Source organism: Chaetodon auriga, chromosome 18 (genome assembly GCF_051107435.1).
Source record: "Chaetodon auriga isolate fChaAug3 chromosome 18, fChaAug3.hap1, whole genome shotgun sequence".
Classification (NCBI taxonomy): Eukaryota; Metazoa; Chordata; class Actinopteri; order Chaetodontiformes; family Chaetodontidae; genus Chaetodon; species Chaetodon auriga.
Genome location: NC_135091.1, coordinates 16,744,123 through 16,815,081, shown reverse-complemented (window position 1 = coordinate 16,815,081; position 70,959 = coordinate 16,744,123). Strand labels below are relative to the sequence as shown.

Below are 70,959 nucleotides of genomic sequence, written 5' to 3'. Positions count from 1 at the left end.
GCAGGCCTTCTGTTATGTCAGCTGTGTCGCAAAGAAAAGTCCAGCTTCTTGTTTTGTCTGTTGATGACAACACACACTGGTTTGAGGTCATGCTTGGTGTTCATTTTTGCAAACATCAGACTCAAATGGAGAAACATATTAAGGATAGCATTGGGTAGTTTGATAGCATTCATTTATAACAAACATTTCTGTTCATTATTACATTTTCATGGATCCATTTATTCATATATCCAGTCATCCATTCATTTAAATCATAATCCTAATCCATAGTTGATCTTTTATCATTCTCACCAAATATTCCAGCTTTAATAGTAGAAATAAATCGTACAGTTCAGGGATGGATTCAAATGGAAGAACTGGGGAGCTATTGTTCAACCATGTAGCAAAGGTCTTTATCGCCCTCCTGTGCTTGAAACGTGAATTGCAGATCCTGGGATCACAGGTCCTTCTCCCTCTCGCTCATAAGCTCTTGAAAAATACACACAAGTAGAAGCACTGTTAATGAAAATAAAATACATGTAATTTGATATCACAGTATAGTACATTTCCTGGATAATCAATATAGAGGCAGTTTATGGATGGGAGAACCAGACAGGGAATATCTGTTTTTGGCTAATCTTACTAATAAATAAGGCAAATCAATCTCTTTTGTTGCATTGATGCAAATGTCAGGCCCCATTGCCATTTGGAAATATTTATATTCACAACAGTAACCTAACATACCCATTAATATTAAAAGACAATTACTTAGATATATGGATGGTATGAGAAAATCTCAACGTAACTGTATATATCATCATATTCCCCAGACATGCATACAAAATAAACGTATGATAAATAAATAAATAGAGAAATCTTGCCTGAATCTGCATACTTTAAATCACATTAATTTTGTTACATGCAAACAATCAGCACTATAAGCTAGTCACACACTTCCAACTGTCCATCACACTATTAGACAACACCATGTCCCCAGCCTCTCCTCAGCCTTTCCATCCATCAGTGCCACCCAGGTGAGTGAGATGAGGATCGAGCGGCGATGCGTGACAGCTTTCACCCTGGGGTACTTGAATCATCTGCCAGTCAGCCAGCAAAGGCTCTCCAGCACCTCTTCAGCATATCCCTGCAGCTCTACAGGGTGCCTTCACAGTGAAAACCTCCTGTCTGCTTCCAGTGCCAAAAAAAAAAGGTATTCAAGTTCCCTGACAGACTATGATGATGGCACTGACAGCATGTCTGGACCTGCAGGACAAACATACTCACCGACTCATTTATGAGTCAGCAGTCAGCACATATGATACCTCCTCTGTGGTATGCTACCCACCCACCTCACCATCTTCAACTGTCTCCAGCAGATTTAAACCATTTTGACAAGCAAGAAGACAAAATGGTACCAGCTCCGAAAAAGCAACCCTTCGTGAGGGATTTATAACCGTTTATTCATGCTTTATTGATCAGTTATAAGCCATCAATAACAACAAGTGTCAGACTGCCAGGTTGTGAAACATCGCTGCCTTTTGAGTCACTAATGGTCACTGGCTAATATGTAATTAAATGTTAGCAATTAACAAAGAATAGTAAACCATCAAGTCTGCAGGAGTACATGTAAAGAAATCATGAATGAAGGAGTTTGTCACTTTCTATGAGGCCATCAACAAATGTTTGTGAGTCATCTGCAGTTATAAATAGTATGCAGTGGTACATGTTAACAAGTTGTCAATGAATGAATTCAGATGCAGGTGCTCTACAATGCTGTTCCAGAAGGTCAAGGCTCAAACAGTCTGTGTCTTCATGATGAACTACAAAACATGTCAAAAAGAAAGAAAAGGCTTATGAAAGCATCTCACAAAAATTAAAAATCAAAAAATTACAGCAAATATTAAATTTGAAGAAAGAGACAAACAACAAAAAACACAAAAATAATTACGAAGCAGTATTGAAACACGCAATATTCTCTATCTGCATTGTATGATTTGATCGATATTTTTGTCATCTATTTGTGGAAAGCATAGCTGCTTACATTTTTTATTCTTTGTATTATTGTTAAATGTTTTACTGTAATACAGATTTGTTTTTACAGTAAGTATGTACATAGTGCAAGTGCAAAGTATAACAATTATTCTTTTAATTCAAGCCTTCCGATTTCCCACTGACTTTTCATACACCTCAAAAAAAAAAAACATATTAACATATCAACGTAATTATGCACCTGTAAATACAGTGAGTAGTTGGTTTTTAGAATAAGTTACAGGAACTACAAGTCCCAAAAATCTCTCCGTAGCGCTCGATTGCCTGTACCAACATTTGATTGGAGAGACTTAGTAAAGCTCCGTGTGATTGGTCGACGGTGGCCATGTTTGCACTACCAGCTGTCTAGATGCGTGCTAGCTAACCGGTTAGCTGTGTGAGGAGCATTTGCCTCTTTACTCGGGCTAAAATTATCAAACAGCCCTTCCTCCCCATTTACGCCGGCTTATTTGGGAGACGCAATGCCGGTTCACTCCCGAGAGAAGAAAGAAAGTAACCACGAAGAAATGGAGGTGGATTTTCCCGAGCAAGACGGCAGCAGTACAGACGAGGAGGACACCGTTAGCTCGTCCGTGTCTGAAGATGGAGACAGCTCGGGTAGGGAAAATAGGCCTTATATATCAACCCACAGCTAAATTTATCAAATATACGTGTCTGTCAGACATGAGTGCACCATAATAAGTGCCTGCTGCTAAAATTTAGCGGACATTTTGACCAGGAATGGTGTATATAAGGTACAGCATCGGGTGGAGATGCTATGATGGTGACGATGGTGGTTGACAGTTGATATGGAGGTGATGTCAAACCAGTCATGTGTTTATGTGAACAGACATGGATGATGAGGACTGTGAGAGGAGGAGGATGGAGTGCCTGGATGAGATGACCACCCTGGAGAAGCAGTTCACTGACTTGAAGGAGCAGTAAGTTCACAGCCTTCACCTACTGCTTCACCTGCTGCTGGGCATACATGTACAGCCACCAGCCAGATGCTTACAATCCTGGATTTTGCAGGTCATATTCAGTATTTCCTACCAGCAAATTTGAAATGAAACTGACCGTCCTTTTGAGGTCAAATCCTGTTGGAAAATGCCTCATAATATGCTTCGCCAAGCTGGTGAATTTGAGCCACATCATCAGCCACACCGGCAGGCACGTTAAATGAACAGCCTCCTGCTGTAGATGTGTCACAGCATCCTACACTCGTCTGCTCTATTCTGCTGCTGGGCTCTTGTCTTCATACTCCAAACTTTCTAGGGACCCTGCAATGCTGCCACTTTAAGCTTATGAACAGATGTGCCTACTTCTTTTTTTGCTGTTCAGGTTGTATAAGGAGCGTCTGAGCCAGGTGGACATCAAGCTGCAGGAGGTGATGGCTGGCTGTGCCCAAGAGTACCTGGAACCTTTAGCCAACCTGCAGGAGAACATGCAGATCAGGACCAAAGTTGCTGGTAGGTCAAAGTAAGATTACAGTCCTTAATGTTGTGTGCATGTGACTGACTTTGACTTAACATGTCAGCCTCATGTGACAGCGAGGATAGAGTTAGGATGTCTGGTTGTGTATAGAATAAACTTCTTTATAGCAAAAGCAAAGGATACATCATGAGCCACTGGCAGCTTCAAATTGATTTAATGTTTCAATGCTTGTCACAGGGATCTACAGGGAGCTGTGCTTGGAGTCAGTGAAGAACAAATACGAGTGTGAGATCCAGGCTGCCTGCCAACACTGGGAGGTGAGAGGTCAACAAACGAGTTAGACATCTTCAGTGTCAAACCACAATTTGTTCAAACAGATTTCTCCCTTTACAGTGCAGGAATTCACTTCTGGAGAAGGATCTTTAATGACAGTTTTCCAACCAGTGTGTCTTGCCCCCTTTTTCCTCTCTCCCAGAGTGAGAAGTTGCTGCTGTTTGACACTGTGCAGAGTGAACTGGAGGAGAAGATAAGGAGACTGGAGGAAGACAGACACAGTATTGACATCACCTCAGGTACCAGCTTTGGCTGCAACAAACAAATGTCTCAAATAATAATATGTTTCAGGTGATTGTACAGCAATGAAAACACAATTGGGAATATTTTATTCCATTTGTAGCAATAGATCCCGATAAATCCTACACCCTGGACTTTTAACATACAGGGTGCAATTAACAGTGTTAATGAAGAGCAAGTCACAAAAAAAAACTGACATGATGCAAAGTTTGCACTCATAATCTGTGACACAGGAAGGAAGTGTGCTCCTCTCTCTAATCTGTCCTCTTCTTCTTTGTCAGAGCTGTGGAATGATGGATTGCACTCGCGGAAAAACAAGAAGAAAGACCCATTCTGCCCGGTCAAGAAGAAGAAGCCCGTTGTTGTGTCTGATATCCTTTTCCCTTTGTCCTCTCCCTGTCTCATTCCTCCCATCATTCCTCTGCACCACATTTTGCTGCAGCTCTTCAGTGACGTGCTGTTAAGATGCTTCCCACCTCTTCACCGCATGTCTTTCCTTAATGGCTCTATTACGGCCTTATATTGTTTACATGCTGCAAGATCTAGATATTCTTGAAGACTGGACTGCAATAAGAAAGGTATTTTGGAGACAGACAAAGAAGTCACTCGGTGAATGTGTCTGCGTTGTGATTTGACTTTTTCAGCTGTGTCTGTTTCCTCCCACCCCCACAGGCGATGGCATCACTGGGGCCACACAGGGTGAAGGTGGATGGTAAGAGTCTCTCCTTGTCCTTGGTTACAGTCAATATCTGCGATCGACCCGCGGTCACACAGGACGAGCGGAGTCAGTACTTCCAGCTCAGAGTACTCAAGTTCATAGTTGAAAAGGAGACAGATGTTGCCTCCTCATATGTCTTTGTCTCTCTCCCTGTCCTCTTTTCTTTTTTTCTTAAAGTTTATGCTTTCCCTGCCTCACTTGCTCTCTTCTCGACCCGACATGACTTCCTCACTCCGCCTTTTTCTTTCTAATTCTCTCCTCCAGTTCCTGCAGTCAAGCCTGACAGACATCACCATGTGGCGCGCTCCGAGGACGGTCGACTTTTCTATGACAACCAGTGGTACTGCAGGGGACAGGCCATCTGCATCAACAGGAAGGACGAGTACCCGACTAGGTGCGTGTGTGTGTGCGTGTGTGTGTGGGAGCAGAGTTAAAGCACTCTTTGTAATAGTGAGAGAGTGATGATTTTGGTTATAGCCTGTGTGAGTTACAGCGCTAAATGACGTGTGTACTCATCTGCAAGTGTTTGCTTTTCTGACTCATCGTGTGAGTCTGTGCGGCCGAGATGCAGTGGTCACATGGTACGTTTATTTGTAATGGAAATGATCATGGATGGGTTTAAACAAAGAAAGACAATGAGCGTATGAGGCTGAGTGATCGTGATTCCACATTCTGCTCTTTGTGCGTCCTGCTCGGTGTGCTGTCGGGACAGGATGCTCAGTGAATAGAGGGACTGATGTCACAGCACAGCACCCTCCACTCCATTGTGTTACGTTGATCACACAATGCAGCAGGCTGCTGTTATGAATGAAAGCAGATGAAATACGTGCATCTGGACAGTTGTACAGCACACCAACTGACAGTCTGTGGACATTAAAATGTAGCCAGAATACAGTATGGAACTCTATGGTGTTTATGAGGAACTGACTGCGTGCTAACATTGTCGTGTGTTTGTGTCATGCAGCGCCATCATCACCACTGTCAACAACGATGAGGTGTGGTTCAAACGGCTGGATGGCACCAAGTCAAAGCTGTACATCTCCCAGCTGCAGAAAGGCAAATACACTATCAAGCACTCGTAAAAACACGCACGCATACAGGCAAAGACCATCATCTCTGCTGTGTCTTCTACTTGTCTCCTTTCTGTTTGGTATCATCCGACATTCTTGCCATATGTACAGTCTCAACACACACAAACACGCCTCACTTCACTTCCTCTGTGTATAAGTAACAAAAGAAGAAACTGTCTTAATATCAAACCCTCCTCTAGTCTAAGGAGACGATCTTCTCTGTAAATATGTATGTATGTTGATATTATTGACAAGGTCACAAAGTGTCATTTTCTCTGGAACGGAGATCAATGCAAAGTGCTGCTAAAAGAAAAAAACAAACTTAAAAAACAAAAAAAACGAAGGGCGAAGAACCAGAGCGGTGGCGAACTGTGAACCGCGGAGCTCAGTCGCGTGCCTTTTTGAGACAAGACGATGCCTACGCTGATGAAAAAAAAAAGTCCTGAACTTTAAATATCAATGCAGTGAAGCCTTACTCTGTACCGTGTTAGCACCAAGAGGACTGAAGCGGGTCAATGAACGAGTGAGTGAGAAACCCTGATCCAGGTGAGGATGCTGTGAGCGGTGTGTTTGATTTACCTCTCCGGCCGCGCTGGCGAGATTTGAAATTTCATGCTCCACAGAGCCTAGTAAGTGTTTTAAGATCCCCAGTTCATGTTTGATTGAGTAAAAAAAACAGTTGCACAAGTGTCAATATGGAGACGGGGAACGATTAATCAATTTTGAGTAAATGATTATATTGTGAACGTAATGAGATGAAACTATTCTTTGAGGACACCCCGGGGTTTTGTTGAAACCCACTTAGGGAGCCACTGTACTAAATGATCTCTTGATGTTTTCATGTAATTTTCTCAGTGCTGTATTTTAAGTTCAAACTAAGGCCAGCCCCGTTCACTGAGCAAAACGTAAGCTGAGTTTTCAGCCGACAGTAATCGGAGGGGCCCTGTATATAGAGGTGACTGTGTGTTTTGTGTTTATTTCACTGTGATTCTTCTCTCCGTCTCCTGTCATGTTGCCATGCGTCTGATAGTGCCTAGAACTCAACACTGAAGGCAGGATCCACGCGTACATTGCCTCAAATTTGTAATTCTTAATGCCGTTTTTTCAGTTTTTTGTCTTTATCCAGCCCATTGTTTGTGATTGGGATATTAAGTCCTGCAGTGTAAATGTTACACCTCTAAAAAATCCGAAGTATCTCCTCTTCCCCATCCTCTCTTCTTATCTGTGTTTCTTCCTCTCAACCGTCACTTCTCTTTCCCTCTTCCCCTTTGTCTTGCTGCTCGCTGTCAGAAAAATATTCCTCAATATAGACATATTAACAGTCCAATGAGAGAGCAATGTTAAGGGATTTTTGTGCATACAATCCGTCCAATCAGACCCTCTGTGTTTTTTGTAAATGATGCTCGATTCGACGGAGGGGATCTCGCTTTGTGTTGTATTTACGGTGCTTTATATTTAGAACATTGCATACATATTTCAAAGTATTACCTGCCAATTGTATTGTAACATAAACATAAAGTGTCTGTGGCGCCTGATGTGGCGTTCATGGAGGACAACTTTTGATAGTTTGTTGGAAGTTTTGCTTTTCATTTCCGCTTCTTTTTTACCTTTTTATGAATTATGGTTCCTTTTCCACTTAAGAGGTAAAAAAAAAGAAAATGTGACATTGTGCCAATGCATGTACAGCTGATTAAAGATTTTCTTTGTATCATTTGAAGAGAGTCAAACCTGCACATGAACAATTATTCATCCTTTATATGCAAATACACAAGAGAATCTTAAGTGGAGTCCTGTTTGTACTTAAAAGGCTTTCTGCCTGCATTTCTAGCCTGTGTCTGTACATTTCGATGATTATAGCAGCAACTTGTACTGCTCAGCTTCTGTCAAACTAATTTCCTTTTCTTGGACTTAAGAGATGTGGATATAAAAAGAAATACCAGAGCTTTGCATTGAACTTAAATATCCTATTTGATTTGCCCCAGCATGCACAAAAAAGCCCAGATACTATCTTATATAATACTCCAATGTACAAAGGGAGAAAGTCCCTGACAGTACTCAACCCAAAGTCACCCCTGAGGTTCACTGAACCCTGGCTTCTCTCCTCTGTGACAAAAAAAAAAAAAGAGGCTTATTTGGGGGAAACATGCTGAGCTAGTCCCATCTGATAATGGCTCTTTGGTCTGCTGTGCTGTTCAACCTTTCAGTCACTTATTTCTGCCAGAGGAACACTCACTAGATTAACACCACATACTGGTATTGATTCAGGATATATGCTTTCCTTGCCTGCCCCCATGCAGAAGCACGGCAACCTTTGATTGATCTATTGGGAATATTGATCAGGTACGGCAATGCAGCCAGAAACTCAAAGGAATCAATTGAAAGGCTTATTTGTTACATTTCCCATTGAGCTAGAGCTTTATAAGAAAAAACTGGTGTTTGAAATGAATATTCTGCACTATAATTTACCACAAGGTCACTCTCTGCCAACAAAACTAATTTTATGAAAGCGAACGGATCAAAATCCCACATATCAAACCACCAACTCGGCCCTCCCTGCACTTCACTCTTGCACTACCATTCCTCTGGCCAGAGGGTGTCAGCAGTGCTTCACCGTGGAGATGAAGCAGCCTCTTCACTAGTTGGGAGGAGGGAGGTGGTCTGTGAATCTGGGGCACCCTGCTGCTGAAGCCCTCCAGCTGATGAGAGAGAGAGAGAGAGGAGGGATGAAGGCACAGTTTGATCACAGCTCGCTGGCCACGTCTGCTACCGCAACAGAGAGAGGGAGAGAGAGAAAGAGGAAAATCCCCATCACGGCGTCAAAGGCAGCAGCAGCGAGCAAGCAACAGGGCTGTCTATATCTTTACGTGACATGCAGCATCTCTTTAGAGCTTTCCTGGAATCTGCTTCACACACTCCTGTGAACGACTACATGCACCCTTGTGTTTGTAGCACTATGGTCAGAAATGGGCTGAACGTGTTGTACCCTTCCCAACATTCACAGACACACATGTGACAGCAAAGGAAAGGATTTCCTCGTTTGGTTTCTGTTTAATGATGATTGTGATAGAATCTGGATACTTGTCCCTGAGTTTCTGGCCATCTTCAGCTCCATCTATACTTAATGAGTAACCAGAACTGGAGGGTCATTGGGACGTGTTTACTGCAACACTGGGGCTAATTAGACCGTGAAAGTGTCACACTGTGCTAAATTCTTTATATCCCTTCCCCTCTGTGTGATGTTTGTGTGTGTGCATTGCTATGCATTCTCAAGAGAGGGGAGACTCTGTATGTGAATCTCTTTGTGCATGCATGCATGTTGCTGTGTGCCAGGCTTGTGCGTGGGCGTGTACCTTTGATGCTGATTGTATAAGAGAATGTTAAATGCATACATCTGTAAGTTAACATCAAAGGGATGAGGCAAGCTACTCATCATCAGAACAGACAAAGGGAGAGACGAGAATGAGGTGGATTCAAGTGGACAGCGCTGCAGTCTGCACCCTGTGATCTAAATGAGCCTGGTATCACCTCTCTAGGTGTGTCAGTGGCAGTGGCCTAGAATTCACCACCAGCACTCGGGCTAAAGCCGTTTCTTCCTTTTGTACTCTCTGTACTGACTTCTTGCATGAAGTTGCTGCCTCTTTAAAGATAGAGTTACTTGTGAAAGTTAGTTTTCATGCAGCCTAATCTATCAGTAACATCTTGTATATACATAGGTTATGGCCTAGATGCCAACCATGAACACTGTGCACATTCTGCATTTACATAATTATCTATTCCATGTGAGTTGGCTGACTGAAAATGGTTTCAGAGTGGCTTCAAGTGGGACAAAAATTGTGAGGACACAACTCCACCAAACACATTTCCTTTACATTTTGAATTTTAGTTCCCCATTTCTTTCATGCGCATGTCACTATGCCCAAGAAAAGTGTATTTTCCCCACGTTTGTTCCAGTTCTCAAGTAAGCATAATAAATGATTCACCTTTAGGAAATTACTAGTACGTCTTATAGAACAACATTCATGATGTTCTGGGAAATGGGTGCATTAGTCAACTTAAGATGGCACTGATGATTGAGAGTTTAGCACAAGTCTAGGTTACCAAAAGGTCACCAGGCATTGCTAGTTGCAAAACACTTCACATACTGTTACCATTGCAACCTTATGTACAACACAGAGATTCAGTATCTACCAGATGCTATTCCTGGATATTCATCTCCCACCAGCATGCATTGACTACCAACCAACATGAAGACCAGTGTGCTGTACCATGGCATCCATCCACTCAGTGGTGCATTGCCACTGTCTTGGCATCTGTGACATAGCCATGAGCTCTCACTGGTGTCCTGGGTTCGACGACTAAGACTTCTGCACAGAGAAGGAAGGACATGGAACAGCATTGAACAATATCTTCCTTGTGATCAAATTAACAATTGCAGTTGACAACTTGGCAAGTTTTGGTATCTCAAACAACAGGAGAGGTCTTTGATTCAGCAACAGAATCCGTTAAGAAACAGCTGCTTAGATGAAAGGCCAAAATGACAGTTGTAGCTACTGTTATATTCCGAACTACTGTTGAAGTATCTCAAATCTGGCAGGACATGAGTCCATATAGCAATGGGATAGTGATGTTTCCTGGGTGCCCATCTCTGTCCTGACAGACTTTTTGGTGACCAAAAGATCCTCAGAGCCAGAACAATCGCTGTGATGAGGTATCAATGTTAGTACAAGCTAAAATCCCCAATAGAGGGGATTGTTGTCACAGACAAATGGCATGACTGGCACAGTGCTTAATTTGGGGGCAGCCTTTCAGGGCTTGGATCCTGAGATGGACAGGTTGCATCTTGGATTGACTGCAGCAGTGATGGAGAATAATCCCAGAATGCAGTCTGCCATTTCTGTTTACAAGGGAAATGGCTGGGCTTTCAGAAGTGGTGTGAGTAGAGGGAGTGGACCCCGAGAGCTACCCAGTCTGTTCTGTTCTCTCATTCCTGTCTGTCACATTCTGCTATTAAGGTGTATGCATCAGTGATCTCTTCTTGTCGTGTGGGGTTTGGAGAGAGTTTATTTTTAACCACCCTCTACTGAGTTCGACTGAGGCGGCTGCATCCTGTGGTACACACCTCTGCCCCTCAGTAGAAATTGCCAGTATATTCCCATTGAGCAGGGTCCTCTCAAGCTGTTATCCACCAAGACAGCATTGCTGCTTGTTCTGACACCAGCTAAGAGAGAGAATAAGTTCTACGCCCTTTTGTACCACCCAAACTGCGTGCTTCGTCAAGGGAACTTGAGAGCCGCTACCATCAGACAAAACCTTTCCTTTTAGCCAACAAATATTAAAAGTTTGTTAAGGTACATGATGGCTCAGTTTCAGGGCTTTTTATTCTCAACCCAGGGGACAGAGAAGTTAAAAATTCCATCATCTATGCCCCGTCTGAGCTTTGGCATAATACGCACTTTGGCTCACCTATTGGCTGTGTAAGAATCGTGGAAGGACCTCCTTGGCTATCTGTGTACAATCGGCAAGGACCCCAAAAGCAGCCTTGCTCAGTGGAACATCTGTGGAAGACATCTGTATGCATTCTCATCAGGTTTTACCTATGGATGTTGTACTGGTTTACATGACCTGTGAATGGCCATGTGAGTTGCTGTCAGCCAGGTCTCCCTATGTCCTTTCTTTACAGAAGACTTTCCCAGTGTCTTTGACCTCTTGCTAGGTCCACAGCACTTCCTGCAGCACAGAAAGGTGAGGTGTACCATTCAACCTTGCTAAATTACTGCTCAGTGAACGTTTGGTGCAGCCTTGTCACTTGGAGTTGGATACTGTGCTTTTTTGCACTTTCCCCAAGTAGCTAATTTGGCACTTGGTGAGTACTACTTGCCTTAATGCAAGTTTTAAATGCAAGGATCCATGATGACAAGTGACCAAGCTGTTAGAGCCCTTCAAGAGAGATCTGATGTGTATTCCTTCCAGTAAGCTAATAACTGGACAGCAAATATTGATGGCATTTGGAAAGCCTGGATTATGCTGTGGTACTTGAACTCTTAAACACTGACCTTTGCTTTTTCCTGAAACTTGAAAATGATCATCTCTACCTCCATTTAGAGTTCAGTCCTATCTTCTAATAGAGCTGTGCTTTATTTCTGGCGTTACAGGTCATTTTGACTTGATAGCTTGAAACTGAGGAGCTCCAACAGGCTGGCGAGCCTGCATGTGTCAGGTTTATTTAGCTGACCAGACGAGGTGGCAGTATCACCTTCCACCTCCACACCCACTGTCCTCGGACACCATACAGTATCTCCTCATTATGTCAGGTCTGATATGCAAAGTAGCACTGGCATCCACTGTAGCATGGCAGAGGCAGACGGGCAGTGTGTGTGTGTGTACGTGTATGTGCATGCACATAAGAAAGAATGTGTGTTTATGTCCTTCTCTGTCTGTATTTGTGTGTCTGGATGGGCTCCCCAGCCAGTGGCAGCGCTGGAGCTATGATTTTACATAGAGAGGGTATCAAGTTCAGCATCATCTCCCCACACGAATAAACACACACAACTTAACCGCCTCTTGCAGGCTCAGCCTCAAGTGCTCAGTGCAGGCTCAATATGGAAATGTAGTCAAATGGCCAACTGGCATCAGTGAAAGGGATAAGAGACCGCAGAGACTTGGTAGCCAGGGTGATTCTCCTGCATCAAAATTTAGATTAGATGCATGTTTCCTTTCTTTCGGGATGTTGGTCGTGTTTGTTTACTGTATAAAAATGTGTGTGCATATATGTGTGTATAAACATAGGAGCATTTATACATGCTTCACTTGAATGTACACTCGAGTGTGTGCTGGCCATGTTTACTGCATGTGCGTATGTATGTGCATGTCAGGCTGTGTATGTTTGTGCAGGACGCAGAATCAGTGGTGTGAGAGCTCACGCAGCCATTTGGCTGCAGTCCTAATTGGCTGTGTACTGTTGACAGGATGCTGACAGAGCACATCGCACAGACAGGTACTCTGTTTCATCTTTAGGGTTTGTGAAAATATTTCCTCTGAGGAATTCCCTGCTCTACTCATTTTCAAGCATGAAAAAAAAACCTTAAGTGGCGCCCTTTGACAAGTTCCAAAGCTTGTTGTTTTTCTAGCGTTTGGATACAGAAAAAAGGGAATGGGGAGGCTGGAGATAGGTCAGCCTTAATGAGACGGTTCTCTGCTTCTTATCAGGCCTGGGTGGTTCACTGTTCAGTGACGTGCTTGGCTTTTGAGTGTGTGTGTGTGTGTGTGTGTGTGTGTGTGTGTGTGTGTGTGTGTGTGTGTGTGTGTGTATGTCTGTGTGTGGGTGGACAAACACATGAACACATATGCACTCTCGACTACCTATTTTCATATACATAAATTAGCGTTAACACAAACATTCCTTTTATGTGTAATATAAGCATGTAAAGATATGTGCACCCATGTAGACACCACTGCAAAGTGCTAATTAGCTTTGCACTTACAGTATAGAAAGACAAATGTTCTTGGTGGTGATAATCAAGAGTACCACTCATTATAATGCATGCTTTGTCTGTGAGGAACATGCATGCATAAACTCGCTCAGAGCTTTTAATTGACAGCAAAGATCACTGGAATGCAAGTTAAAGAGGGGGAGGGGATGTAAGCAGCATCTGAAACGAACCATGTCGAAAGATGGGAAAGGTTGCTGCCTCGGGGTGCTTTTACCCAACACTTTACTTTGATGGGTCACAATGATATCACTTAATGCACTTCTTTCTCTCTCTTCTTCTCATTCATAAATACATTTACTGAATCTAACATCCCTTCAGGTGTCTTTTCACATTGTGCAAACTTCATGTGAAGTTATGTCATACACTGTATGCCTTTAAGAGGTGTAGATGTGCTGTGCGCAGTCAGCCATGTTTGCAAAGAATAACACAGAATCACTGTGTTTGTCAGTCTAGACTCGAGGATAAAGATGTCGTCCTTTTTGCCAGCAGGGGGTCTGGGTTGTGACAGTTCATCAGTACGATGAAAGTCTTGTATGTGAATCCCTTGGTAGTGATCAACACAGGCAATATTTCCGGTATCTAGAGTAACTCAACAGAAGTGCCCCTTTCATTGCTACTCTTCACCCTCTCCCTCAGACCTCAGGCTCATAAAATCAGTCAGCATCCTTCAGTGCACCCCTCACTTTCTGTAATACAGATCACCATTTATCAATGTATGCTGATGATATCCTTCTTTATGTTAGTAACACAGTTACTTCAATAGTTGGATTTTGGAAAAAGTGCTTATTTGCTTTTTGAAGATCAGTACCACTCTCATATCTGTCCATTAAATATTGTTTTTATCAGCAGCTGGTTAGCTTGGCGTAGCACGAAGAATGCAATACAATTCAGTACCTTATATCTCACTTCAGTCCTGACTGGTTACTTGGCAGTTACTGGTCCCAGCCCAGTAATAGTTGAGGATTAATGCTGCATTGAGGTGATGTTGGCAGAACAGTAAGAACAGGAAAAACTTTATTACAAATTGGTAAGATTCATACATTATTCTATGATGGCTTACCACCACTGCTAGCATCATAGTCACACCAATTAAACAGTTAGTTATTTTTGCTGTCTTCCCTATTTGGCATAGCTCATTACCACAAACAAGCTAAATTCAGTGAATCTGAAGCTGAAGTGTAGGCTTAAAAAGTATAAATATTGGATTTTATTGACATGTTACTGCCAGTGACTGCTGTGCAGCCAGTGTTTCAGCAGTTTGTCGACACTTCTTGCTGTTTTTTTTCCCCTAATGACAGATATTTTGATCATTTATTTGTCATTATTAGACTCTCACTCAGAGTCAATGAAATGATTGTTAAAAGCTGACTACGATTAAATTCTACTGTTTATGTTGTTGCACCAGTACATGTTGTTAATTGCATTCGTCTTTCAAGGAATCTTCCACAAAAAGCATGAGAACGATGTTTGAGGCTCATGGGAGCTCAGCTTTGAAAGGAGCTGAAGCATCCTTAATTCTTTTTTACCGAAGGGAGAGTTTAAAAGGTGAAACTGCTGTTGGGCTGAGTGCAGAGAGGGAAGCAAACCCGTCATGGGATGACCCTACATTTTAAAGTACAGTCTCTGTCTCCTTTCTCGTTGTTGTGCTCCCTCCTTGCAACTCTTTAATGTTAAATCACTTTCTCAATGGGGCAGGTTTTCTCCCACTTACACCCTCTTTGACTCCTGAATCCCAGTCCCTGAGTACATGTTACATTTACAGATGAAGCCTTTACTTGAAACTGCTTACCTGTGTTGTCTATGACTCACATTTGCCATACCGCTATCACCAACTTTTTCACCTAAAATTGCCTTTTTGTCTTTGTTAAGACTAGGTTGGCATCCAAAAACAGGTCAGAAATGGGTAATTCTAATACTGAAACACTGTCAACGTTTAACCCTGTTGTTATTATTACCAAGCCCAGAATGTTACCATGCTGATGACTGGCTTCATTTACATGTTGTGTAAGTTCAAAGCTGTCCACTAAATTCTCAAGTGCCATGGCTTTGCAGTCATTCCTTTTGTTGATAGGAATATTCTGATCTCCTTTCAGGATTCCTCTCTCATATCTATTGATACCGAGTGTGATCAGCTCTGAAAATCCCTGCAAAAACACCAATGAATGTCTTGGTCGTCGATACAGTATACTGATGAGCACTGATAATTTGGCTTTGAGCTCAAGAGCAAGAATGCACCCAGGTCAGTGTCATTACACACAAACTGCAGCATAAATGGCTGCAATGCCTCCTTTCCTGGGTGCTCTGACTGTCTGATTGGTGATTGTTATCGAGGTGGGGAAGAGGGGCGTTGCCTCCCTGACTAGGACATCCTCTGAATGCCTTGGGTGGTGTTAAGCGGAGGGTTGGGTGAGGCTTTCTGCCTGTGTAGGCTGACCATGGTTCTTATCTGTGCTTTCTTGTTTTGATACAGCATGTAGCAAGTACATCCTGCAGCGCAGCACTGAGCAGTCTGCAGCCAGTAATGTCTGGATGTATCCCATCAGGCTTGAAGCAGTCTTTGCAATTCCAAATGATATTACAATTGTCAATAAACTTTATCCCATGGGTGACACATGCTGCTGTCAGCCATGAAGTCAGGGCAAGGAGTATCCTGAAAGATTTGATTCCTTTCCCCAAGGTTGCAGCGGGGCCTGATATGAATACATGTTTTGACTGACAGTCGCTCAGTTTCTCCAGCAGCAGGCAAAAGTCTTTTCTCAAAGCCAGTTTTCCTTCGCAGAATTTCAGAAGATCCAACGTGAATGATAATCTTCCTGTCACTTGGATGTGTGGAGAGGATGGCTGGTAACAGCTCTGTTAGCTCTCTGACAGATGTGTCATTCATGGTGAGATTTTCAGCCTTTGCCATTCTTACATGCTTTATTCTTACATTCTAACATGGTTATGGAGTCCCCAATCAGAATGGTGTAGGCATTGGTTCCTTTCTACTGGATTTGCCTTCGCGGCGTTAGCCTAAGGCCTGGCTGGAGGGGATGCTTTCGGTGTTGCACCAGTTCTGTGCCAGTAAGAAATGTCATTAGGGAAGACAGTTTGAGAGCCTCAACAGCTGATCTAGTGGCATTAGGACTCATTCAGGCCAATGTGTCTGCCAAATCCATGTGTCCATTTTCAACACTGAATTGTCCATTTTCCCATATTCAAGCTGTGCAGTTCTCTCACTTCTTTTACTTTATCAGATAGTTCACTGACTGAAAAGATGCCTAAGAGAGGAAATGACCCGAGAGAATTTCACCACATAGATCAGCCAAGTTAAGTGTGCTGAGAGTTCATCTCATGCTGCTAAAGATAGGTTTAGCATTTTGAAATTTTTAAGGGGTGTTCCAATTTTAATAAAGCTCTAACACCCGAACTGTTAATACCAACTGAGCAAATAGCATATGATGTGTGTGATCCCTGGCATTTTCCTGTTGAGATGAGTGCTTTTGGTTTTCATTCAGAATTTTAACAATCATCAGTTTAGCATCATAATACAACAACTTATGCAGTCTGTAATGCCATGACAGAAATTATAAATACATTAAACATATCCTGCAAACAGAAAAAATGGTAATATATAATAAATAGCATATAGTATGAAGCAAATAACAATATTTGTGTGCATATGCATTGTTGTTAGAAAACATTGTTTGCTTACCACACATGCTTTAACACTGGTTAGCACCAAAGAGCTCTTTACTATGACTTTGTCTGTCTATGCATGCTGTATGAGCATCATCTTTAAAACGAGCTCTGCCAATTATGCTCTTAATTAATCAGGGATAATAATGTCAGAAAAATGCTCAATTTTAACAAATTCCTGAAACCCAAGGTGATGTCATAAATTTGCCACTTGTTTTGTCTGGCGAACAACCCCGATAGTATTCAGTTTACCATTCCGAAAGATAAAAATGGGAGTTAGAAGGAAGGTTTGCCTTTTTTTCCTTGAGAAGTTCTTATGTAATGAATCAAATACCAAAGTTGATGATGATTGCTTTAAGTCTCGCTAGTAGCATGGAAGTTGGGATGGAAGTGTTGGTCGGTTCACCTCTGGCCCAGACTGAAATATATCACCAACTGTTGGACGGGTTGCCGTGAAATTTAGTATAGAAATTCATGATCCCCAGAAAATGAATCCTAATGACTTGTGACCCTCAGACTTTTCATCTAGCGCCATCATTATGGTAAAATTGCTTTTTCACTTTGAAATATCTGCAAAGCTAATAACATTCCCATCAGTCTCAGCAGTACTTTGTGTTAACGCTAAACTAAGATGGTGAACATGGTAAACATTATACTGGCAAAACATCAACATGTTAGCATTGTCACTGTGAGCATCTTATTGTTATGGCTGGCATGATGACAAAGCACCACTGTGCCTCAGTCCAGCCACACGAAGCAGAAAGCATGGCTATAGACTCTTAGTCTGAAGGACTGCTGATTAATCAACTCTGCTTCATTTATTTACAGTAAGATTAACTGTTGCTGACATCGCTGAAAATTCATAAAGCTCAAATGATTCCTCCCAGCAGGACTTAACACGCTGTCTACAGCAGCAGATGTGGAGGCTTGCATCAGTTATAGATATCTTTTAGATAAACAAAGCGGTGTAATGGAAATCTACACGCAGTTTGATTTCTAAAACTGACTTCCCCTTGTGCCTTTATCACCCACATTTCACTCATATTGCCACATCAAATGCACAGCTGTGAGCTGAGCAACGCTGCCAGGGGACCACAGAGTGCAGCAGTAATATGAGGGTACTTGTCAATGTCTGGGCCCTTAGGCTTGGCCTCGTCACAACTCTCCAAAGCTGACATCAGATTGGCTGTCATCTCCATTTATTATCATGACTCTGCCTCTGTACTGTCGAAGCTACTGTAGCAACTGCGAAGTTGAAAGGCAGGTGTTGAGCACGTGGTACGGAGCCATCCGAGGACATGACGAAGAAGCACTGACTCATAAACACAAGAGAGAAGGCTGTGAAATTGTCCAAGTGCTGCTGATGCCTCTCCAAATCAATTCATTAGGTTGTGCAGAGGTCAAGCTCATTACAAGTCCAGCATGTGTGTGGTTGGCAGGCCAATAATGTGAAAGAGAAGCAGCTGTCCAGATATAGATTCATCACAGATAAACCAAACTCACTTACACATTTGAATATTGACCGACTCATACAATGAACGCAGTGCTGAATAATGACAAATGACGCAATCTGTGTCTGGATTGCTTCACCAAAGACCTCGCGGAGGAAAAGTGAAGACCACAGTTTTCACCAGCCAGACCGTGTAAACATGAAAGCATGTAGGTGGATTTGAGTCTGTGCGTGCGCATGTGCGTGTGTTTCGACATTTGGATGCGCGTGGGTGGGCGGGAAGTCAGAGGAAGACAGAGAGAGAGCAGCAGCACCACGCATGCATACTGTACAGCACGGGTGTACTTGTGTGTTTTCGCACAATGGGGATTTCTCGGCGCTGATCTCAGCGAATTCTGTTGCGTCTCCAGCAGCGTTGAGCTACATGAATATTCATGAGGTCCTCTTGTCTTTGGTAAAAGCCTCATGTTGTTCCACAGAGGCCTGGTCAGAGGGGGTGCATGGGTGCTTTGTGTGCACTGCTGAGGTGAATCAATGTTTCATTGCGGGCTCACCTTTTTGGCGTCTGGGAGAGCCGGGGGAGGTCGTGTCAATCAGGACCGTGTTGAAGCTTCTGCATCTTGCATCAAAGTGTGTGCTCTTGTTTCTGCCTCTGTCAAAATTCGTTTGTGACACTGAGAGGACACTGGTGATTATAGGATCTACGTTTCACCTGTTCCCACGTACCTGTACGTGCAGTAATTATCTCTGCTTTACATTTTTTAAAAGCGCACACACACATGCACACACGCCATGTGAATGTGTTGAAAACCAGCCCTCCGGCTCTCTATTTATGAATAAGTAAATAGAATTTCCTGTCCAGCAGTGGCTCCATTTGCCTCAGCCCAGCCCACTGCTTGTAGCTGTTTTTTTTTTTCCCCTCACATGGTCCTTTCTTACATCCACACACACACACACACACACACACACACACACCTCTATCACCCCCTTGGCTTAACAGGCCTACTTTCACCTCCGGCTGCAACAGCGCCGGTATGCCTGCATCTTCTATTCTTATGTAACCCTCAGAAGGAGGGCAAGCAGAGGAGCAGGCTCGCTCTGTCTTTATGTGCTGGCTTCATTGAGCCTCAGTGATGCCCCGGGGTTCGCGTTAAGCCCTGCAGACTGTGCGCTGGAACATACATAAAGACAGAGCTACCTGACCCTTCATCCATCCACATACATGTTTAAAGTGGAAATGAATAGGCTGAAGTGTCTGCGTCTTCTTTAGAAGGAAACGTTCTGTTCCCTTTATCTGTCAGCGAACTAATGCAGAGGGCTGAGGAAGGCTGGAAAAAAGGGCTTTTATTGTGAAATGGATGCATCCTTTAATGGGTTAGAGAGCAAGGCAGAGAGAGAGAGACTAGATGAGCAAGAAGATGCAGAGAAAAGAGAGAGGAGGCACTAATGGAATCCACCAGCATCCAATCATTTTCAAGTCCAAATAATTCCAATAGGCTTTTTATAGTGACAAATTTTCTCTGCTTCTTAGGCGATTAGAACTACACACAGTCTGACGTAACTGTGCCTTATTAATGCATAATAATAATATAAGCGAGCACTTCCCAAAAGGTTGAGAGCTGGATTTTCCAGTGGAGTTATTAAGAGAACACCTGCCCTCATTAATGTTTCATCAGGTCAGGGCTAACAGCAGAATCACTAGAAAACCTGCTGTGAGCGCTGATCAGTGACTGGATCTGTTTTACAGGTTTTCCTCGTGGTAAGGGGGGTCCTGGGTTCCAACCTCGCTGGGACCTCTCTGTGTGGAGCTTGCTTGGTTAGAAATTGCATGTTCTCCCCGTGTTCACCTGGGTTTCCTCCACGTGTCAGGTGTTCTACTGCAAATTGCACAAGCAGGTGAGCCGAATTGGAAACTACATTTCAAATAGGTGTGAATGCGGATGTGTTTGTGCAGCACTGGGACAATAATCCCTGGGTTATTGGCAGGAAATGAACCAATTTGATAACCAAAATGATTGCGTAAGTCAAGCAGAATCAAGCAAAAACACCAAATGTCTCAGCTCTGGAAATCTGCAGATTTGCACTCTGTTTTTTTATATCAGTGTGAAGTGAAAAAATCTTTGCGTTGTTGGCCAGACAAAACAAGCAAATGTAAAGGTGTCTCTTTGGCTGTGGACAAATGGTGACAGGCCTGTTTCACTACTGTCTGACAAGATCATCGATAATTAAAGTAAAAGAGTAGAATGTGGTTGCAACTAAAGATTTTTTTTTATATTATTAAATTATCTGATGACTAATAAGTGAAGCATTTGATCTTTAAAAAGTCTTCTCTTACCATAATCATAGATGAGTAAGAGATCGACTCAAAACATTGAATCATTTATCAGAATTGTGGCAGAGTAATTACCAGTCGGATGGTTAATTGATTAATCGACTCTTTATGTCTGCTGTCTATGGCAGGTATCATTTGAACTTTTTCTATGCTAGAGATGATACGACACCTTACTTGTGATATTTATACATAAATGAATAGGAAGTTTGAAGCATCCTGAATTCTTATATACTTGCAAATGGAATATACTGCGAGGATTGTGCTACAAAACTCAAAAATGTGTTTATTTAAATCAGGAGCTATCTGATGAATGAGTAAGCAAACGAGCTCTTCAGCTTCAATGCCCAGTTCTGCTGCTGTCATTTGCTGCTCGCTATACTGCTGGGCCTCATTATCCCTGTGACCCCGGTCCTGCCCGGTGCCTCGCGCTGGCCCGGCCTCTGTGGCCGCTGGCCTTTGTTTGCCCCTCTCACTTGTTGCCCCTCTCCTGTGGCGAAGTGTGAGCCTCTAAATGTTGGCCTTTAGCTGCTCCAGCTCTTAACCACATCCCAGTGAGTTCACCTGCCCTCACCAGGCTGCAGCCCCTCTATTATTCATCAGCTCGTCTCAGGTGACCTCTCATAAACACTCTGTTATCATTTAGGATCCAATGTCTCATTAGCGGTCCATTCAGCTTCCTCAAATATTGCTTTGTGACTCCAGCGGGCCGCCACCCGCTGCCCTCGGCCGACCGATTGATCCTTGGCCGTCTGTCACTCGCCTGCTGGCGCCGCCGAGCTGTTGTGATTGGCCCTCGCTGGAGAGGCTGACTACAGGTGCTCCAGCAGAAACTGAAGACGCCTCAGCCCGTGGTGGCGAGTTTCAGCAGGCCGCTGCCGTCGTCTCAGGTTTTCATCTTCAGAGTCCCCCGCAGGTCTCCTTGGTAACCGTGGATGAAGTGCATTTATTTCATTTACCCCCCTCTGCTTAGGAAACAGTCAAGCTGTGTGGGGAGGAATCGAGGTGGATGTGAGATACAAGTGAGATGTGTACTTAATGCACCTCTTTATTAACCCAGAGGAATGCAGAATAAAAGGATATTTTTAGCTGAACAAGCTGTGCCTCCATGTGTTTAGCCTTTGACCCTCCATTAGAGTTGGACAGGCTTCATTGGGACAGACCTTTGTCCACTTAGATTGGGCTCTCAACACTAAGTACAGCTGCTCCATTACTACCCAGTTTGCCTTGAGCACTTAAATAAAACATGCTTTGATGCTTCTGTATAGCCTCTCGTGTGTGTGTGTGTGTGTGTGTGTGTATGTGTGTGTGTGTGTACGTGAAGACAAGTCAAAGTGATGTTCTTTGACTGCTAGTCTTTGTAGCTGGCATTGATTAAGAAATTCTCTCAATATAACCAAAACAAATGACAATCATCCCAAGAAAAACATCTCTTCTGACCTCTTCCTGCTCCGTCCCTTAGCTCCTGAGTAGGCTTCAAGAGTTTTACAGCATTCACTTTTTCTCTCCCCTACCAACAAACGATGATGTTCTGTACAGCCGACCGAGCAAGAGCGGGTCTCTTATACACACACATACAATATACAGTAACACATGCGTGCGCACATTTGATCTCCCCCACCATTTTGATGGCGGGCGGCGCGGCCTTTATTTGTCTCAATGTCAGCTCGGAGTGGGCCTTTGTTAGATGCTCCACTCTCTGCCACAGTGTTTTCAAAAAACAAGCCAGAGAGGCTGCTAATTAAGGGCCAGGCTGCTGTTTGTATTTAACCAAAGAATCCTCCTCATTAGTGTGCCAGGCAGTAATTAGAGAGAAAACGGAGGGAGAGAGGGCGAGGAAGGGGATGAAGAAGTGACTGACTCTGCTCAGCACAAAAGCACTGTGCTGCACATCAGTGAGGGTTTAATGACGACTGCCCGACCAGTTGCTTGTTCCCCAAGTTTGATGTTATCTATGGTGAAAGATGTACCTCAAAATTGATCGGTACTCCTTTTTGAAAAGGTTTAATGGAAGAATAGAGTCTAAGAGATTAGAAGACCTGAATTGATTAAAGAGGTCTGATGGAGAATGCTTGGTTCCCTTTCGTCTAGACAGCCGAACAGACAGAAGTGCTATGTGTGCCCAAGGACTTCAGCGAGCTGCTCAAACAGCAGGACATGAGGCGTTTTAAAATTAAGGAGAGTGGTTAAATAAAAATAAAAGCCAGTGTTTCACTCGCAGAAAACCATTAAAAAAGACATCTCTGCATACAGCAGGTTCTTCTTTGAGGGATTTGAGGATAAATTGAGAAATGTGCAATGCAGAGCTGTGCAGAGAATGTGTGCTTATATAACCGCATGGACAAGAAAGCTCCTCTCAGTTTTTTCACTAATGCTTTTTAAGTTTTAAAAGGAGTGTTCAGGGTGCTAAAAAGTCTGATTAATCACTTTCTGTCCGACCAAAGGCACTTGTTTAATATGATGTAAACCACTTAGGGAAGTGTTTTAATGCTGCCTTGTGTGATTGTTTTTAACCCCATTGACCTCCATTTGCATTAACTGCGTCTGTTTCAATGTAAGAACGAGCCAAGGTCTGACAGGCCTCCCAAGCTCACCGTGACTCACTTACATTTCTCGAAATTCTTAACCATCACTTTAAATTCTCGGCGAAGGCTCATCAAAGAGGATGATGGCATAACTATTTATATCAAGGTAATTCTCTGTTCTGAATCAGCCCCTGCTCATCACTGCGGCAGGGGTACGTTGGTGTGGGGAGATGAAGAGATGGAAATCGTCTTCTTTTGGCTGGGAAAACCATGCTCTCGCTGTTTCCAGTGGACAGGCGGCCTCAGCTGGCCAATGAGAGTGGACTGCCAGCCGCCCACCTGGTGACTAGGCCTCTGTGTGGGTGGACACGGCGGAGAGGACACTGCTGCTTTCCAGCCTTGTCTCTGTGGTTGCATATACAGACACACATTTGCTTTCATATGCATAAGGCCTGATGCAGATCTCTGCCATTCAAAGCAAATACCTGGGTGTGTTTAATGTCACACGTTTGCTCTGTAACAGGTATGTAGAAAATTGATGAGCAATTAACCAAGACATGTTATTTTTCCCAAAATATTCAAAGATTTGCGCATTTTTCACTGCAATCTATTTTCCAGAATTCAATTGAGTGCCACAAGCACTGCATATGTAGTATAGTTTTCCTCCACTGCGTTTGTAACGTTCATATTCAGAATCAGATTCTTTGCACAACTGTAGAATTAAGGATTTTAAAAAAAACATAATAAAGCACATTCTCTGAGTCTCTTGAATATATTTTAGTGTCTTTAAGGCAGTATTAATCGATTTTGGGCCACTTGGGAGCAAACTGCAAACACAACATTAGTATATTATCACTTAAGGAAGTTGCTGCGGTGAACCTTAGCAAACAACTGCCTGTTTACACATTGAGCACACATAAAACAAGATTAGCATTTATGTTTCTGTCCACCTGGCTAATCTAAGTCCGGCATTCACTCCATTTGCTCATATGAAGAAATGATTACTATGTAGCAATGCATTTTGACATTCTGATCAGTGTTATCCCTCCAGATCAATGGTGCACTTCAGATTACGACTAATTACTCTGCTGTCATATACGTGTATCTGCTTACCTTTGAGATGACGTGACATTTTATTGAAAGGTGTTCCTAGTATTGTGTCTGTGCCGCTGTTTACATACATGCAGGACAAAGAATTCTAGAAACACAGTAAAATACAGTCCAGCACCTCCACAATGTAAACATGATCGTAGCTGAATCACCACCTCAGTTTTTGTCAGGGAGTCATGGGATTGCACTGCAGGTCTGTCAGTCCACCACTTTGGTCCAGACTGAAATATCTCAACAACTATTGGATGGATTGCCATGAAATTTGCTACCTTTGCCCTCCCCCGGGTCATCCTTCTCTTCAGTGTCAGGTTGGTGCCAATCAGCAGGGGCTTGGCAGTGAGCTGTTGTGCAGACGAGGCAGGACATAGCTCAGAAGGTCTGCAGCAGCAGCAGTAGTGTTTGAAGTAAAAGTAGTGTTGGCTATTGGCAAGGAGTATGAAATGAGCCCAGGAGAGATTACCCATCAGCCCCAGCTGTACTTTGGGCGTAATGCTAATTCGTAAATGTTAAACATTAAACAAATGTTGTGATGTTAAACATGGTTAATATTACCTTCAAAACATCAGAATGTTAGCGTTGACATTCTGAGCATGTTAGCATAGTGATGTTAGCATTTAGCACAAAGAACCAAGAGCCTGAGCTGCTAGCATTGCTGTAGACTCTGAACCATAACAAGCTTCAAAAAGATGGGATTTATTATATATCACTGCATTAGAGCGTATTACATTAGACTGATGTGCTTCTTATCTAACTTATGCTACGGCCACATGTGTCAGATCTGACTTATTATTGTCATTTAGAGCTTTGTCTTTGGAATGACACTTGAGTGCTGAGTATTGTACAGGACCATTTGAGGTCTTTCTCATATCCTAACCTGCAAATAATGGCCACCTCCCATTTCAGCCAGAGGCCACATATGACACGTGTTCATGCAGGGCGATGCTACTGTGCAGAAAAGCCTGAGTGTGGCGTTGAGAACAAGGCTTTTTCACTTGCTGACAGTTGGCCCCCTGTCAATCAGCACAGCTCTGGATTAGCCCACGCTGACGGTTGGCTGACCGACCCATCCTGGGAACGAATGCTCTGCCCTTCCCTCACTGTCGCCTGTCAGCACCTTTCACATACAATATTATACAAATGCAGAGCCTCTCCATTCCCATCACATTTCCCCCCCGCTGGCTCCTCCAACTACCCCTTGACAGCAGGTTTTTTTTTTTTTTTTTTTTTTTACCCCCACAGCACAAAATGTGGCCCGCAGCTCGTCACAGCAGGACAGAAAAAGTCTGAGTCGGCTAGTTGCCTCAGCTTTCTTGGCACTCTGATATACTGTCAATGCAGGAAGAAGTGACAGAAAGAGAGGGAGAGGAAGACAGAGAGGTAGCTGGGGCTTAGGGGTTAGACAAACACGGCGAACAAATAAGGGATCTAAGCATGAACCAGGCTGTCACAACACGTTGTCTGTCTAATTGAATTGTTCCTGGCAGCCCTGAGAGAGCGCAGACCATTTTAAGCTTAGCTTTATTGAATTATTAAATCAGAAAAGGAGGACGTTAACATTTAAGGGAACATTCTCCAGACTTGCTCGCTGAGGGAAGAGAGAATGGTGTTGTGACTCCCTGACTGTACGCAGTCTAACATGACTTGAAACAAGATTACTTCTGAAAATTGTATTACTCTGAACTGCGTCAGCATAGATTGCCATGTCTACATTACCTAAACCCCAGCCTATTTGCCGTAATGACTTCTTTTGTGTCAAGGTACATTTGAGCCTTTGTGTTTTGCTCAGACGGTGCGTATATTGGTAATTAATTATTGAACAGTCGGGCACGTGTGTGTACATTGTTGTGAGAGAGTGTGCTTATGTGAGTTCATGAACGTTTATGTACGTGCTCAGAGGAGGGAGGGCGGTAGAAGTCGGATTTAATGCCTTGTCAAACAAATCTGTGGTCTGGGACTGCAGGACAACTTCTGGCCATTCTCACTTTCATTTGTAGCTACTGTAGCACATTTCCACTGCATACTAATATGTAATTTATACTGCACGTTCATCAAGGTCAAGGGTCCATTTCAAGCATCATCCCTCACACCTATGGGGGCCTGGAGTAACAGCCTTCCCTTGGATGTCCTTGCCCTGTCTCATCTGCAATGCCTCCCCCAGCACCACTGCATTATGTTGTATTTGCATCGTATTGCCTCTGCATTGCCTCTGCAAGACTGGCCCCCTTTTCACTACCCCCCACCCCCCACCCCCACCCCCGCCTTCTCCTTCCCTTTCCCCCCTGTCGTCCGTCTCTCCAGTGTGAGGTTGGTGCCAATCAGCAGGGGCTTGGCAGTGAGCTGTTGTGCAGACGGGGCAGGACATGGCTCAGTGGGTCTGCAGCAGCAGCAGCAGCAGCAGCAGTAGCGACTGAAGTACAGGTAGTGTTGGGTGTTGGTAAGGAATATGCGATGAGCCCAGGAAAGATTACGTTGCGGTAAAAAGAATGGGGGGGCGGCTACATCAGTGGGAGGAAATCCCTAGCAGGAGGATCCCAGCTCAGCACTTTCTCTGTGACAACCCCCCCCCCCCTTCTCCTCCTTCCATCCCTCTGCCTCAGTTTTCCCTCCCTCCTCCTTTTTTCCTCATTCCCCCTTCTGCATCTCTTTCCTGTCTCTTTGGATTGGTCTCTCTGCATTGATCTTTCTTGCTGTTTCTCTCTTTTTTTTTTTTTTCCAAGCCAGGGGGTTTTTATCCCCATTGGAAGAGCTGCTGATGCAATCCACTGCCACTAAGCCCCCACCCCCCCAAATGCCCGGTCATGTGTATATGTGGTGTGTGCGTGTGTGAGTGCGTGTATTAGCTTTTTGCATGTGTATGCATTTGTTGTGCATTGAACAGCGTTGTGTGCGCATCAGAAGGCCGGGGATGTCCGGGGCAGGGGAAATGTAAAGCTTTACTGGCCCTCTCACCATCACTTTGACAATGTCTCTCGTCCCTGCTGGAACAATATGTATTTCAAAGGAGGGTTTGGACGGCTGGCTTCCCCAAAGACTGTCATTACAGTGCTGATAATGGTGGCTGTTATGTAGATAAGCCCTGTGGTGCAAGTGGGCCCCATGTAGCAAACAGGTCTATGGGTCGTGGTGCATTCAGCCAAGGGACCACCTGTTGATGTACAGGGTCTCTCAGTCTCTGACCACAACCAGCCAACTGCACTCCTGAAGCTCAACAGGGAGCAAGCTGTTCTGCCAGGCCGTTATTAAAGGGCTGTTTGTATTGCCTGCTGTTTTTTTCATTAGCAGGAATCTTATATCATCGGCTCTGAATATTGCATGAAGTTCAGGGAGGCTTGGTTGTCGTGACACTGCTGTAATATTTCACAACAATCAAAGATGGATGAGCCTATTTTCCTAGGTAAATAGAGGGAGGCCTGGCGCCGATGAGGAAAAGCCCAAAGACGGTGACTGTGACACTGACGCACCACAAAAGGGGGCTGTAGGAGGAAGAAGAAGGGACAAAAAAACTGGAAGAGTGATAGGAGTTCATAAAACGCACTGTAAGACAAATGGAGCAGGCAGAGACGAGGCAGCAAGGTAAATGAGGGGGAAAGGAAGAGTGAGAGGACAAGAGAGGGAGACAGAGCGAGAAATCAAGACGGAGGGAATGACGGAGTGAAGAGGATAAAAAAGCGAGAGATGGGGCTATTAGGGGATGAGAGAAAGAGTTAGTGAGAGACCCACGCTGCTCCCAGTAATTGAAAAGGCACCGGGACTGATTTAGAGGGGAGCTTAGCGGGGTTTGTTGGGATGGTGGTGGTGGTGGTGGTGGGTGGAGATCGTGGTGGTGGGTGGAGATCGGGGTGGGGGGGGACGCTGCATTGCAGAGTATGAGGAGCAAGAACAGCCAAACCCCCCGCGGCACTTTGCTCCACCACCTCTATAGTCATCATTAACACAACACGGTGAAAACGACCCTCCAAGGCCCATAATAAGCAGTGAGGCTGCAAAAACGTTATGGCTAAATCCATACAAGCTAATTACTGAAGGTGTCTCTGCTTTTTTAGCCTGAATAATACAGAGAAGTAAAGAACAGAAAAGGACAGCTTTACAGGAAAAAGATCCAATACAGTCATGACGGGAGAGGAAAGTTCTGGCGAGATCCATACAGCAAAGTGAACCCCCCCCCCCCCCCCCCCCCCCCCCCCCCCCCAAAGCCAGTCAACCTCATCACTACTGCAGTGCTTACATAGTCTATTGTAATATTTCCCTTTAAATAGTATACAATTGACATACTATTGGTTTCAAACTAAGGTTTTGGACATATTAAAAAACTCCCACACTGCGTTAGCATAGTACATAGCATGGCTAATGCAACCAAGACACTGAAAGGCGTCGGTGCCCCAGCTAAAGTTTCGTTGTTCATGGAGGGTTCAGCTTCGTAGTTTAGCAGCCTCACTTTCTCTTTTTCTCTACATACCCTCAGTTACTCCCTCTCACCCTCTCAGATACTGAAATTCAGCAGCGATTGATTAAACATGAATCGGTACTCAGTAGTGCCAACGAAATTCGATCGATACACTTAAAAGTACAGAGTTCGATACCCGACCCTGGCGAGAGCAAAAGTGTAAAGGTCAGAGCATTCTGAAAGGTCGCCCCTGCCATTGTTTCTAACAGCGCCGGTGACACTGTACCTTTAAATTTAGCAAGGCTTTGTTCATCCCTTTAAAATGCTGCCACCTTTATACCCACCTGAAGAAAAATCTGCTTGTTTAGCTCAATATAACAACATCAAAACACATTAAGATGGCTCTAATGGACTTCTGTTACTCTGTGTGTGTGTGTGTGTGTGTGTGTGTGTGTGCTTGTGTGTCAGTGGTAAAAGTGCCAGAAGCTTCCCCATATTGATGTGGCGCCCAACTCACCCTATCCACTTCCTTAACTTGCTAATACAGCTGGACACAACACCAACAAACATGTCACTGCACACACGCCATGTCTGCACCCACCTGCCCCCCCCCCAAAGAGGATACACACCCTCACACACACAGACATACACACTCCTGCTGTATGTCACAGGCCTGTCTCATAAGTGTGTCTGTTCTTTCCAGGGGCGCTGACATGTGATACCTCTGCCCAGTCAATCCATCTCGCATTACTGCCTCTGCAGTGTGCTGCTTCATTTACACGTGAAATATTGATGTTCTTAATTTAACCCCCAGGGTGCTCAAGTGTCCCTTCCTCCCCTGAGAGGATGGGAGGCCTTTTCCAGGGAACCTGCAGCCTGAACGCTGAATAAACACCCCCTCTCTCTTGGGATTGGTTGACAGGGTGTGTTTGGTTTTGTCTCATTGGTTGTTTGACATGTAGAGCAAGACAGCTCAAACCCACCAGTGGAGTCATATCCTTGTGGGTTTGTCCTCCGCTTGGTGCCCAGCCTATTCTGTGTGTGTGTGTGTGTGTGTGTGCTTGTGTTTGTGGGGTTTATATGCACCTATAGTACAGCTGTCACAGTATGTGTAATGTGAGTGATTTAATGAGTGTTAAGTGCAATAAGTATTTGAAAACGAGCTGAAAACATCTCTGAATTTCAGTAGCTCAGGCGGCGTCCTTGTTAGGGAGGAAAATAGCTTTTTCCCTTCATCCATTACGCCTACATACAAGCCAAATTGATTTCTGTTGTACAATATAGAACTCAATATTCAGTAAACAAGTGAGACAATGAAAAAAAATCAGATGAGGACACAGTGAAACATAAGAATGAGCCTATAAATTGTGACATTATTCAATACATTATTTGATGAGGCTGCACGTGCTTTCAGTGGAGCTAGCTAACTCGATTGTGTTGTGAGTTTATATTTGGTATTAAACTGAAGCGTTGACAGTTGGAGCTAGCCGGTACATTCAGCTATTGTGATTCTAAAGCCACACGGTGTCTGAAGCCAACAGGCCCTAGCTCGCTCAGTGGCTGCAGGTTAGCCTGCTGGGAGAGGGCAGGGGCATGTGATTGGCTGAACAGAGGAGGCGGGCAATTCTGACAACTCGTCTGTCATTAAAAGTGACATCCTGAAATAAAAATTGACATGTAAGGAAGGTGCAACTGAGAAAAAGGCCAAAATGAATTAAAAACACTTTTTAAATGAAAATATTAAAAAATGAACACTTCAGTTGAATAATGTACTAAATAAATTCTGAATGTGACTTCATCATGACTCTTCATTTCATACATTATTTGTTTTAAATCTTTACGAAAAGAGCCAGATTTGACTGCCTGACTAGTTCAGGTACCCTAGAACAGCACTGCTTCAGTCCCAGCTGTCAATCAACTTAACAGCAGTTCTTATTGGCTCGGCTGGTGCTGCAGGGAGGGGCGAGGAAGGATGAGCATTGGTTTGCCTGGTTTTCTTCAAAATGAAACACCAGTGCTGTAATTAGGGGGTGATGGACATACTTCCCTGTTCCTGGCAGCGTTTGGGCAGGGCTTCTCTTCCTGTTTCTTGTTGCCCGCCCTTGCCCTCTATGAACTTCAATTTATCTGATTAATGCTGGCAAGGCTCATTCCTCAGTAGCTAAATGGCGTCTAATTTAAAACAGATCTGCAGAGATAATGAGTGTATGAAGAATGCAGAGAATGTTGTTTTTCCCCCTCGAAAACATAACCACGCCCAATCTGTTAACAGAATAAGGTGTGTGTGTGCCTGTGCACTTCCCTAAATCATACCCCTCATATGATAAAGGGAAGTGCTCACGTCGTGCTGTAGGTGGGTGGAGGGCTGTCTCAGCCTATCTGTGTTCCTTTCTAAACATGGTCAAATTACAGTCCAAATATAGTACAACAATGGAGCTCTGACATGACTTTTTAGACATTTAGGTGGTATCGTGGGTACAGCAGAGGCCTACATGCCTGTCTGTCCTGTATTCTGTGTGTGTGTGTGTGTGTGTGTGTGCTGCTGAAAAACTGCACACAGCAGTAGTGTTGTGGCCTGGTTTGCCTTACTAGGACAAGCCAACATGGAGTCATCGGCAGAAGCAGGAGGGTTTATTCAAACTCCCACTTGCCTTTTCAAAAACCCCCAACATCCCAGTTACAGCATGTTCCTGTTGCCTAGCAACCGGCCGGGTCTTGAGAGAGAAGAGAGGCGTCATAGATGTGTATGTATATCCTCGGCTGAGCGCGAGAGCAAACACTCTCCGCTGCCTCTCCATCCCCTGTGAGCTGCTCGCTCTCTCCACAGCCTCGCTGCCATGTAATGGAGCACAGTATCACACACAGGCCTGCCTCTGCTCAACATCACCCAATGACACCGCACATGGAGAGAGTGATGCTTAGAATCATTTATTATTGACATTTGTCCAGTCGGGAAACAAAGTACAGACTTGTTATGCTGTCTTTCAAGATCATTTTCACAATTGAGCGATAAGAAAAATGACATAAGACATGATAAAGTTCATGGTCTTTTATTTGAAAAAAAAAAAAAATAAAGACTAGCATGTACAACTTGGAATGAATGTAAACTGAACTCAGATGAGCAGTCGCGAGGACAGGCGTGCCGACGCTTCTGACAGCATGTGCTGCAAACACAGCACGCCGCTCACTATGCTCTTGTCTGAGTCGAGAAACAGAAGAAGAAAAATAAAAGTGAAGGCCAGTGATTCTCTCTTGCAAGAAAAGAGGACAGACACTCCATCTCAGCGAAAAAAAAAAGAACAGAAGAAGAAAAAAATAGAAAGCTCACCGTAAGACTCTTTATGTCCCCCCTCCTTTAAAAGGGCAGGACGCACAACTACTAAGATGGCTGTCCAAATAACATAACAAAAACAAAACATGCCAAACATTTGAAAATGTATTTTTGTACATTGTTTTTTTCTCTTTTTATCTAGCATACAATTAAGTCCCATTCCACTTAAACGCTTGAGTTAGAACCTGGTATATTCTCTCATCTTAACAGTACAGGGATCCTCTCCAAATACAAAAAAACTGTACCAAACCAACAAGAGGACAGCTTATAGTGGAATCAGCACGCTCTGGTAGCCCGGAGGAGGGATGGGGGGGGGCAGGGGGGTTAGTGCTCCGGTCTCAAGCTGCATGCATGAAGAACAGAAAACAGAGAGAGAAAGAAGAGATGGCCAGCCCAGACATTTACCACTAGCAAATGGAACTGGAAGGAGTTCGCCAAATGCTTCTGCTTTAGTCTGAAGGTAGTAGTTACAGGGTTTGTTGTTATTATTGTTACTTGTTAAGTACTGATGCTAAACTGATCTCCGGGGGGAGGGGACAGGATCACTAACCATCATTTTCATGCAGATATTTTTTGTATATTTTTATGTTTTTCCTGTGTGGACAGAAGGATATTTTATTTCAACATTCAATTATTTTCTATACAGAAACGGTATGAATAAATGAACATTTTTTTTCCAAGAGGTAAGTAAAACATTTTGATTTTTTTTTTTTTTTTCCTTTTTTTCCTTTTTTCTTCTAAGAGGGGACAGGACGGGGCGGGCAAGCTTCACTTCGCAGTCATCATCTGTACAAACTCTGCGGAGAGACAAAGAGAGAGGACAGAAGACAATGAGGACGTCGGGTTTAAGGCTTTGGCACAGCCTGTTGCCAGCAAGAGCAGTCACCTGCTAAATTGTTAAATGCTTTATTAATTTTTTAATCAAGCTGAGCTGGTTCAGAACACACATCCTAATTAGTGTCCCCTTTCCAAACGGCTTCCATGTTCATCTCATTAAACCCATTTGATTAAAAAGCTCTGGCATTGTGCTTACAGTTGTGGACAGCGATATGCGTGCGCACCTCCAAAATAAATAAATAAAATAAGTAAGAGCAGGCTTTTCATTGTCTGCAGAGTGCATATTCTCTCTGTGGTACAATGGGAGTGTAAAAGTAGGGCACTTTTCAGCCAAGACTTATGGACTGTTCATAATATATCAACAGCCTTCTAGAAAATGAGCGCAGTCTCTCGTGTAATGTGCCAAGGGACCAATCGTAGGGGGGAGGGAGAAAAGAGGGAGAGAGGCAGCCAGAAAGAAAGAGTGAAAAGGCTCCTGGCACACTGATGATGATTCAGAAGGATGGCTTTCTCCCATCTCTGTTTCAGCAGGCTCCATCTATAGCCCCTATCTAATAACTAATATTATGTGTGGCTGGCTTGTCTTACAGTCGCCCTCAGAGAAATACACAGCTTGGAAAATCAAGTGCTCTGGTCCCCCTGTTTAATAAAAGCTTACAGCATGGCCTAGAAACTAAAGCTATTTGTGCACCATGACATTTTAGCATGCGCTTCCTTTACAAGCATCTGCTATATTTTACCTTCGTAATTGACCTGTCCGTCTCCGTCGATGTCTGCTTCTCTGATCATCTCGTCCACCTCCTCGTCTGTTAGCTTCTCTCCCAGGTTCGTCATGACGTGACGGAGCTCTGCAGCGCTGATGTAGCCGTTTCCATCCTGGGAACATGGGTTCAAATGTGTGAAACATGAAAGATCTCACAGGCTGGTGCGGGGGACAAATTCCCACCAGATTCATTAATGAGCTAGATGAGGCGGCAGGTGTTAAACAAGCAGAAGTCGGAAACTGATGACTTTTTACTTCATTAAGATAAACTTCACTCTCTACTAGACTGGCCTCTCAGGAGTCACATTTTAGTTGACTCTTCTGCGGGTCATCATGCTTATTTAAAAAGACTCCTCAGTGACCTGACCTCTTCCTCCACATGAAAGAAGTGTTACAGTAAAACCTTGGCCTTATTTACCTTGTCAAATACTCGGAAAGCCTCGCGGATCTCCTCCTCGCTGTCTGTGTCCTTCATTTTTCTGGCCATCATGGTCAGGAACTCCGGGAAGTCAATGGTTCCATTACCTGGAATGGGTGATCAATGAGGCACATTTAATCAGCAAAAATTGCAATTACTTAAAAGCAAAGTCAGATAAGCAGAGATAATATAACCCAGCATTTAGCTGATGAAAAGCACCCAACTGAAAATATTCATTTAGGCCTCCACTCCTCTTTTTCCCCTCGTGTATGACATTATCATACGGGCCATAACTCGTCTCCAGAGGTGCTCCTGGTAGTCACGGTGCAACTTGAGGGGGGAGCAGCCCTCAAATCATTTAAGTATACACCTTTCTTCCTGTGATAAACACAGCTACTGCAGCCTGAGAGGAGGAGGGAGGATGTTTGTGTGTTACTCTGAGTGTGTGTGTTTTCCGGTCTTCCTCAGGGAAGCCCTGGGAATATGTATGTTAGAAACAGTGCTGCAGGATTGCAGGGAGGACCCATAGCCAGTCATCCATAATGTAAGCATACAGCATACAGTGCAGCTTGGTCTTCAAGGACCCTGAGTAAATCCAAGGCTCCATCCCTGTCAGAAACCCTGGCTGGAGAGGAAGGGCGTGGGGAGCTTCAATCCAAATGCTCAATCCCTCCTTTCCACTTTTGTCCCACTTCCTTTTTTTGTCCCTCTTTCCCTTCAACACTGTTTTCATGTCTCTTTGGTTTGTCCAAAAGGATTCAGAAAGAGGAATCAATGGTTTCCTTTCTGGTGGTCCTGATGGCAGCTGCTGTGCTGGTGGTGAATATATGCGTGCAATAGGATCAATATCCATGTTGCTGTTGTCAAGACAGGATTACCAGGGGATCAGACCCTCTTGACAGAGGTAGGATCTATGAGGAGCTCACCAGCTCACCGACTGCAACCACAGGAGGGAGGATGGGAAGGCTGGTGGTGGTAGGACTCGTTTTTGTGTAGACTTAGAGATATTAGTGTGGTGGTTTATTATAATTAAAAACTGACAAAAAACGAAAACTCATGGGATTGAAGTGAAGGTCAGGGACACCGAGGGCAAAATACCCAAGGGGATTAGCCCTGGGGTGGGACGGATGGGGTGGGGGGGTGGGGGGGATTGTGTGCAGATTAACCAATGACAGAGCACGCCTCAGAGAGCCAGATAAAGAGAGAACAAGCGACAATGGATGTGTGTGTGGAAGGAAAGGGATGCAGTAACGTGATGGGGCAGATGGTGATCTCATGGCCCAGAGTAACAATCTAAGGACCTGTTATCTAACACACAGAGACAGCCAGCAGCACTGAGGGAACACATGCCGCCACTGGGGGTTGGAGGGGGGGGTGTCCCAGTCTTGGAGAAAGACTGACTGAAGAACTGGAAAACATCATCTGAGGGGACAATGACTAGAGAAGCAAGGCAGCCCTCGAGTTATATCCGCTCAACTGCACCTCAAGCCAGCTGCTGCGGTGGAGGGAGGGAGGGATGGATGGAAGCAAGGAGGGATGAAGATAGGGAGGAAGGCAGGCGGGAAGAGAGAGAAAAATGGTAGGAGGGACAGAGAGAGAAAATAGAGAGGGAGGGAGGGCGGGAGTGGGCGGCAGAGAGGGAGATGGAGATGAGGGAGATGTGAAGAGGACAGAATATAAGGAGTGAACCGAGTGGGAGATGGTGCGATTACACATAAGAGGTGCTGACGCAAACGATACAAGGCTGAGGCATCTCCGCGCGCTTCTGTGTGTGGTCATCGTTTTTCCTGCATCATAAAACCAACTTTCATCCCTGAGATATGACAGAAAGGCAGGGTTGTGTAATGATGATGAGTGATGAGCTCGGAATAAAGCTCATATTTTTGTCATGCAGTTATTCAATCTATTATCAAATAAGTTTTACTGGATGTGATTTTCTTCTACATGTTTCAGCTCAGCGTGCTCTTTCATATGCCAGGAGTACTGGAGCCCCTGAATAATTTCAAGCAGGTGTGGTTAGCTGGTTTTCTGATCTGTGTGGCTGTAAGATAAACAGCAGCAATTCCATTTGATACTGTAATACTGTGTTCATAAACTGTGGTTTGGCTTTTACAATCAAAAAGCCAAAAGACTATTTCTAATAGCTCTCTGTCTGAAGCCTTCCATCCTCTCTTCCATTCATTGTAATTCTTTGCCACGGTCTCCTTGTTTGGTAAATAAAGCTGATTTTCAATGGGCCAGCTGACATCCCATGGCTGCCGATGTGGGTACTGGATGTGCAAAGCGCAGAGAGGCCTTATGTAACCACTTTTATTTTCCATTACTAGCTTCATTGCTGTCTGACCTAGATTGCATCAGCCAAGGGAGGTAGAGGCAGAACAAGGGGATGTTACTGATGGTGTGTATGTTTGTGTGTGTATGCTTGCTCTTGGGTGTAACTGGGGGGAGGGGGAGGGCACTGAGGGTGGTGGGAGGACGTTTCAATAAAGGAGCAGCCAAGCTGCGGTGCAATTGATTTCTCCTGATCAATGCGGTCCCATTTACAAAATCCTATAAGCTGACAGAGCACCACTGGGGTAAAGGCCCCACTGACAGCTAACATCCTCAACTCTGCTGCCCAAGGACAGCCAGCTAGGGAGCTACTAGCCAACTTCTCGGACTCCTCTCTCTCTCTTTCTGTCTGTCGTCCTCTCTATCACCATCTCTCAATCGCTGTTACTGCAGTAAGGGGAATAAAGTGGAGACTCAGTAAACCTCTGTTCATAAGGTGAATTATGACACTCAGCACGGTGCACAACACTATGACACTCACCAGCACTGAAAGCACCTCCTGCGCATCCATATCCCTGACATTGTCAACTATGATGGAGCTGAACACACAGTGACTAAACTGCTGACACAGAGGGACACGTCATCTGAAAATAAAGCTGGCTGGACAGTTGGCTTGGACAGTTGGTTGACAGTTGGTAGAAAAGGGAGGGATGTGGGCAACAACACCACTGATGTGTTTCGAGATGGGGCAGTAATGGACGCTCTAATCCCTTATGCATTTGTAACAGGTTTTATCAGTGAAGTCATGCAATAAAATGGTAATGTGAAATTATGGTTCCGCTTCTCCAAAATGAAATTTATGGGAACTGAACCACAATGTAAAAAAGTGTAGTTTTTACTGTTTTGCAGTTATGAGCTACTGTTGCAAGTCATTCACTGATTGAAAGTGGTTACTCTGTAACATACGACTTATGAGTGACATGAACTGTTCATGTCATGGGTGAATCAAGAATGTTTACTGACCGTCAGCGTCCACCTCATTGATCATGTCCTGCAGTTCAGCCTCTGTGGGGTTCTGGCCCAGCGACCTCATGACAGTGCCAAGCTCTTTGGTGGTAATGGTGCCGTCACCATCCTTGTCGAATAAGGAGAAAGCCTCCTTGAACTCTGCAGGAGTGGAAGTAAGAGTGAGAGGTTAGATTACTGTCACTGTGCAGTTACAGAAATGGGTTGTGTTGGGATGCTGCAGTCAGGTTGAGAAGGTTAATCGATCCCTTGTGACTACAGGAGCCCTATTAACTCAGTTCATGCCCGCTTTTGAATTAGCCCACATGACCGTGGACAGAAGTTGGATATGTGCTGAGCTCTAAAACTCATCTCATCTCATACTGTGAAAAAAAGATCACGATGCAGAAAACTGGAAGTTAAAAAAAAATAAGATTTTACTGTAAGAACTTCAATGTCCGCACCAGTTTGCTCTTTGAACGAGCAGTCTTCATAACACCCCATCCAAGCAAGTGCAGACAAATTAGCCACAGAGGGGGTTTGACTGAGAAGAAACTGAGCAGCCTCCAGTTTTAGAGGCCACGTCATTTATCAAGAATATCGAGGTGCCTCAGTGATTGAAGCTTCTCATAAACTCGCCTGGAAAAACGTCTTTTTACTGTGGCTTCGTGAGTTTTAGACCTGACTCATGGCACGCTGTAAATACTTCTTCCTCTTATTTCCTGTTCATTCTGAGAAGCTAATGATCTACCAAGGGAGGGCGGGTGCCAAATCTTTCAATGTTCTGTTTCATTTCATGTTCTCCATAAGTGATGTGGAAGTAACCAGAACAGCTAATCAGAGATATTACCTTACTGGTGTGACAAGGGGACTTTATTGAGTAACATTTTATGGAATTGATCCAACAGTAGCCAGTAAATGTGAAGAAATGACTTGGCCATGAGGGGAAGTAAAGGAGAAAAAAATCTTCTGTTCCTACCTGCAATCTGCTCCTCTGTTAGTTGGTCAGCCTGTGGTTGGAAAACAAAAAGAGAGGGAGGGAGAGAGTTACAAACAATGATGTTACTCAACGAGGCACTTATTCCAAGTCCCAAACTATTTCGTCACTACATTCCTCATCATCCCCACACACCAACGACCACACAGCTCAACACTGGCCACAGTGTTCAGGAGTCTGTCAGCCACAATCTGCTCTCTGGACTGTCAAAATTTACTGATGACAATACCATAACATCTGACATATCTGCTAGCCCCTGTCAGTTAGCACCCAGTGCACTGGGGGTGAGGGTGTCAATCAGTTTTACATTTTTTATCTGAATGGCATTACACAATGTTATTTGATTTTGTCCTTGTAATACTTTAATGCCAACTGGAGTCCACCCTGACGCGATCCTGACTTTGACTGCCATAAAACTGATACTGAATATCAGTTATCAGACTGTGCTCATACTGATAGCAGAGGCTTATCAAGATGTTTTTAATGGTTGTGTTTGATAGACTGCCAGAAAGTTACAACATGGAAAGCTCTACAAAAATACTGCATGAAATAAAATTCCCATCTAATGAGTAACTCTATGGGATGGACTCAGACCATGTTCCAATTAGTAGGCTTCACTATGGCGGTCCACACAAGAGGGACCGCTGGGCAACAAGATGTGTGCAATAAAACGGATGAAGTGCTGTCTCCTGACGGGGAGAAAATGTTCAGGCAGGGTTGTTTCAGGACATATCAGCATGGGAGTGTTTTCCATGGTCAGACCAACAGGAAAAAAGGCCTGCTGGCTTGGCTCGGTTTGGTTCCCCTTCCAGCCTGTTCTCATCCGCTAGCTAGGGCTCTCTAATGGCTGATAGTGACTCACGCATGCTTTAAATGGTGAGCGAGCATCCACTGCCGGGCCTTTTACAGAGATGGATCAAGCTTCTTTGTGAAGGAGCCACTGATTTCAAACAAACACCCTCAGTAGTAAAGTGTGAATACAGAGCTTGTGGTGCAAATAACTCCCACGGGTACCCTCCCATCTCTGTTTTATAAGAAAGGGATTTTTTATTATTATTATTATTATTGTTAACAGGCCACACTGACATCATTGTGCTTGGCAGCAGGGAAGGAACACACACAGACAAACATGAGCAGCCACAGATGTGCACAAACCCTCGCACACTAACATACATGTATGTGTGCTCATGCAAACACACACACACACACACACACACACACACACACACACACACAGTCCCTCTTAATGGCATTCTTCCTCAACACCAATACTTTCCATCCCCATGTTTCCTGTGAATTAGTCAGAGTAGTCAGTTCTGCCTGAAAGCAAATTCCTCCTGCCCGTCGGTGTGTTTATGTGTTTGTACAAGCAATCTAGCTTTGGATACAGCCAAGCAAGTCTCAGACTGGTTAAGTCCACGTTTTGAGGTGAGGGTGTTTTCTTTTGTATATCAAGCCTGTAAATCGAATTTGCTGCATAATGACAGGATTTGATGAGAACGGATACTATTTGGCAGGCCACCGCATGACACATGGTGAGCTGACTTTTAACTTTTCAGAAACAAAAGGCCTGTCCTTCACGGCTTGAGTAGCAGCAGCCACAGGATGGATCGATCCAGCCAGCGAGAGGTTCGTGGATAACTTCAGCGGTGCTCATACGATTAGCTGGCATGATTCAATAACCCGCTCTGGACACAACAGCGCTCGCTTTTCTCCTCCCTCCCTGCGCCCTCTTCCTGTCTCCATTTCCATCTATGACAAATGTCAAGAGACAACACAGCCCAGGCGACACTAACACACCACCCAGCTTGACCAATATCCTTTCTCATCTGTGTGTTTTCTGCTCCTCTGTCCCTCTCATTTCTCCTGTTTTTTGCTCATGTTAATTTATCTTTCTCTGTCAATCAGTGTCCCCTCCTATCTTCCCTTAGTCACCCTCTTTGTCATGCATGTCGCTCCTGCTGTTTCTTTCTGTTCCCCACTGTCTCTCTAAGTGGACTGGGTGTGGGGTTTGGTGACTCAGTGCTATGGATCCTCCCTTGGCTTAGGCCCAAGCCATTCAGGCCTCATGGTGCTGCTGCATCACCAGGCCTGCTGCCGGCCCATCCCTTCCTTTTCTCCTTTTTCCTCCTTCTCTCTGTGGCACTTGAACTTCGGCCAATGCAACTCCTCCTCCTCCAGACCTTCCCCCTCTGTGTATCTCTTTTCTTCTCTATATATGTGACATACTGTTAAGAGGAAACTCCCTGTGATTCACCATCCATGGTGTGTTATGGACAGGGTTGTTCACTGCCAGGCATCCAGTCGTAACAGCTTGTAGAGGAATAGGAGTGTGTGAGTGTTTGGGGATGCTGGCAGTGGTTTGCTGGCATGAGTAGGTCAACCACTCCCACTGTTGCCCAGGCAGCCAGCCCCAGCAATGCGCTCCAAACAGGACTGTGGGAGTCAGGAGGCAGTTCACTGGGCCAGCGAGGAATATCTTTTGCTCTCACTTGATGTCATATCGCTCTTGTGTACACAAGCATACTGCATCAGTCCCTGTTCATCCCAGGGTTGATTTGATAGGGGATGCAAAATGGTGTTAGAGAACGCCATCAATTGTCTTCTTCTTTCTCAACGCTGTGTGCACATTTGGAATTGCTGTCACTGTGAGGTGTCCAAACAGTTCTACAAGTAGCTTCTCTATATAAACCAAGTGAAAGGTGCACAACCAGCTGTCATACTGACAGATGGGTGTGACACACACACACACACACACACACACACACACACACACACACACACACACACACACACTTTCATTCCCCAGCACTGGCACAAACACAAAGAGTCAGTATGACATACACACACTCCCTTTCTATAGGAGCAATGGACTTCACAGAGTGCTGAACGCCTCCTCTTTGAGGCCGGACAAAAGACAGTGAGGCCACGGGGCCGGGCTGTGTCTGGAGGGGAGGAGGAGAGAGAGGGGATGGGTGTAAACAACACCAGCCTCCCTACACCCCGCGGACAAGGCCAGTCCACCATATGGCCTGGTGGTGCTAGGTGGTTGGGTACTCCTCCGCAACACAGAGAGCACCTTGTCGCTCCTAGACACTGGGAACATGGGACATGGCTAGGTGTTGCTGCCAAGAATATAAATTATTCACTGCAGCGGATCAGATGTCCTTCAAGTTACAAAACATGCACCAGCAAACAAGAGCGAACAGGAACAGGATAGGGCCTTAGCATGGTCCGACTATTTCCCCCACCATGCGGGAGGCTGTTTCCACTTCAATGTGTGTATTGTTGCAGACAAGGGGCTTACGCCTGTGGATTTAACTTTACAGAGATGCTGATACGCAGGCTAACTCCATAACAATTCCACTTTACACTCCAATTACTGCGCTGCGTTGCAACGTGAAACTGCATTGCAGCTCAATACCATATATGGGATATTTGATCGCAGGAGAGGGGGGAAAAGGAGGTCTACAGCTTCTTTACTCCCTCAGGTCATTCATGATCTATCAGGCTTTATAATCAATGGATTAGCTCCAAGGCCTCTTTTCCACATGCAGATCATTTCCACTTGGTAACTTCTCCTTGTGTGACGTAGCCCGTGGAGGGGCTCTGTTTCATTAGCTGGTTGCAGATGTCAGTGTGTCTTGTGAACGTGTGTCTCCAACATCTGGTGAGGTTGGTTAGGATGGCGTAGTAATGTGCATACACTTACTACAGAGTAATGTACACTCTTTGGAAACTATATTAGTTGTAGAGTAGCGTGGCAGTCCTGTAACGTTCATAATTCACAACATTTGACAATATGGTGGTTTGGAAAAAGTCAAATAAACTTCACAGCTGTTGATATTTTGTGATGGCCAGAGCCAGACGGAGCTTCTTGGACAACTCACATGGGCACAACGTTTGCATAACATCGAAAATTTGCAAAGAGGCAACCAAATCAGCCGACATAACACAAAGATAAACCCTGAGGGCCTGCAGTAAAGGCGGAACTGCGTCTGGCGTTTTTTTTTTTTTTTTCTTTTCTTTCTTTTCTGGAGCCTTACAAGCCAGGCGATACAATGCGACTATAACCCTGTAATTACAGAATATGGCCAGTTTCCGTTGCGGAACCCTGACGAGATACAATAGTTGCCATTCCCCCCTCATCACGGCACGGCTCGGCTCGAGCAGCAGTGTGGTGCAACATAGAAAAAGGGGAAGCCAAACCGAGCCTGCTCGTCCACCTCATCACGAGAGGAGCGTCATTGGCGGGTTCACCGTGTTCAACCCGCGTGAAAAGCAGCGAATAAAACATGACTGCCTCTCGAACAAGCCTTGAAACATGTCGGCTCCGATAGGAAAATGTCTCTCGTATGACTCTACTCACGGGAGGCAGGCTTCCCAGCACGCCTGCGCTCCTATTAGGCGGATTGTAAAATCTACCCTAATGCATTTATGGCCGCGGAATTATGCTGTAATGACTCAGAATAGCTTGCTAGTTATTCCGATAGCTCTAAATCCAGTCCAGAAATTAATTCGATCTGCACCGTGCGCTGTTAACCGGCCACTTGACCCGATATAGCCGAATAGCCAATAATGCTGGATGAGTTGCGCAGTTATGGGGAAATATGGTCCTATTTTGAAGGTGAACGTCATTTCAGACATAAAACCGCGAAGACGAACAAACAGTTCATGACGGGGGCTTCACGTTATCCCATGCACCAGCTAAAACATATCAAATGCGCTCTGCGGGCGTTTTCCTCTCCACATACGAATAGCTGGAATCAATGAGTGAACAGCAACCAGCCTAACTTACAGGAGCGGAAAGGTAATAAGCCACACCAGGTTTACACTTGTAGTAAGCTGTCTTTCCTACTGTTAAAACGCATTTACCCAAGTACACAAAATGAATGACAATACATACCATGTCGGATGGGTTGTGTGCTTGTTGGTCTGTGGATGCAGACTAGGACTGTGGCCGTTCCTTAGATGGAGTTCCACTGGCGGGATAGGAGTGTGTATATTGGCCGTGGCCAGAATGGGGATTGCCTATGTATCCCTCCGCCGCACTGGCACTGATCACTCACTTCCTTATTTCAATTCAGGGCTGCTGCAGCAGCACAGGCCTCCAGCAGAAGACATGCCAATCACCGGGGCTAAAACGCCTGCAGTGCACGAAGGCATCCTTTTACTCATATTTAAGTACATGGCTGGGGATGCAGTGGATGTTCAGTCCATTATTGCATCTGAGTAGGATGGTGTGTTCAAGATGCACACCAAGACTGCTGCCCATATTATAACATCACTACATGACTAGATACATATAACACATAGTGGCTGAACATGAGGATCAAACCCCCAACACTTAATATGATGTTGCCATACTTATCTCACGATACCTTCGGTCTCCATCACAGGAAGGAATGTCACAGTCATTTGAGGACAAGGTTATGTAAGGAAAGCTTGAATGGCCTTTTTTTTTTTTTTTTTTTTTCTTTTTTCTCAATGCTATTACTTTTACTCATATGGATGTTTGCTCTATATAATCACATATTGGAGGCCATATTTCGCACACTTTTTGATATCTGTTTACTTGTTTTGTGCTGGAGACTGACTATCCTGCAGGAAGCAATATTTGATTGGTATGCCCCATGGGAGCTTTCAGGCCAAGTTAGGCAAAGTAGCAATAAAGCTGCAAATGAAAGCTGAGACCAAATAGTTATTGAGGCGTTATGATTTTACATAAAAAAAAACTATTGTTGAATTTAATAAGTACTTTTATTATCATTGTCATGTCCCAGCCAAGAGGAAGATAGTCCAGCATGTAAATCGAAAGGTTACACTAACTTGTTTTTCTGGTTTTTAGGAATTATCACTTATCTCTAAAGACTCAACGGACTTGAGTCATCAGTTAGTATAATCTCAGGATAGTCTTTATCATGGCAGAAAAAATCAACAACCAATACTTCCTGATGTGGGAGAGGCTGTGACTATAGCTTACTCACAAATATGATTTCGAGATAAAACAAACCTATGCTTCAAAATCCTGAAGTTAGATTTGAGTCTATTAATTATAGATTCATCCACTAAATCCTTATCTATCCATGTATTTGTAATTGTATTGCCATGTGGTTCAATTTTGACCACCATAATCAAACTCCATAGGCTTGAAAAAAATGCAGACTGTGCCTTTAAATTGGAACGGATCAGTGTGAGACCTCTTCACTGACTATATCTAATGATGAACTTTACGTAAATAAAATAGCAATTCTCCCGTGGAGCTTTAGGAATCTACCAACTATGTATCTGGCTTCTTTGAGTCCAGAAAAAGAGTTAGGTTTTCCAAACACGGGGCACTAGTTTGCAGCCGCGGAAGGATACCTCTTGTGTAGCAAGCAGCCTGGTTGACACTGGAGAATTTGCTGTGCCGGTGTGTGATGGCGTTTCTGATTGGCCGCTGCGGACCTGCAATATTATACTCCATGTGTCGGCCGCATCGATTGGCTACACAGGACCTGCATTGCACCAGGCAGTGGCACTTGATGGAAATATAATAAATATAAATACAGGAAACTTAAAAACCAACGCACATTTTAGCTCCCTCTTTCCTCCGCTTTATTAGTATGCATAATTATTTTTATTTGTTCGGTCGAGACGGAAGGAAAATGGGACAGGTTTTCATTGGTGCGGGGTAAATGTTTGATAGGTTCGATATGAGGAGTGCGCAGATTTACTATTGGCTACTCCAAAGTCTGGTAGGCCTACGTGAAATTAACAATGGAGCATGGCAGGGCTGCTGCCTACTTGTTTAGACGGTACACAGCTGCGGGTACGTTGCATTTCACGATAACAAGACCGAGCTTGTTGTATCATTATGCTACCATGCCTGGTTCGTGAATGCGGCACAGTGAATTTAAGGCAGAATGACGACGCAGAATTTGGCAAAGCAGATAGCATCGCTATGTTGTCATAATCTACACACACATTAGTCTTCCAGCCGGGTTTGAGAGTGTGAACTGTACCTGACAGAAGCACCACCCAGTGGACGGAGTGTGGAGACCATGAGCAGCTGTTCCGGAAGGAAGAGGTGCCACACACTCGAGTCTGTCTGATCTGCGCGTGAGACCTAAAGCTGAACGTAGGCACAACCACAGATACAGATATACAGATACAAGTCTTAAATTCACTGAAATGTGTTCGTAGTTTGGTGGGTTGCTGAAACATGTCCCCACTCACAGCTTTCTGCTTGGATTCAGTAGACCGATTAAACTGTGCCAGCCATGAGCCCTCAAAGTGTGTTTTACTAATATATTGAAGGCAGTAAAAGGGTTGTTAGCATCATCAACACTAAAACCAGGTAAGTGACAGTAGATGATAAGAGAACAGTGCTTCTGTACAGGGTGGCCATTCAGTAGAAGTGCTCACCATTATTAATCAGAAAATCCCAGAATAACATTACTTTAATAACAGTTAAGAGGTAGATTTAAGGATGTTCAGACTGATAAAGGGTTGGTTATTATTATAACAAGAATATAAGGAAGTGCATGGTTGTTGTGTATTTGCGTTGTACCTTGATTTATGTGTATTTACACAGTTCTTCATTTTCTATGTTAACATTTTTAGCACAACAGAGCCAATCTCTGCGCTTCAGTGCGAGTCCAGGCTGTTTGCAGGCCTCTCATCTGGTCAAGTGACTCTAACTCAAGTTGAGCTATTTCATGTGTTAATCTGCTGGAACTAATCGGGACCTTCTTACTGAATTTGTTCAGCGTTTTGCCCTGTTTAACAGGAGAAGCCGCTGTTACATAAGCAGATATACATTCCCCTCGCTGCTTTGCGTCACCTCCAGTCTCTCCTCACTCAGACGAGAACAAACACATATTTCTTCAGTCTTTGCTGCCACGTTCACAATGAGGATCTGTCCGGTTTAGGCAGCCACCAGCAGAGGCGAGGATAAATAACTTCATGTAACTAACCAATCAATCGCCTTTAACCCCTCGTTGGCCTTTAAAGAAGTTGAATAAAAACCAACTAGAGATAACTATCTAAAAACGGTGCATGACAGTAATATTTGAGCCAATATGTTTTGTATACTGATGGTTTTCTTACAAAAGGCTCTTATCCCATGATGTCTTTGGGAACTTATCATAAACAAAAGGCTTTTATGCAGAGCACTGATATCTGGAGCACAATCTGCACACATCGTGAATGAACAAAAATGTGGATGTGACATTTCAGTGAATGCCAGCGCCATGATCAGCCCTGCCTTATCACCCCTCCCATGAGTTGACAGGGCAAACGCCTCATTAGAACGCACACCCCTCCTCTTGTAACCCTCCCAGCCTCTCTGGTCCAACACGCCACGCTTGATTTAAATTTTTTTTCCTCTTTTTCTTCCATTTGCTGAATGTGCTGCGATGTACGCGCTGTGGTTGAAATGCGTGACTGATTTAATAAGGAGAGTGTTTCCGAGGAGGGGGCTGCAGCAGTGGCTCCGTTCTCACTCGAGCCCAGGGACGGCCCTGTGAAGTGGTTCGATGCCTGCTGCATGGGGCCACTTTCTGCTGAGCACTGAGTTACACATGGCTCCACATCAAGAGGAATTAAATCAACGCTGCTGTTCTCTGCATGTCAAGACTGCAGCAAGGGGCAGCTTGGCTGACTTTACTTAACCGTGCTGTAATAACATCAAGGCTGGTTTGAACAGAGGGCAGCACCAACCAAAGCAGGCTGCACTTGTCCCCCTGCCACATGTATACTAGCAGGTGCGCCAAAATCCACTTCTCCCTATTGCTGAGGAACAGGAAGATGCAACAGTCGGGGTGTTTCGTCCCATTCTGTAACCCAGAGATTTCAATATGTGCATCTGTGCTGCCATCAAGTGTGTGGGAGTCATGTGGAATATTCTAGTAATTAGTGAAGAAAGTGTCTTTTAAAAGGAGGGGATGGGCAGCTCCTCCAGGCCTGTTTCGTGTCTCTGGGCTCTTGAAATAACAGGTGTATCATCCTCAAAGTCTGCGAGGAAGACACAAGTAAAGAAAAAAAAACAAACATGACTTCTCATATTGATACGATTCTGTTCGTGACACCAAGGGCGACGATGCAGAGGCTGAACCGACTGAATAATTCATGTGATTAATTATCTCCAGACATTACAGCATGGAGATGAACTCAATATAAAGGAATCCAATATGAAGTCAACACCAACAGATGCTGCCTCTGACTCAAAGGAAGTAGGCTGTGGGTATAAGTCTGCCATTGGCTGACTATCTCAGCTGCCCCCCCTTTGGACCATCGCTGCATCCTGGGCTTAGCGCCGCCCAAGACAACTGTGAACCACAAACGAGCCAGAGGGTTTCTGTTTTTCTTCTGTACTGGAACGATAATGGGTGCAGCCGAGACCTTTTGAGCGCCGGCACAGCGCGAAAACGAGGTGTGGAGACAGGTCTGCCTATGCAAGACAAGCAAGATTTGAGACGAAGCAGATAAAAAGGTTAAAAACAGACGAACACATGAGGACCACTCACTCTTTTGTCCTTACATTTATTAACACATAACGGTAACAGGAGAGTGGGATAAGCCAGACATTAAATGCACAAAATATATCAAAACTCTCTCTGGGGAGACATACAAGTCAACTGCTGCCTCCTCTCTTTCACACAGCGATCGACAGAGAAGGGGCGAGGGTGGGGGGTGAGAGTGAGGGAGTGAAAGTTTGAAGGTTAGAGGTAAAGCCCCTCCGGCGTGCCCTCCTGCTTCTTGTACAGGACGTTTTCCTTGGACTTCTTGAAGTCTTCGTTGGTGACTTTCATGCGGCGTTCCCGCAAAGCCATGAGGCCTGCTTCTGTGCAGATGGCCTGGAGGACACAGAGAGAGGGAGAGAGGAAGTGTCAGGCTTGGTTTTAGCTTTATTAAGTGCATCTGTAAAACAAAACAGGTGTATAACACTGTGTAGAAATCCAGTGAAAATGGGTGTGGAACCAAAACCAGCAATAATGCTGCTTTGTGTTGTCAGTTGGTCAATCTCTGTGTGTTGTAATTAATTATTATGTTAATTCTGAGCATTTAAATGCTTTTACACTTCAGTCCACATGAAGTTCTAGAACACTGACAGTATCAGATCACAGAAACGCCAGTAAATCCTTTTCTCCTCAATTCCAGCTATTGTTCATATCTGAAAAGATTTATATGATAATGTTGATGATGTTAAAGAAATTAAATCTACCTGAAAAGTAACTCATTACAATACAGAAAGCTCCAAACACACTCAAAGTGTACTTCTGTCAGATCCCACATGGGGGCAGCAGAGTCGAGTCAGTGAGAGGTAAAGATGGAAATGTGCAGTTACCACTCTGGATTGGACGTAACACAATTAAATAAGTGTTGATGCTGCAGTAATTTCGAAAATCAGCCCTTGCGTCTACCCTTCAAACAGCTCCATATTGTTTCCCCTTTCCACTGAGCCACCATGTGAGCTGGCTCGCTGCCAAGAAGTCACACAATCAATAAGTGGCTGGAGTCAGAGAACCGGGCCGGAACAAATTAAGAAAACAGACATCTCCAGAGCCAGGCTGCAGTTCGATTGGACACAAGCCCCGCCATGCTGCTTAATCCACCCTTATGTTAATATAATACAGATACCATGACATCTGGAGGAGCGAAGACAGAATGTGAAAGACTCACCGTCCCCAGCCATCACACGTGTGTTTTGGCTATGTTGGGAAAAAGTCATATTCTATTGTTCTACCCATCATCTGAAAGATCCTTTCTAATCTTAAGAACAACGCCAGGCTTACCTTAATGTCTGCTCCTGATAGGTCGTCCTTAGCCAGGATGAGGTCATCAAGGGTGACATCATCTGCTACTGTCATGCGGCTGGTGTGGATCTGGAAGATCCTCCTCTTGGTCTTCTCATCCGGCAGGGGAAACTCGATCTTACGGTCGATTCTCCCTGAGGAGGAGAAAACAGACACATCACACACCGCTGCTGTGAAGAGCATCTTCCTGTTTTGCTAATTCAAAAGTTTGACATTTTATTCAGTAGACCAACGCCAATAAGTGACTGCCAGAGAAGAAGAAAACATGAACATTCAGTTCCAAAAGCAGAAACAAAATCTGGCATAATTTCGACTTCCTGCCACGACTCGGCAGAATACAACCATTTCCCAAATGTTGAGAAGATAAACTGTAGGTATGCAGGCAGAATCAGCCCCATTCAGAGTCCCACTGACCAGGTCTGATGAGGGCCGGGTCCAGCGTTTCTATCCGATTGGTGGCCATGATAACTTTAACGTCTCCCCGCGAGTCGAAGCCATCCAGCTGGTTGAGCAGCTCCAACATGGTCCTCTGGATCTCCCTCTCACCACCGGAGTTGGAGTCATACCTACACAACACGGGAAACATTTATCTGAAGAATTTATGGAATCCGCTGCATCGCCCTCCACCCTCAGAGTGTCCATCCTGCAGTCTTTGTTTTCCCTGACCCATTTAACGGAGCTGTTTGCTGTCTTTTTCCATGTGAGGTAAAAAGCCGGGCCACATCCACAGCACAGGCTCATTTATTATTTATTATCTAAGTCAAATTCCCACCAAAGTCATGCACAGGCTCATTGAATCATGTCAGCCAATATCCTACCAAACAATGTCTTTTTACATTTTGCTGCCAACATGACAAACTTAGTAAACTTGTATTCTGAAGGTTTATGGTTGCATTTTTCTGTTTAATATGGAAAAAAAGGTGCAAAAATATTTCTTCTCTTGATGTTTTGAGAGTTCATTTTGTTTATTTATTAGACTGAAAAAAGCTTAGAGAGCTTGTGGAACATAGCGAACCAAAGGAGTCATTCATGAGTCAGTGTGCCGGTGGCTGATGAACCCAAACCACCGGGTTACTTTAAAGAACCCATCCTCTCTCCCGCCCCCTCCCCCTGCACACACACCCCTGCACTCACAGCTGGTCACTGGGCTGACGGTGGCTGGCTGGAAAATTTTAATATATCACCCAGCTCTAGTGTGTTGCCACAGATCCTGGAACATCTTTTTTCAATCAATGAGAGAGAACAAGCTACAGCGACCGCCTTACATCATGCTCACCTGAAACACAGGCTTGCAAAGTGTGATGTGCCTGAATTAGTTTGATGAATAAACTTTGTATACTGTGCAGTTTAACAGGCTTACGTCATGTAAAATCTCCCAAACAGAAACACACTTTCAGTTCGACGATGAAGAAAGTTACTCAGCCTGAACTGTTAACATGCTGTTAGGTAACGAGTAAAAATAAAACAGTAATATATTAAGGCACAGCCAGTCATCACACTTACTAATCCAACACCTTGTCATCCCCTTCTGACTCCTCAACACCATATGTCGCACATTACCGCTGCTCTCACGCTCTCAGTCTCTCGCGTTCTGTCTGGAATACAGTCTGTGTACCTCTTAGTGCCGATGGCATCAATCTCATCGATGAAGACGATGGAGGGCGCGTGTTCCTCTGCCACTCTGAAGAGCTCTCGGACCAGCTTGGGCCCGTCTCCCAGGTACTTCTGGATCAGCTCTGAGCCCACCACACGCAGGAAGGTGGCGGATGTCTGATTGGCTACGGCCTTGGCGAGCAGCGTCTTTCCTGGTGATGAACAGGAACAGGTTAAGTGTAGCTAGTTAAAAGGTCCCCTCGAGGCCCTGCTCACTGCTGGGTTTTATTCTAGCTGCCTAACATCCAGGTGGATGTTATTAATTATGGGTAGAAAAGCAAGTCGAGCTTTCTGAGAGATTGAAATTGGTCTGTGATGTACCATTTGGAGAATTCTCAGTGGAAGAGAATGATGAAAAGCTTTTCAACAAAATGTCACTTCCCAGAGAAATGCTTTTCAAAGGCTTCTGCTGTTTCTCGTGACATTTTCTTTCATATATCTCATTTAATTGTCGTATTTCATTTGGTATTTGTTTGTTCTTTTTTCTTTACTTGAACACGCGATGTATTGTCTGTTGCTGGAAATCTCTCATGTGAATTTAAAAAGGCTTTCAGGAACCAAAAATATCTCCAGTCGCCCAGGTGTCCCTAAAAGCAGTTCTAAAAAGGTCACACGCGTCCCATTCTTCCATCATATCTGCTTTGTTCACTATCTAAATGCAACATAACATTCACACAGATGATAAGAGATTAGTTCCATCACTGAAAGAAATGAATATATGCATTTACTTATTAACTACTTTTGACTGAGATGCCATTAAAAACAATTCTCTAAGCAATTTGAAGGGACAAATAAATGTATGACTGCTGACACCAACAAGTATTAAATACTGACAGTGTGTCTCCTCCTTGCCTTTGAGTGCAAGTTCGACTTCATTTCTACTCTACTTGTAACAGTGCTGATGGGCAGTTCTTTAAAATGCACGAAGAAGGTTGTAAGGACTGTACAGACAGTCACAGCCAAGTTGAAGTGAAGAGCACCTCACTTAACCTTTACGCCCCTCATTAATGAGGCTGTTCAGTGAAGAACAGACCTGATTTGTAAAATGACTTTTTCTAACGCTGTACACGGTGACAAAGGTTAAAAAGGACACAAAGGCAGTCTTGGTAGTTTAGAAATTATCCTGCTTTGATGACACGGTTCAGGCCAGAAGAAGCATATTTCATCAGTGCAGTTCTATTGTTGTTCTGAATCATCACGCCAGTGTAACGCTGACAATGGAGCACTTTCATCGGTGGCATTACCAAGGGGCTGCAGGAGGTTAGCGACAGTCTCTCACCTTCCCTGTCGTGATGCCCTTTACAAAAGGTCCCAAATGGCCGAATGGAATTTACCAGTGATGCCAAACTGGGGTAACAACACCTTTATCTGTGGATTTCATCTCAAAAATACTTCAAACTAATGTCATGAACTGGAAAGTGAAAAGTTGTGGTATAAGATGATTGTCTATAAGTGGTCGAATATTTTCTGACGCTGATTATGTTTTTTAACATGGAGCACATGAGTCAGTTGATTACATCTGTTCAGCTTCATTTATCTGTCTTCATAGCTAATCGTGACACTATCACCTGTTACCAATGAACCGGTTTACATGTGGAATGGTCCAAACAGGTGCTTATTGATGTTTTTAAGGAACATTAAAGTAAACAAACAAGTACAAAAGACATCATATCTCTATATTCTCTATTTTCAGGTCTAAGATGAACAGGTGTAAAATGATACAGATGGAAGTATCTTATAGTGTAGAGCTGTTCCCTGAGCCTCCCTGGGACCAGCCTGCACTGGAGATTATCTTTGTCCAAGAGTCCTTATTAATGTTCAAATTCAAATCCCTCTGCCTGATGAACCTCAGGCTCTCACGGTTGGCATATAACGCGTTAGAAGCTCTCTTATGAGAGGTGGAAAGGTCGAATGATTATTTTTCAGTAATTTAAAAGATTTTGCAATAACATCTCAATTGGACTGAAGGGGGCAGTGAGGTCTTGTTCTGTCCCCGTTCATCCTCATCCCTGGTGATAAATTAAACTAGAGTGTTTCCAATTTAGCCAGTTCAAAGGAAATGCTGTACGGCTACACTGGGCAGGAAAAGCCCATCATTACTTCTTGTTGTATTAACTTCTAAATTAATCCATGAATCCTTGACTTATTCACATTCTGCAAAAAATCCTTTATAGTTTGGTATCATTTGAGAATTTCTCCATTGACAGGTAGTTAAACTGTCAATCAATGTTTTATCTGAAGAAAGCTGAGGAAGTTAAATCTTACAAAAGAACGTTCTTTTACTTGTGTTTATCTCTGTATCAGAAGAGTAGAGGCCTGAGTAAAATCTCTGAAATGTCTGAATAATCTTGCATGCCTTAATGAGCACTTCTCCCAGTTCATTTCTAATTGCTGAGATGATACACTCAGCATCATATTCTAGCTGCCTGGCAAATAACTTACTATCATAATCCTTCATCTCTATCTTTGTCTTTACCCTAAAGAGGCCTCCAGAATATAAGGTTTCGCTGGAGTATGAAAAATGCTGATGGTAAAATGTTTAAAGGGAGCACTTACCTGTGCCAGGTGGTCCATATAAGATGACACCTTTGGGTGGCTTAATGCCCATCTCTTCATAATACTCTGGATGTGTGAGAGGCAACTCCACTGACTCCTGCATAAAACAAGGAGAGGATGATTAAGTAATACAGCAACCTACATTACCATTCAACCTCATACTTTCATTGCAGTTTGAAGTGCATTTGTGACATACCTTGATCTCCTGGATCTGATTGTCCAGTCCGCCAATGTCGGCGTAGGTTTCTTGTGGAGCCTTCTCCACCTTCATTACTGTCACCAAGGGATCAGTGTCATCCATCAGCACCCCAATCACAGCATGAACCTACAAATGATGCACAGAACAGGACGATTACTAAGAACCTCCAAAACTTTCTTTAAAGTGTTTCAGGGTATTGCAGGTTACTTGCTGACCCTAGATCAGTTAATAGCTGAGTAGGAAACATTCGCGAGAAGTTATTTAACTGTAATAATTTTCTTTTCAGCGTCTTGAATCTGAACATTCCTAACAAATGTATCTTGAATAGAATGAAGGTATTTTTAAAAAGATAAGCTTAAAATAAGGATTCTCACTGATTGTTACCTTGTGGTTGAGCAGGACAGAGCAGCCAGGCTCCAGCAGATCCTTATCCACAAAGGACAGGATGCTGACATAGTGCTCTGATCCCACTGAGGTGGAAACAATGGCGTGGTTGTCGTCAATGATTTCCTCTAGAGTGCCCACAGACATGGGGGTCCCGCGCAGGTCGTCCACCTTTGACCTCTCCTCCTGTGAAAAAGGTAAGAACGGGATTATTGTATCTACATTAAACCCGAATATGCAGCACAAAAGCAAGCGAGGCACACATGCAACGAGGGCTGACCTCCTGTTTCTCCTCCAGAGGCTTCATCTGCTCCTGGTTCCTGATGAACTCCTCCTCCATCAGTAGGTAGTCTTTGATCCGCTCCTGCTTCAGCAGCTTCAGGCGGCACTGAGTGTGAGGGGTTACTGAGAGGCAAACACAGGCCAGCATATGTAAAGCCTCCATGAAAAACAAAATAATGCACCACCAATTTGATACAGCCACAAACAGACTTTGCCTTCCCTCTTAAGCCGGCTGTCAATGTCAAGTATTTCCCCCTCAATATTTACATCACATTACCGTAGCATTAGTCTCTCTACCAGGGAGGTCAGGGATAATAGCCAAACAATATAGCCACTTGTATCTAGTGAGCTTAAATAGAGCCCAGCAGGAGACCTAAGAATTGAACACATCATAAACAACACAGCTCCAAAAACGGACACAGGCCACCAGACAGAAAAAACACATCTTCACAAGCTCTTCTCTTTCAGTTCCTTACCCAAAGGTAATTTGCTAGCAGCATCTGGTCCCTTGGTCTTCTTCTTTTTCTTGCCAACTCTGGTGGGAATTGGAGGCTCATACTTCTTCTTCTTATCCTTCAATTGGCACAAAGTGGGGTGACATGTCAGAGAGATCATAGCCAGAAACATGCAGGAGGAGACCGGTGTTAATCAAAACAGCATGTGTGGCTGGATGGCCAGATAATGAGGAAAAAAAGGAGCTGAAGCACAACCAAATACATTATGATGTTATACAGAAAAAATATGATTTAATTGCTGGAAGGTTTGTCACATATTACAGCCCTAATTGTCATGTAAAACCATACAAAAATAATAACATTTGCTGACCAAAACAACCACGTTAAGACATGCATTGGCGAGTAGAAGCTGTGTCATTCTCACCTTGTCATCCTTTTTGCCTCCTCCCGGACCGTGGCCTCCACTCTGGCTTTGACCCTAGAAAAGTGTCCGGCATTTAGCAATAAAGCTTTGAAGAAAAGTCGCCACCAGTGCATTCTGAACTGTATAGACAAAGATTTCCCCTCCTAGCTAAGTTAAGTAACTTATTAGCCGAGCTGTTTACAGCAGTTAACGTACCTCTCCGTTACCTTACCTGCCAGGATAGCTAAATTCAATGGAAAGACACACTCTGTGACAGTAATGTCATCAACGAAGAAACACGACCGACTTTATCGACAAAGCTGATCTTCACAATGATGACTTGCGAGCAAGAGTTAGGATAACGGCTGCTGCCAACAGAGAAAAAAGGCCAATTTAATGTAGCTAACGTTAGCCTTCGGCTAGGAGGCTCATTCCTGCTTTAAATCTTGTTGTTACGTCGCAAACAAGACAATTCCCTGAATCTACACGGCACCCCGAATATTAACCTTTCAAGCACAATAAGTGATGTTTTACTGGCGAACAATAGGTTTTAGTAAAACCAATATAAGAGCCACAGAGAAAATTGCTTGCTCACTTACCATTGTTACTTGTCGCTTTTGAGTGACGTCACAAGGTACGGCGTCTTTGTAGGACCAAAAGTCACTGAGGGAGTCCGCTGTAACGCCACGCGACCAAAATGCTTTCTGTACACAACTGTAGGCTACACTTATTATGATATTGGTGATTTAACAATTATATAGTAAAGTTCAGTCTGTAGTTTTTAATGCAACTATTGATTTAAATAGTTCAGCCTTTTTTTTAAATATATAATTCTTATATTTCTTTTTAAAAAGATATTCTTGGACATGATGTCAGCAGCCATGAAGAGATATATGAGACATTTCGTGTATATCAAACCAAAACGTATTTGGCTGGAATGTTTCAAACACAACATCTTCATGGTCCACTAAACTGCATGTATTAGACTAACTTCAAAAAAGTATAATTTGATGAAATCATACCTTCAAGTCTATGATTTCCAGTGAAGCTTCCAAAGTTGCATGAATGCATTGAGACTTCATGGTCCCAACTCATTACAACAGCACACCGTGTGTTGTTTTAATGGAGGGTATCCTTTGAACTTTATTAAATCCATTTCAGTTAAGATCACATTATTGCACATATTGACTGACTATGATTCATGTGGGCCATAATTAGAGGAGGTAAAGAAGCAAACTGCCAGTTTATTCATGTATTTACAACCATACAAAGAGTGAGTTTATTGTGTCATGAAGATGAACAAAAGAACCAGCATGGTTAATCCCATCTTGAACACGTTGATACCTCACTGAATGACACACGCTTAACAAGAAAAGTTAGACATTGATTGTGACTTTAGGCACAGGGTTCCATCCTCAGTACGACACAAATTCATGACCTTGGTGCGCAACATATAATAAAGCCGCAGAAATAATATTATCTTCATTTTGTTGTTGGACAAAAGCTTTCTTCACAGTACATATGTTCGACTAGCACCAAGTGCTGCATGGATCTCAAGGTCTTTGTGTTCACCTCACGACTATTTAATTAACTTGCTTGCTTTTTCTCCTCCCCTGTCGCTGTCATGCACATGATAAATCAATAATTATGCACACAATATTGACAACATCCCACCCATCCTAATTAAGTCATTAAGATAATTAGCTAATTGTTCAGGGCTGTCACTATGTGTGTATCTAATCCCTCTGGACAGACATGTCTGTCTTTAACTGGACTCAGATTCAGTGTCATTGTTCTTATACGTATTGTCCTGTGTATTAAATTGCATATGTTACACACTGTATTATATGTATGATATATAAATCACTGCTGGTTCCCTACAAATGTCACCGAAGTAAGAAGGAAAAGCCATCCACTTTCATTTATCTTCAAATTTGCTCACAGTGTAGTCACACATGCATCGAGTTTTTACTCAGTTACCAAGTTTTCACCCCTTTGGTGAACAATAAAATCACCAGCTATTAAGTTTATTCCCACCTTGTCATGAATGGAGTGGCCATCTCTGCAGCACAGCAGAATCAACCACATTTTCAGATCCCACATGATGATTCCATTAGAGTATGTTTCAAACTGTTTCCAACTCAGCGGATACGACAGCGGTGTCAGTAACTCTCTGGGAGTTGTCGTGACTCAGAAAAAAGCTTTAACAAAGAGCCTTTGTATGTCTGCATCTGTCCGAGTCTCGCCTGCAGCACACACACACACACACACACACACACACACACACACACACACAAACAGACACACAGGCATTTGTTCAAAGCTGTAAGTATCTGTGTAGGCACAGCTTCTCTGACATATTCTCTGATACTCTATTAGGCCATTTTGTGTGTGCGCTTCAGTGTGTGATTTTGTGTGGGTAGCGTGCATGTGCATGAACATTGGCAGCGGCAAAGCAACATCTTTGCAGTTTGTGTGTCACAGTATTCTGTCTCAGGTTAGATTGTCTCCAAAGCAAGGAGTGGAGGCTGCTAGATTCAAGTTATTTTTGTCAGTTTTATTATTCAGTGTAATCTTTCAGTGGAGATTTGTTCATGTCCGTGTTATTTTCTGCCTCTCTCCTGGTAACGAATTGGCTTGCTGAACAGGTGGCTGACATCTCTGTGCTAGTATTGATGAGAGTAACATGTTCCCATGTAGGGTAAATACATAAAGTCAAGGTGGATTTTGACTCACGTTATTAGTACTTTACAAAGTCTTGAATATGGAGGAGCATACAAATTAAATACATCCAAAACGACTGTATGAAATGGGTGAATAAAAGCTGCAGCAATTGACTGCTCACTGAGCCCTGCCCACTCACACAGCACACATCCAGTACAGTGATAATGATGCCAGATTTAACACTCAAAATTAGATTTTTTTTTTTTTAAGCACTGCATCCTTGATGTCAGACAAAAGCAGATTTCTCATTTCTGGCCAGTGAAAATGCTGTCTGATGCTTGCAGCAGAAGATTTTGAAATACAATAATAAATAATAATAATACTAAAATCTGCCTCAGGCCTACAAATGTATTGTGGTTTCACGGAGGCTGCATGTGTGGCTGGGGTTGCTGGACGGTAAATAAAGAGCTTCCAATGTTAGCCTAAACTCTGCTAGCATCCAGGACCAGCTTCCACACAGTCAGGATATACTACACAGTGGATGTGATAGAGAGAGCTGTGCCATTAGGCCTTGGAGTTACTTTTGCAGGTAGTGAACTAATCAGGCAGACATGCTAATGGATCTGCTTCTGTTAGAGCAGATACCCAGTTTATAACACTCTTTTTGGTTTTGGAAAGACTGTACAAAGATGCTATCCTCTATCTATACAGAGTTTTGCTGTAGTTATGCCCTGTTCCACATGTTGAGGCTACAGTTCCAATTCTGATTGCATAACCAATGATTGGGGGAGGGGTTTAGCAAATGGTCAATTACTTTACGTTTCTTTCTTTTTATCTAAACATATTCTTTACTCTGCATATGTTTTTTAGTGCCATACACCACCTGGATCTCAACTCCTTCCTCTCAGTACATGCTGTGAACTGAAAAGGATCTTGCAACACATGACTCATATGTAATATTCTTACAACCATTATAATCATCCTCCAACAACCAAAATGACCCTGTATAAGAACATCACAGTATTCTGAACATCCATTCTTTGCATACTCGTTTGCTTTTATCAAAAAGTGCTGAAGAAGGTTTGTCTCTCTTCTCTCACTCTCTGGAAAACAGATACTCTTAAGTCAGATACACCAAAGCTCAGCTGGTGATGTCAGAAGTGGAGCTGGGAGGATTTTCACCCTGCAATTTCCTCTCCAGTGCATTTACAAAGGGAATGAAGATGCCTATACTAGTATCTCCCTAAATCAAGCATAATATTGTCCACAAGTCCTCCTCCCTCTTGGCTGCTTTCTTTGGAGTCAAGGCATGTTAGAAACGAGCTCATCTTTCTGTCGGCTTGCTGTGAATCCAGGCAGCAGGAAAAAAATATAAACCTAACATCTCTAAGCTAAAAACAAATAATGAGCCCTGGAGTGACTTTTTTAGCAGAGTTTATAGAAATACCAACCACCTACAGGCCTGCACAACAGGTGTGAAAATGTCTGCAGTGGTGCTTGGATAATGTGCAGCAAACCACAAAGTAAACAGCAGTCTCACATAATAGGTTTCCCCTCAGACTGAGACTACCCCATATTCAGCTTGAGATGGGTCTGCTTGGTGAGGTTCCTTTTGAGCGGTTTTGTCTTCTCTTTGTCATCGGAACAAATAAAACAGCAGCACAAAAGAAGGAGGCCGCTGAATAGCATATAATATGGCTGTGTCTGAGTCATGAACGATGTGAAGGAGAATGTAATTGATGGTCTAATTGTAATATTATGCATTCTATACATTCAACATACAATTATGCATGAATTGTATGCTTCTCATATGTAATAACTACTGTTAGACACAAAACCAAGAAACACTGATTTTATTAAAGCTATTTTTTCTCATTTACGTCCTTTACAGAGACAGATACAGTAGAGTGGACATGAGTAGAGTCATGGTGAGTATTGTGAAGCACTGTGGATGAGTGGAAGTTGCAGTTGGATGTGAAGTAGCATGTGGTGCATCAAGTCTTTAAGGCTTGGATACAAGGGCTCTAGGCAGGCTTTTTTATCACCATGGAAACTGAATTCCTCACGGGGTAACATTCCGGCACTGTGCACAGTCCAGATGTGAGACTCCAGCAAACTATCATGCATAATTCATGTAGCCATGTTCTTGACAGGAAATTGGGCTGAGAGGGTTTGATTCTAAGCTGTAGGTGTTGGGGGTCAGCTTGCTTGCCGATGGAAAGGATGTATTACATAGTCATAAATACAGTCTTGTGCACCACCCAAATCTTTTTTTTTTTTTTTCTTCAGGACAGCAGACAATTTGTCAGTCAAGGGTCAATTTGTCCTTACTCATCTCAGCCTTCTGAATCCTTTAAAAAGGATTCATGCTGTTTCCCCCTATCTGTCCACACTAGTCTCTGCCAACCGGTTGTTCATGATGCCAAGGGCGCCCACCCCTCCTGAGAATCCGTTCTGACGGGAACTGGAGCTGGACTGGCGCGGGTGCCCAATGGCCATCTCCGAAAGCTGCTTCTGCATAATGGCCAGATTCACCTGCAGGAGGAGAGAGGGATAAAGAAATCAACAGATGAGGACGTATCGTCTGTCTGGTTATGGAAGTGGGACGTGCAACCAGTGAAGCCTTGCAAAAACAAGCATTAATACAATGTGTTGGTGGCAGGCACATCTGATTTCACAGGTGTGATACGGGGCTACCAGATGGTGTTTTTTCCTTCCCTTAGGTGTGTCGATTTAAGTGAACAAAGACGACAAATACAAAGTGCGACTGACAGAAACCAGATATTTACTCTCCCACACACCAACCTTTCCCTTTCAATTTTCCCTCTACAAAGCAATAGGTGGAGAATGTACACGACTGATTTGTAATACTGTTGTTCAATCAATGGTAAATCAAATGGAATTGATCTGTTTTACACAGAATTGTGTACTGTGTAAGGTGTATTTTTAGCCGAGCATCCACCACTATGATCCAGACTGAAATGACTCAGCTATTGGATGGATTTCCATGGCATTTTGTACAGACATTCATAGCCCCCTGAGGTTGAAGCTTACTTACTTTGCTGACCCAATGACTTTCACTGTGATGCCGCTTTGAGATTGACATTCAAAATTTTAGTGAAATGTCTGACAATTATTCAGTGGATTGACATGAAATTTATGATAGAAGTTCATGTTCCCCTTAGAACGAATTGCAATAAGTCGAGTGATATTTCATCTAATATCATCATCAAGTCAAAATTTTAATTTATCCAATATTTATTTATGACCAAATACCTGCAAAACTAATGACATTCCCTTCAGCCTCAGCTGTACGTTATGTTTGGTGCTGATTAACAAATGCTAGTGTGCAAACATGCTAAACTAAGATGGTAAAGTGGTAAACAGTGCCTACTTAGCATCAGCATGTCAGCATCGTCACTCTGAACATGTTAGCATGCTGAATTTAGCGCATAGTTCAAAGCACAGCTGTGTCTAAGTGCACCCTCAAAGAGCCGCAAGCATAGCTGTAGATTCTTAGTCTTGTAGTGACTAAAACAACGAGTCTTCATCATAAAATCTGTGGACCTGCAGATTTGATCATCAATATCTCAATCAGTATTTTTGTACCTGTGCAAAAAGTGAAGGGGATGAATTTGGATAATGCATAGTCCTTTAAGATACTGGGAGCAATAGTTTATCTTCAGATCATGGTGCGTGTGTTAACTAAAGGTGGCCTTTCAGAGCGAATGCCCAGACAGATGAGCCCAATATTCAGACTGAGCTGCCATTTTGTTTTACTTCATTCATATATTATTCTATATTACAGAAATTGCTGAACAAATCAGTAGGGAGCCGATCAGATGTTTGGGACCAGGCTACAGACAGACAAACAGGGAAATACCTGCTAAATTTGCTGTCAAACCACACTGTAACATGAATACCTATTCCAGGCTTATTGGGAGCTGTCACGAAGGGCTTATGCTATCAGCCAGTTCTGAGGCTGAATCAGATTTGGACAAGGTGATCTTTTATTTCACGGTGGAACAACCACATTGCGTTGCTGTTTGTAAGCATTGTAAATGAGAAATATTTCCCATGTGTACGCTGTAAGAGTCTACAGCCATGCTCTGTGAGGTTACTTGGGCACAACTGTGCTTGCTAACATGCTCGCAATACCGTGCAGATGTTTAGCAGCTTCAATGTTTACCACTTTCACCATCTTGGAACGTACCAGATGTTAATGCAAATCACCTGATAGTGGTTGAGACAGTTCACTCAAGACCACCAATGACAACCTGCAGGTGCCGTAGAGAAAAACTCTAACAGTGAACACTGACCAATGAATGTCTTTACAAAACTTTGATCCACTCCATCAAGTAGAAGTTGAGATATTTCACTGAAAACTTTGACCTGCTGATGGCAACTAAATTTTTGATTATTAAATTTTGTGATAATAACACATCACTGTTTGGTATGGCCATGTAGGTCTACATCTGTATTACACAGTGTGTTAGTTGTAACATGTTTTTTAGTTTTTATGTTTAGTTTTCATGCAGATGGTTTTATGTTGTTTAATCACATCCTTGCTGTGGCGTCTCACCATTCAGTCTACTGATTTTCTCAGTCAAAACCCTGAGGCTCTTTAATCAGAAAGATCCAGAGTGGGAGACAGTAATCGTAGGCTGAGTGAGCATGGTTTTGACATGGAACAGCTCATGCTGCGTGTTGCTCGTGTTTGAAAAGGGTAGCAATTAACAGAAATTTACTATTCAGAGAAATTTTACACGTAACATGTACACCCCTGATTCCAAAAGAGGTGGGATGCTGTGTAAAACATATAAAAACACAATCCAATCATCAGAGAAACTTTGTTTACTGACAGCAGTCTTCCTGAGCCCATGTAGTAACATCCTTCATACAATCATGTGTTCACAAAGTGGTTAACCTCGCACCATCCTTGCTTGTGATACACTGAGCCTTTCGACATTGCCCCTTTCACACCCAAACATGATACTATCACCTGTAACCTGAAACGTGTTGCTGCATCAAATTCAGCATAAGTAAATATATCCAAAAATCAATAAAAAAAATAATTTTATATATACACACACACATATATATGTGTGTGTGTGTGTGTGTGTGTGTATGTATGTATAGAGAGTAACTGAGAATATAATATAATATTATATACAGGCAGCCCGAATCTTTGATAAGCTATTATTGAATACTTTCATTCCATTTAGAGGCCATAATTATCTGTTACATGTATGTTATGGTACGTGTTATGCAGCATGTTATGGCTCATAATGTCTTTCCGCACTGAGAATAGTGTGGAAAAACAGCAATACAGCATTACAGGTTATGATGAGGGAGATGACTGAGAGCTAAGTCAATAAGGAGTCAATGACTGCAGTAAACACGAGTATATGTACGCAAGATTATTGACTGAATTTGTTTCTGCTACTTATGTGAGCAGTATAATCAAATTCCTCTCGGAGACAAGTGAATGCCCTATGTGCAATAACACATGTGATTTCATTAGATGGGTGGAAAACCACACAAGCTGTCAGTCACAACCTGCTCCAGCCCTGAAGCTCTCACCTTGTTGGCTGCTAGAAAATCCCTCATGGAGATCATCTCCCCAGACATCCTGCGCCCAGTGTCAGTCTCGCTCTCGTTGATGGCGTCTGTCTCAATCGAGGGGTCTCTGCGAGCGCGTAGGTGACCCGGGGCCACCACATTCCGTCGGGGGTGCCGATGCGGGTGGTGACCCCTCCTGGGGAAACAGCAGCGGCAGGGGGCCTCTAGCCTCCTCAGCAGCCAGTTGAGGACCTGCTTGATGACGATGGAGATGACGTTAAAGAGGGAGTAGATGCAGCATACGCCGGTCAGGATGAAGAAGAAGTTGCCCAGCCGATATGCGGCCGTGGCGTGGCCCTCGTAGATGACCCGCTGGCTGCTCACCATGTCTCCAAAACCGATGGTGCTGAAGGCCACAAAGCAGAAGTAGAGCGAGTCCAGGTAGCCCCAGCCCTCAGCTGCCGAGTACATGAGCGAGGCACAGCAGGACACCAAGATGGCTGCCGCTCCTAGAATGAGCATGACACAGTAGACTGAAGGCTTCCAGCCAGCCAGATCCTCTCCTTTTCCTCCTCCAACTCCCCCGGTTCCACTCGCTCTGTTCCCTTCCGAGACTCGCTGGCCGTTTTGTGGGAGCACAGCTTTGTTATGGCGCCGTTCATGACAGGACTTAAGGACGACGGCGATGACGGTGATGACGCGCTCCAGAAAGAGGTTGAAGAAGAGGATGGTGGCTGCACAGCCCAGCAGGCCGTAGAACATCAGGAATACTTTTCCTCCAATGGTGGCAGGCGTGGTCATCCCAAACCCTGAAATACACACAGAAACATGATGCTATAAGTAGAGATCTGCAACGTAATACCAATCTTTTTCAAGATTAAATGAGGGGACAAGCATTACCATCGCTTGAAAATGGTTTAGTCAAACACACACAGAAATAAAACACAGTTTGGATTTTTTTTTAGAGAAGATGAATGCGGTCATTGCCCCCATCTGACGAAGCTTTTAAACCAAACTCGCCTCCACTCGGTCGTAAAGCTGGCTAATTACTGATCTTTTCTTCTCAGTGAAATTTACACTCACACAACTGCCTCAGTCCTCTGGGTTGCCATTGGTGACGTGCACTTCCTCTCTGTCTCTCACTTTAAGAGCTGAGGTGTTTTCGGTCCGAGCACATCACCGCAATCAGTCCCAAAGTGTTGGTTAGTCTAACATACATCACTGTATGCCCCACGGTTATCTGGCAACTGAAAGACCCACTGGAGTCACTTCACATCTCAATTTGATCATTTTCTCTCGTTTTCAAAGGTTTGAGCCACTTCAACTGGTTGTACCCGGAGGGGAACTGAGACGGTGTTTGTGCCTGACTTCTCCTTTGTCTCATGCAAACTGGCAGATGAGTAAAATGGGAGTCAAAGTGAGGTCTTTCAATCGACTGCACCAATCTCAGTGATGTCTCTTTCTCATCCCTCATTTAACACTGAAAGCTCAGTGAAGCACTCTCTGTCCGTCTGTTCCCCTTTTCCAGCTTATTACAGGCATAACATTGTCATAATGTTATCATAGTTTTCATGGTGATTACACAGTTACATGCTCTGTGTTTTCGTGGTGCGATGAAGTGATTGCATACAGGAATCAGCAGCTGTAAATTCTTGCAACATGAGAGCTCTTTTTAACCGAAAAACAAAGATAAATGCTACTGTATTTCATGTCATGAAAAACATACTCTGCAGCTGACTAATTGCCACTGTGGCACCGGCAGGCTTCTTGTGGAGGATTTGATTGCCTCCACATTCACATTCGTTCTCAAGGTGCTAATTGGGCTGCAGTTTTTCACGACAATAAAGCCAAATGAACTGGATTTTATAGACGTGTTTTTCTTTCCTTCTTGTTTTGTGAGCTCACTTAGATGTGATGTTGGTGAATCATTCGACCTGGTTAATAAAATATACATGACAGAAATGAGAGAAAATAGTGTTGCTGTGTCAGCATGACATCTGTGTCATGATGACAGTCCAAAAGCTCTGAGCATGGTTCATGCTAAAGGGGGTGCTCACCTGTGCTATATATTCCTGACTTTAGCCTCCCTCGATGGAGAAAAACACCAAGAGGTATACTTTGTCTTTTGGGCAAGTACACATAAACACTTTATGAGAGTTGGATGATTCAACTCTCATTTTCTAAATATCTAGCGACAGCCAGCAGCTGGTTAGCTTAGCACAAAGACTATAAATGGAGATATGGCTATCTTGGGTCTGTCTGTCGGTAACAAAATCCCCCATGGACCACCTCTAACGCTCACTAATTAACACATTATGTCTTCCTGAAGTCGTCGTCATGTTGAGGTTGCTAGTAAACGCAAGAATACCAAAGTCTAGTAAACCCTGGACAGATTGTGTTGTCTTTGGAAGACCAGGCTAGCTGTTTCCCCTTGTTTCAAGCCGTTGTGCTAAGCTAAGCTAGGTTAGCCTGCTGCTGGTTGTAGTCCCATCACAATTTTTTGTTAAACACTATTCTCAGGGCTACATTGCACTGAAATGTGGGGCTCTGTTACAGATAAAGTAACAATCCTACAAGTTTCTATTATGGCCATTAGGGTAGTTTTCATGTCACTTTTGAGGCTGATGGGTGTCAATACTACATTACCCATGAGCCACTGAAGAAGCCAATCAGGGCTCAAATCTCTGCGTCTTTGAATATGTGAACCAAAACACATCTGAATAGTAGCAAAATTGATGCCGAGTCCAGACATTGATTTCTGCTGTGTATTGTGTTTCCAGTTTTCTTTACACCATAATCATCAGCTTCCACCATGAGTGGTGCACGTAACAGAATGTGGCTCTGTGATTGGATGTGTCTTGGTATATGCGGTTAACTTTTATGCACCCAGACTTTTTTTTTCCAAAGAACTATTTGTTGACTAACACAGCAGGAAGTTCTCCAGCTGTGACCCAGCCCACATGGGAAAAATGAATTTACTTGGCTAGGCTATTTAACAGATACATGAGAGCTCGAACGATTTTCTCATCTAACTCTCAGCATGGAAGACAGTCAACTCGTTTCTTTCTCGTTTCATCTTTGTACAATGCTATCATATATTTCAATTACCACAATCTAAGAAAAAAACTTTTTGCCATTAACTGAAGTGTAAACATGAGGACTTGTATGCACATTATGTTCTGACCATGCATTAACCTCTCTGATGCACACAGTACTCTTCCTGAGTATGCAAAATAATGGCATGTTCATGGGGACCTGTCCCTTCAGCTGTATACATACTTCAAAAACTGAGAAATTAGAATATTAGTTAATTGTTGACTTGACACAAAACTGGGGTGACAAGTTGGCTATTACAACATACTTCATCTCTGCACGAAGTTACAGCAGTGATGACATCAAACGATTTTCTGATGGCAAATCTGTCATTTGCTAAGATCAGAGACAGGATGCAGTCTCAGTACAATTAGTGCAGACATTATAGTGTTACAACCTCCAACTGGGCCTTGTAGCAGCACAGTCAATGACTATGGAGCCATATGTTAAAGAATTTTCAATCTGCCAGCGTTTCTTATTTCATGTCAGAACAGAACAATGATTCTTGTTTTCTGAGGAGGCTACTTGAATGCTACTTGATCAAATATGGGATGAAGTCTTTACTACTCGGTCAGAAGTCTCAGGAAAGCTGCTATTAGAGCAGGGGAAAACAATTTCTTTCAGATAGCCAGGTTGAAAATTGTCAGTGGCTTCAGGAATCATGGGAGAATGATAGAATCGCCTCTCTTTTCAAGCCACTGTCCGCCAGAAAAATCTGCCTAAAAACATGGGGAATGACACTGAAAGAAGAGTATCTCATGATAAAATGTGTTCGGCTAAGAACTTGATACAGCCTGGTGCTTTATCACCATAACTCTCCTTCAAAAATGGTGATGGCCTTAGCTAGTCGTCCAATCAGTGGCCTGTCAAACTGTCAATCATCACAGATCACCTCACTTCAGCCAAAGATGTTGAAATGGCACTACCCATCAGGTACTGAGAAGGGAAAAAAAAAAATTAAAAAAACAAGTGTGCAAGTATGAATCAGGGGTATCGACAACAAAAGACCGATATTTTATCGTCACTATGTGTAACAGTGCTGTTGATTGAAAAGATGGCTCAGTTTCTCTACTCTGTCTGAGGTACTTACATCGATGCCCCCAGTGCTCTTAGACAGTCCTGGACACAGCCAGTGCTGAAATGGAGAACGTGTTGTCAGGGACAAATCTTGCTCTGGAGCAGGCATTAAAGTGCCTTTTTTCTCAGTCTAGTTTTGTTGAACCCAGTGAATCAAATCGCAAGCACTGAGTCGAGACTGAGAGATGCTGAACAGCTGGATGTCACTCTAAAAATGACTTGAAGTGGATCTCTGAACAGTAAACAAACATCCAGGAACAGATAGGAGGATCTGACTTGAATAGACATTTCTCACAACTGAAGTTTGACTCCTCAAGCACAGGTATAACTAAAAGCATTAATTATGGCTTCATTTTATTCTGATAGTGTGCATGCTGGCCCAGTGCAGCTAATCATTAATGCTGCAAGGACAGGTTGAAAATGAGCATGCTTTCAAAAGTATTTTGCATACTACAAGCTGGTAAGGAGGTTGTATCTGCAATGTGTGACTGTTTAATTAACCCTAACCTGGCTTCTGACCCCCTCTCCATACAAACTGCAGCGAGGGCAATGAAAAAACTATGAAAAGTGAGAAGCCTAACGGCCTTGATGTGGGAGAGTTTGTTATTAAGCCTGCAAAAGAAGGAAGACTATGTTTGACAATTTGTGACACAGTGAGTCACATTATAGGCAAAGTTTGTAACTGACGGTGTCCACAAAGACAGGTTTAATAGGGGGTTTTAAAACGTGTATGTTTTTAGAAAAAAAAAATGACTGAGAGAATCTGCCTTATACGCTGTTTTTAAATGCGTTTTCTCCACATCTCACCAATGGTTGATACCACAGTTCCCACGAAGTAAAAAGCACCGGTGAAGTCCCATCGAGGTCTGATTGTGTCCACACGGATACCGGCTACGTTCGCCTCCTCGTAGTTCCTGAGGAAGTTATTCAAGTCTTTCTTACTCAGGTTATACTTCTGGCTGAAATGCTCGAACCTCTGCGCCCAGCGTTCCTTCGCCTCTCGCTCCTTTGGCTGTTCCAGCGCTGAGAACACGGCGGCCCCACAAAGGAGATAGATGATGATGAACAACGCCAGCAACAGGAACCTCGCGTTATCCTCGTTTATTGGACCGGAGCCGCAGCAGCAACCGCTCCTACATGCCATTATGTAGCTGTTGTCAGCGCGGTGCAGCTGCAATGAGGGACCTGTGGCATGGTGGTCTCGAATAAAACGCACAGTCCTCGGAAGAAACGTTGACGAGATATTTTTACAGCAGAAAGGTCCTGCGCAATACAGTTAGACTGTTCTTCAGGCAGGCAACACTCGAGTTGTCCAAATGCTGCGGATTTGGCATGTTGCTCCCGAGCTTCTATGCGCAGTCCAAGTCCAAACCGTTCAGCCAAACGCGTCAGGCGTCAGTTCATCTCCGCCGGCTGCACTCTGAGCTCTGGGTTGTCAAGAGGCTCAGAGAGGTGCAGAGAGCCGCGCAGGAACCTGTGGATGCAGAGAGTCGTGCTGTTGTGCTCTCCGGTCCTGCCTCTCCAAGAGATCCCCACCCCTGAGCGCGCGTTTTACGCACCGCGGATTGATCACCACCATAGGAAGGAACTTACAGCCTCTGTCCATCCATCACCGTGTGCGAAGTCTGTTCGGTCAGATCTGCTAAATTCTAGTGGTAATCTCATCATTTCTGCCTGTGAAAGGCACAACAAGAGCCGAATCTGATCACCAGCTCCGAACTGGCCTGAAATTGTTCTCCCTGATCCCAACCTCGGAGGTTTGATTCTGACAATATAGAGCGCGTTTGCATAGTGGGATCAATATCACTTGACCTTTCTGGGTTCTGATGAGGGATTCATGCTCCTGCCCCTGCTTACCCGGGGACGATGTGAGCAAATGTCACAACGGAACGACGGTTCGAAATAAATAATTCAGGATCGCAGGGACAACAAAGCGATATTTCTGTAAAACTGGGAATTGAACAACATGATGATGCGTCCACGACCAATTCAGACGCATGGACAGAGCTGCAGCCTTTCTAGGTCACACTTTACTAAGTTGTCTGGATGTTGGACATTATGATACGACATGAGTTGTAACTATCAAGCACTCGACTTTGAAATCATGGAAATAACAAAGTGCTTCATTTGCCAAAACTACACAACATACGCAGGGGAGCCACAAAGTGCTAATCTGACCAATTATTAACATTCTGTGCTCTTAAATATTACACATATAGAAACCCAAATTATATTGTTGCAATACTGTTTCTCTGCAGTCTTTTAAAGTGACTTGTAATAGAGGATCTGTGCATCAATGAAAGTGCTGCTGGAATTTCCAGCATGTATTAAAACAGGACCCTGAAGTAAAAGTATGTATACAATTGACACAATCTCTACTAATTTGAAATGATAATAAACAATAGATTACCAACATTCCCATACAATAAGGTCAAGAACCATAAGATTAAGTTCTGGAGAATGGTGATCAGTATCAATAGCAGCATTTAAATACAGTATTAATGGCTTGGTACCTTGATTGTGATTGTTTATATCTGCCTTATAGGTTATTATTCAATCAACAGTTCATGACTCTGCAGGTTGATCAATATAACATAACACATAACACCCACCTACCTTTCAAACAGCTTATCAGCTCACTTGTGGTTGTTCCTGGCTGTGGCTACAAGGCAACAATTGAACATATATTTGAGCAGATGGTTTGAACCAAGCAGTCTAACCTTTTCGGCCAGGCATGTGTTGTTAAGTTGCCTTGCAGTCCTCCCTGATAATTGGACAAGTTATACATACATAAATCAATTACAGTTTGAATGAGGGAAAAGCAGAAGACAATAGCATGGGGTGGTTTTATTATAGGACAAGCACATTTATGAGAAACAAGACAGGCACAAGGCCAAAGTGTGAACAGAAAAACAATGTTCTTTCTGAGCAATTGAGAGCATGAAGGCAGGTATAAAATATTGTTTTATCAGGGTGGGACCTGTACAAGTTATAGTTATTATAGTCATTAAAGAGGAGTAAGCAATAAATAAATAAAAACAATAAATACCTGATAAAATAACACAGCAGTGAAACTAAACCATCTACTGGAATGTTTACTGTGTACATATCTCACATCCTCATTACAGCCATATCTTGACGGATTTAATAGACTGGACCAAATCCATAACACACAGCAAGGTATTGATATTTCACTGGCAATTATTTGGAGATTAGTGTTGTTTGGAGGGCATCTGTTATGCGTCTGGAGAGGCTGTTTTTACACTCAGGGTTAAACAACAGGGATAATTCTGCTGTGTTTTCAACTCTGTAACTCTGTAGTTCAGGATTTCATGTCGGTGAGCATGCTATAATCATACACTATACTAAACTAAACTATACTATCCCATGCTACACTATTTTATACTATATTGTACTAAACTACGCCATCCTAAGCTTTTCT

At 43.6% G+C, this 70,959-nt stretch overlaps 4 protein-coding genes across 8 annotated transcripts; 1 reads left to right on the top strand and 3 right to left on the bottom strand.

Annotated features, from left to right (window-relative positions):
• The first annotated feature begins 2,346 nt into the window (after positions 1-2,346).
• On the top strand, positions 2,347-7,582 carry LOC143336615 (breast cancer metastasis-suppressor 1-like protein-A). The gene is made up of 10 exons (XM_076756877.1): positions 2,347-2,625; positions 2,858-2,948; positions 3,349-3,476; positions 3,679-3,758; positions 3,917-4,013; positions 4,296-4,385; positions 4,528-4,592; positions 4,687-4,726; positions 4,997-5,126; positions 5,697-7,582. Exons 1-10 carry the CDS (start codon positions 2,490-2,492, stop codon positions 5,812-5,814), a joined length of 975 nt encoding a protein of 324 aa, XP_076612992.1. The 5' UTR covers positions 2,347-2,489; the 3' UTR covers positions 5,815-7,582.
• Positions 7,583-31,680: 24,098 nt separating this feature from the next.
• On the bottom strand, positions 31,681-43,800 carry LOC143335901 (calmodulin-1). 5 transcript variants are annotated; one of them, XM_076755574.1, is made up of 6 exons: positions 43,297-43,800; positions 38,373-38,403; positions 37,412-37,555; positions 34,118-34,224; positions 33,677-33,812; positions 31,681-32,896 (listed from the first exon to the last, which is right to left on the bottom strand). In XM_076755574.1, exons 1-6 carry the CDS (start codon positions 43,297-43,299, stop codon positions 32,868-32,870), a joined length of 450 nt encoding a protein of 149 aa, XP_076611689.1. In that variant the 5' UTR covers positions 43,300-43,800; the 3' UTR covers positions 31,681-32,867. The 5 variants fall into 5 exon arrangements, 4 of the variants coding, with proteins under 4 accessions (XP_076611689.1, XP_076611691.1, XP_076611690.1 ...); XR_013078477.1 differs by having other exon boundaries at positions 31,803-32,962; positions 33,466-33,812; positions 43,297-43,443; XM_076755576.1 differs by having other exon boundaries at positions 31,803-33,226; positions 33,617-33,812; positions 43,297-43,443.
• A 4,098-nt stretch (positions 43,801-47,898) lies between these two features.
• Positions 47,899-55,740, bottom strand: LOC143336406 (26S proteasome regulatory subunit 4). The gene is made up of 11 exons (XM_076756550.1): positions 55,721-55,740; positions 55,143-55,196; positions 54,740-54,836; positions 54,262-54,386; positions 53,982-54,167; positions 53,595-53,723; positions 53,399-53,495; positions 50,805-50,994; positions 49,604-49,755; positions 49,169-49,323; positions 47,899-48,229 (listed from the first exon to the last, which is right to left on the bottom strand). Exons 1-11 carry the CDS (start codon positions 55,721-55,723, stop codon positions 48,095-48,097), a joined length of 1,323 nt encoding a protein of 440 aa, XP_076612665.1. The 5' UTR covers positions 55,724-55,740; the 3' UTR covers positions 47,899-48,094.
• A 3,901-nt stretch (positions 55,741-59,641) lies between these two features.
• On the bottom strand, positions 59,642-69,040 carry kcnk13b (potassium channel, subfamily K, member 13b). Its single transcript, XM_076756493.1, has 3 exons — positions 68,325-69,040; positions 63,369-64,156; positions 59,642-60,320 (listed from the first exon to the last, which is right to left on the bottom strand). The coding sequence occupies exons 1-3, from the start codon at positions 68,659-68,661 to the stop codon at positions 60,165-60,167; spliced, it is 1,281 nt and encodes a 426-aa protein (XP_076612608.1). The 5' UTR covers positions 68,662-69,040; the 3' UTR covers positions 59,642-60,164.
• Positions 69,041-70,959: the final 1,919 nt, after the last annotated feature.

Excerpts from the sequence above, each read along its gene's own strand:
- LOC143336615 (XM_076756877.1), top strand. The coding sequence starts at position 2,490 with ATGCCGGTTCACTCCCGAGAGAAGAAAGAAAGTAACCACGAAGAAATG. Across the intron at positions 4,727-4,996 it reads ACACAGGGTGAAGGTGGATG|TTCCTGCAGTCAAGCCTGAC; the intron begins GTAAGAGTCTCT and ends TCTCTCCTCCAG. Across the intron at positions 5,127-5,696 it reads AAGGACGAGTACCCGACTAG|CGCCATCATCACCACTGTCA; the intron begins GTGCGTGTGTGT and ends TGTGTCATGCAG.
- LOC143335901 (XM_076755574.1), bottom strand. Across the intron at positions 37,556-38,372 it reads AACAGAGGAGCAGATTGCAG|AGTTCAAGGAGGCTTTCTCC; the intron begins GTAGGAACAGAA and ends CCACTCCTGCAG. Across the intron at positions 32,897-33,676 it reads CGGACAGGTCAATTACGAAG|AGTTTGTACAGATGATGACT; the intron begins GTAAAATATAGC and ends GTCTCTCCGCAG.
- LOC143336406 (XM_076756550.1), bottom strand. Across the intron at positions 54,387-54,739 it reads TGCTAGCAAATTACCTTTGG|TAACCCCTCACACTCAGTGC; the intron begins GTAAGGAACTGA and ends TTTGCCTCTCAG. Across the intron at positions 49,324-49,603 it reads CCCGGCCCTCATCAGACCTG|GGAGAATCGACCGTAAGATC; the intron begins GTCAGTGGGACT and ends TCTCCTCCTCAG.
- kcnk13b (XM_076756493.1), bottom strand. The coding sequence starts at position 68,661 with ATGGCATGTAGGAGCGGTTGCTGCTGCGGCTCCGGTCCAATAAACGAG. Across the intron at positions 64,157-68,324 it reads AACTGTGGTATCAACCATTG|GGTTTGGGATGACCACGCCT; the intron begins GTGAGATGTGGA and ends TGTGTATTTCAG. Across the intron at positions 60,321-63,368 it reads ATTTTCTAGCAGCCAACAAG|GTGAATCTGGCCATTATGCA; the intron begins GTGAGAGCTTCA and ends CTCCTCCTGCAG.